The sequence below is a fragment of the Theobroma cacao genome, chromosome 1, assembly GCF_053813885.1.
Source record: "Theobroma cacao isolate CCN51 chromosome 1, ASM5381388v1, whole genome shotgun sequence".
Lineage (NCBI taxonomy): Eukaryota > Viridiplantae > Streptophyta > Magnoliopsida > Malvales > Malvaceae > Theobroma > Theobroma cacao.
Window position 1 is genome coordinate 30,433,080 of NC_142639.1, and position 71,448 is coordinate 30,504,527.

The window sequence follows — 71,448 nt, forward strand, 5'->3', positions numbered from 1 at the left end:
CCACTTCTTTTGCCCCTTTTTATTCTCTCTTTGCTAAATTAAAAAGAATCACCCAAATACATGGCAGCAACAACCATAAATGGAACGTCGGACAAGGAAGATTGTATGAAGGTGAACTACTGTAAGATTACTCAAATACATAAAGGAACTCCATCCACCTAAGAACTTTGATCCATTTATAATTCCATTAAAAAATTTAGCTCCCATACTTGTTGGTTGAAGAGCAAAAGATAACAGCATTGTTTAGGCTTCAAGCCAGTGGACATCTTAATAAAAGCAAGGAGAGCAAGAGGTAATGCAAAGAAAGCATCATTCAAAGGCATTTGACTTCATTACCACAAGCATATACTTCTTCTGTGCAATCCTCCAAGCATGATTTATCAAGCAACAAGGGATATGCCTTATCTTTGTCCCGAGATATTTGAAAAATAAAAGATCGCCTGTCATGGATGCCTAGCATATCTTGACTCGAGTGAATAAGGCTTCTATAACTTGAACCATCCAAAGAACTCCCAAATTCATCTTCACTAAGAAAGGTTGAATATATGATTTCCTTTTCAGGAAATTGATGATCATTATAAGTAGATGAGTATTGATCTCTTACTAACCCACTAGAATGTAAGCATTTCCATTCTACATCAAGAGCAAAGGAAAGCTGGGTTCCACTACCAGGACTACTGTCCTCCTCACCAAAAGCCTTTTTGAGGAACCCAAGGTGATTTCCAAGAGATGGGAGAATATCACTAGTCTCGCTACCTTTACATGCAATTTCATAATAATTGCAATCCCCAATTAGATTCAAGTAGTTCGCTGAATGTGATAAGGTCAAAGGAAGAGGGTTCATATCTGCAACTGTATCTTCCTTTTCTTCTAAAACAGATCCTCCAAGCTCTTGTTTGTCACAGCTGGTACTAGTGGGAGGCACTCTTGTATAAAAATCTTGGGGATAATTCCTCAGGACAGGTGATGAACAAAACCTAAATGTACCATATGATTCAGACAACATATTTAAACTTTGGTGATGATCCCATGAACTTTGTACTGCAGGAACTATGGTCCAGTTTGTTTTCTGACAAGTAGCAGATAAGCTCCTTTCATTCATGTTTATAGAATCCCATTCAAGCAGTAGCAATGGCTCTCTTCCAGGCAAGGATCCATTCAGGTCATGGAAATCATCTAGCTCTTTGAAAGGACTAAATGGTGGAAAAGATCCATGTCTCACAAACGGAAAGCTAAAAGTGGAGTCACCTTCAACGCAGGAGATCAGATTTTTCCCTCTTAGTTCACAGCTAGGTAACTCTAAATTCTTTTGAAGGGTGTTGTGATCGATAAAGGTAGGAGAGCAGATATTAGAGCACCTCGTCTCCTTTGATCTGTCTGACCAATAACATGATGTACCATTTTCCAAGTATGGCATACATTCGACTTCCATGATGTTCCTTGTTGGCATCCTATAAAGTTTCTTGGAAGGAATATCAGCCTTAGGGCAGGCAAGTAACTGAGTTTTGGTATCGCTCTCTGCTGGTGCAGATTCTGCACTTCTGAAACTCTGCAGGAGCCAATATTTTTTTCTGATAATCAAGTTAACAAAGAAGTCATATCTTACAGAGAGTTGAAAGAGCATACATTTTTCTCATTGTTCTGAGGTAAAAGCCGACTAAGGATCATTGAAATAAGATCATACCTGAGAGAACATCTACTCAGTGCATAATATGAATTGTGAAAAACAATGAAATTAACTTTTAATCATGAGAAGTCTGACCCCTCGGAACAGAGTTCCTCCATCTCAGGAGATGAATTATGAGCCCATTGATGCAGTTTCTGTCTCTTTTTAGAAAATAATTCCACTTGATCAGACCGAGACCCTGAAATTTGAAATTTTCAGATTTTATTTCATGACTAATGGCTTATAATTCTCAGTTTTAGCCAATGACTAATCTTGTTTCAAACAGCAGATAACACTTTGATGTATTTTTTTCCATAAAGAGTTTGAAATTCCAAGGTTAAAACAAGACCTCAGCCCGATTGCCAAGAATCCAGATGCAAAGACAAATGGACAATTTTGATTGCTAGAATAGAAGCACAACTGCAGAAACATATGCAGCATTCCCCTATCTCTATTTTCTGCTATTAACCTTTGCTTTTGAATAGAGAAAACAAAGATTGTAGATTGGTAAGAGACCCTGGTCTCTAATTGCCAGTATCATGCTCCTACCAATTTTCTATGCTGCATATAAACTCAAAGGCTGAAAAGGCTTTCTTTAAATTGACCACTGTTAAAGAAGCAGGAACACTGGTTACTTGAAAGAATAACTTCATACTCTTGAGTTCTGTGGGGACTGGACATGAGATATTTAACAAAAGAGTTTCAGTGGGCTCTGACTATGGACACAAAGCTTGGCAACTTTGCAGTGATACTAGGACAATACTTAAGGAAAATATGAAGATTCATACAAACATTATGAACAGAAACGAGCTTGTAGTAGACTCATAGGTACATCCATAAAATAAAACTGATAACCCCAGCTGAAATGACATTTATTGAAGCAAACCTACTTAGAGTAGTTAAAAGACAAAGTTAGTCATCAGTCAACCAAGGAATTGCTATGAACAAGAAATTAAGAATTTGTTTTACCTTCCATACCCCAGTTATTTGCTGCTCCGTAAACAGGTGAGAGGAATGAATCAAAGTTGATACATGTCACATTGTTAACAGGCAACGACGATCCTGAGTCCTTAGAACTAGCATGTTGACTGGACAAAAGTGATCGCAACTCCTTTGAGCTAACATTTCTGACAGATAATGGGGATCTAAAGTCCTTAGAGCAACTTGTAATAATGTTGGTCCCCTCCGATGACTTGGAGATGTTCCTAACTATTTTGGTCCCCTCTAAACAGTAAAGAAGAAAATATCAAAATTTTCTTTTAAGCAAGAAACCTGTAAATGAATGCACCTAACAAAATGAAGGCGATAGCAGTCAAGTGAGGACAATATCTAAGTTTATCGTACCTACTACTTCACGACATTCAATAGAATTCAACTTGTTTGATTGGTTTTTCTCCCTTCGCATTGAATGAGAATCAAATTTTTGGCCGGCATCTTTCTTCAGCTTCTTGAAAAACGCATACTCGGAAGTTTTAGGGCCATCAGCTACAAATCCATGGTTATGATAATCCATAAAAAAGTTGAACCATACCATAAACAAACTTCTTTAAACGCTTATCTAAAAAGATAGAAGCAAAAAGGAAAGCATTAGGCAATCTAACTGAAATCCCTTCCAAGTTTAAAAGGAAATTATTTCTAGGAAAATGTATAATGTCCAAACAAACAAAAGCTATAAGAGAATTAATAAAGGTAAACTCATATTTGAGTGAAAGCATCGTGTAGAGCCAGAGAAATTCAAAATTAAACTCAATCTTCGTTCAATAATGGAATAATTGGGAAAAAAAGGGGGGGAAAAACCTCGATTTGATCGGGAATCGGGTCGGGTTACGGCGCTATGAACTCTGTGGAGAGCTGCAGGGAATGAAGTTCGAATTGGAGATTCGGTGTTAATATCGTGGTTTCTTCTTTTCATTATGATCTCAGCTCTTTCATTTGGAATTGGATTTTGGGGATGGGATTGAATTAAAAACCCTAGCTTCGGTTGGTAGGGATTGGGGAACCGAAACTTGTCGGGTATTATGGCCGTTGTTATTGGTTAACCTGCTGGAGAAGGGAAACTAGAAGCTGGAGAAGCAACTTAGTTTAGGCGCCAAAACGGCACGTCAGAGGGAGGGTGCAGTATGAAATAATTTTTAATAAAAATATAAAAATTAAGTAATACAAAATAAATAAAGTTTTATTTGTTGTATCAACAAATAATGTATGATGAATTTTATAGTAAGACTAATCTTATTGTAAGGTCAATTAATATAATTTAAAAAAATAATAAAAATTTGTTTAACAGGTAAATAAAAAAAGTAACTTATAAATTTATCTATTTTATATTAATAATATACGTAATTTTTAAATTTATTTATTTATTTTAAATATTATTTAATTTTTATTTTTATTTTATTTTTTACTTTAAAATATAAGAATATTATTATTTTTAACTAATTTAATTTGATTAAAATTATTATTATTATTTGTTACGTTCAATTTCTCACGTTTACGTCAATACTTTAATAATATTTATTCAAATTTTATAATTTTTTACGTTAATTCTTATAGGTTTATATCAAAGTTTTTGAATTACTAAATTTCACTATAATTATTTTTACCCTTACTATTATTCTTTTTAAAATTAAAATTTGTAAACTGTTAAATACTTTATACTCGAAAAAATAAATTTAAACGTTTAATTTTTAAAAAAATTATATTTATTTAACATAGTTGATTTGTTATATTAAATCTCATATGTTTAAGTCAATATTTTAACAATACTTGTTTTACTTTTATAATTTTTACATTAATCCTTACTATTTAACATCAAAACTTTTCAAATATTAATTTTCATTATAATTATTTTTATCTTTATTATTATTATTATTCATTTATTAATTAAAATTTGTAAATTGTTAAATACTTTAAACTCAAGAATATAAATTTAAATATTTAATTTTATAAAAAATCATGTTTATTTAAGATAATTAACTTGTTACGTTAAATCTCACAAGTTTACGTCAATATTTTAACAATGCTTGTTCTATATTTATAATTTTTTTACTTTAATTCTTACTAATTTACGTTTAGGTTTTTTAATTGGTATTGTTCACTGTAATTATTTTATCCTTATTATTATTTATCTATAAATTAAAACTTGTAAACCTTTAAATACTTTAAACTCGAGAATATAAATTTAAATTTTTAATTTTTAAAAAAATTTATGTTTATTTTAAATAATAAGATCATGCACCAACCAATGAGCTAAATGCTCGAGAACTATTTTTATCTTTACTATTAGTCTTTTATAAATTAAAAATTGTAAACTGTTAAATACATTGGCGGATAGAGTTGAAGCAAAATTGAAATGATGGAAGTCCAAATTATTATCTAAAGGTGGTAGGGTCATTGTGTTAAAATTAATGATTAATAGCCTACTGATTTTCTTTATGTCTCTCTTTAAAATGCCATGTGAGATTAAAAGAAGAGTTGGAGAGGTTCAACGCAAGTTCTTGTGGGAGGATGTCAATCATAACAGGGGGATCCATTTTATTAGATAGGAGAATGTTTGTCGATATAAGGAGGATAGGGGATTGGGGTTGGTTGATCTAGAGCTCAGCAATAAAAGCCTACTTACTGAATGGTTGTGGAAATAAGGAATCGAAAAAGATAACTGGTGGAGAAGAATAGTGGCAAAGAAGAATAACTACAATCCATGTACCCTGTTACCTAAAGTTGTTATTATTCGTAATTGTTCTAAATTATAAAAAAAAATATCATATCCCCTCTTATGCCTACTAATAAAATCGTCTTACAACTAACCTAAGTGTGTATGATAGGAGATGATTCATCAATTTTATTCTAGCATGACATGTGGATGGAGGATACGGTGTTAAACACAAGTTTTCCAAGACTGTGTGCTTTGGCTATAAATAAAAGAGGCAGGTTATGTGAGTATGGTCATTGGACAGAGAGCGGGTGGCAATGGAGAATAAAGCTTAGAAGGCAATTGTTTAGATGGGAATTGGAACAGTGACCTAGATTATGGAATCACTTAAAGGGAGTATTCCTTAAGGGATGGCTTCAAAGATGAGCTTATTTGGGAGGTTACTCCAAATAGAAGGTATTCCTCTAAGTTGGTTTGTTGTTTAGCTTAAAATTTCGAATCATCTATGTTTTGGAGAAAGATTGGGCTTGGATATGCACCGTATAGAGTAGAGGTGTTCGTAGAGGATTGCGATAAAATTTGAACTTGTTAAAAGGCAGTTAATAAGAGAGTATCAAGCTTTATGTGTAATCTACAATAAAAGTCTTGAGACCATTAATTACTCACTTTTTTCATGCGAAAAGGTTTGGAAACTTTGGGGAATGTGGTTTTCTAAGCGGAAGATTAATTGGGTCACTTCAGTTAACCCAAGAAAGTTCTTCCTTGTCTGGAGATCAAATTGTGTGTCTACAAAAAGATGAAAAATATGGATGATGGCCTTTTTATGCTTTTATATGGTCAATGTGGTTGTTCCACATATAATGGGAGGAATTGGGATACGAGGCAGTGTTATGATTTAGTTAAAATGCTTACAGCGGTTGATGCAAGTCTTAATGGCCTGACATAGTGGATTTAGTTGAGGATATTTTTAGGAATTCGAATACTACCTTAATTATTACCACCTATACGGCAGAGAAACCGACTATATAATGGGAGGCTCCAAAATTTGGTTGGATAAAGTTCAATATGGATGGGACTTCAGCTAGAAACCTGCTTTGGTGGGATTGCTCGTGATTATTTGGGCAAAGTAAGAATAAAATTTTCTAGATCCGTGGATGTTTGGGATGCAAATCAAGCTAACATAATGGCAATCAGGGAGGATTTTTATCTATTAAATAAACATCTGAGGAAGGATAATATGTAATATTGGATAGAATTAAACTTTCAAATTCAGTGTTATGGTGTAACAATATCTCTAAGGCTCCTTGGAGGTTTATAGGGTAAGATCCAAAAAGTCCCTCAAGACACTTTAAAAGGACATTTTGGTCCTTTTTGTTTCAAAATGATGTTTTTGGTCCTTTAACTATTAACACCCGTTAAAAAAAATTATAACCAATACTATATACATATTTTGGGACACAAATACTTTTTTTAAAAACAAATTGCTTGTGTTTCCTTTCAAAATTTAATAAAATTTATTTTGATATTAATAAAATTCAAGATTTGATAAAAAAAAAAGAAAAACAACTTAAAACTTCATATAATTCTATAATGAGATTTGTGAATGCAATAATTTGTCTCATTTTGATATTTAATAAAATTTAATATATGATAGAAAATAAATAAATTTAAAATCTTTTATATGTAATAACTAAGTCAAAATCTTTTTATGTCACCTTAAACCCTCGTTTCAAAGAACAAATTTTGGGTAAAATTATTTCAATAAAATTAGTAATTACAAGTAAAAAATTAATTTCTTGACTTGACACCATCAAATTTGAAATTTTAATCATTGAACAAAAGATTTACTTTTTAATATATTCTTTTCAATAAAATTTTTTTAAATTGTTGAAAAAATAAAAAGTTTGATGACAATATACTTTACCTCAAGAAAGAAGTTTATGGTTTTAAGGCAAATATGGCTTCAACTTTTCAAGCCTTCAAATAAAAATATTTTAGGTTTTTTTTTTCTAATTAAGGTTTTTAATGGATCGATGAATAGTTTTTTCATTAAAAAATATATTTAAATTAAAAAAATAATATAATGGATATTTATGTTTTAAAACATTTATGTAATATTAGGTCTAATTTTTTTAACTATTGATTAACAGTGTTAACCGTCAAAGGACCAAAAACATCATTTTGAAATAAGAGGAATCAAAGCATCCTTTTGAAGTACTTTGATGGAGCCTTTTGGATTTTACCCGAGCTTTCTTAGTTTTATTTTACTTTATGTTATCTTGTATTCCATAAAGGTCCATAGTTATTTCAATTATAGCAAAATGCAATAAAAATTATGTTTTTTTTAAAAAAAGTTTAAATTCAAGAATATAAATTTAATATTTAATTTTCCATAATATTATTTTAACCTTCATAATTGACTTATTACGTTAAATCTCACACGTTTACGTTAATATTTTAATAATGTTTGTTTCACTTTTCTAATTTTTTAGTTAATTCTTATTATTTTGCATTAAAGTTTTTCAACTATTAATATTCACCATAATTATTTTTATCTTTACTATTATTCCATTACATCAAGGTTTTTAAATGTCTAATTTTCTTAAATTTATTATTTCGTTATAAATTAAAATTTGTAAACCGTTACATACTTTAAACTCAATAATATAATTTTAAATGCAAGGATAAAAATAATTATATTGAAAATTAGCAATTGAAAAATCTTAACTTAAAACACTAAGAATTAACATAAAAAATTATAAATGTGGAACAAATATTGTCAAAATATTAACATAAATATGTGAAATTTAACATAACATGTCAATTATGTCAAATAAATATAATTTTTTGAAAAATTGAACATTTAAATTTATATTCTCGAGTTTAGAGTATTTAACGGTTTACAAATTTTTATTTATAAAGGAATAATAATAAAGATAAAAATAATTATAATGAAAATCAATAGTTGAAAAACCTTGATATAAACCTATAAAAATTAATGTAAAAAATTATAAAAGTGCAACAAACATTGTCAAAATGTTGACGTAAATGGGTGAAATTTAACCTAACAAGTCAATTATGTCAAATTAAAATAATTTTTGAAAAATTAAACATTTAAATTTATATTCTTGAGTTTAAAGTATTTAACGGTTAAAAATTTTAATCTATAAATGAATAACAATAAGTATAAAAATAATTATAGTGAAAAATAGCAATTGAAAAACCTTGACATAAATTTGTAAAAATTAACGTAAAAATTATAAAAATGGAACAAACATTGTCAAATATTGATATAAACGTGTGAGATTTAATGTAACAAGTTCATTATATCAAATAAACATATTTTTTAAAATAAATTAAACATTTAAATTTAAATTCTTGAGTTTAAAGTATTTAACAATTTACAAATTTTAATTAATAAATGAATAATAATAATGATAAAAATAATTATAGTAAAAATTAATATTTGAAAAACATTGACTAAAGTAGTACTGATCAACGTAACAAATTATAAAAATAGAATAAGCATTATCAAAATATTAACGTAAATGTGTGAGATTTAATGTAACAAGTCAATTATATCAAATAAATATAATTTTTTGAAAAATAAACATTTAAATTTCTATTCTTGAGTTTAAAGTATTTAAGGGTTTATAAATTTTAATTTATAAATGAATACTAGTAAGGATAAAAAAATTATAGTGAAAAATAGCAATTGAAAAATCTTGACGTAAATTTGTAAGAATTAATGTAAAATTTTATCAAAGTAAAACAAGCATTGTAAAAATATTTATGTAAATATATGAGATTTAACGTAACAAGTCAATTATGTCAAATAAACATACTTTTTTGAAAAATTAAATATTTAAATTTATATTCTCGAGTTTAAAGTATTTAATGATTTACAAATTTTAATTTATAAATAAATAATAGTAACGATACAAATAATTATAGCAAAAATTAGTTGTTAAAAAACCTTGACATAAAACAGTAAGAATTAACGTTAAAAATTATAAAAATGGAATAGGCATTGTTAAAATATTAATGTAAATGTATGAGATTTAATGTAACAAGTCAATTATGTCAAATAAATATAATTTTTTGAAAAATTAAATATTTAAATTTATATTATCAAGTTTAAAGTATTTAACGGTTTATAAATTTTAATTTATAAATGAACAATTAGTTAGGATAAAAATAAGTATAGTGAAAATTAGTAGTTAAAAAACCTTGATGTAAACTTGTAAGAATTAACATAAAAAATTATAGAGGTGGAACAAGCATTATCAAAAGATTGATATAAATATGTGAGGTTTAACGTAATAAGTCAATTATGTTAAATAAATATAATTTTTTTAAAAATTAAATATTTAAATTTCTATTCTCGAGTTTATAGTATTGGAGTGTTTATAAATTTTAATCTATGAATGAATAATAGTAAGGATAAAAATAATTATAGTGAAAATAGCAATTAAAAAACCTTGACGTAAACCTACAAGAATTAACATAAAAAATTATAAAGGTGGAACAAACATTGTCAAAATATTGACGTAAACGTATGAAATTTTAAGTAACAAGTCAATTATGTCAAATAAACATATTTTAAAAAAAAATTAAATATTTAAATTTATATTCTCGAGTTTAAATTATTTAACAATTTATAAATTTTAATTTATAAAAGAATATTAGTAAGGATAAAAATAATTATAGTGAAAATTAACTGTCACGACCCGGAACTCCCCATCGGGCCCGTAACAACCGTCGCGAGACCTCGACAGATATTTTTCACCCCGAATGCCGATCGAAACCCCACAAGGATTAGCATCAACTTTCGCATCTCCCCGGTGAGCAACAGTTATTAAATCTTGCATTTCAAAAAAAACATAAGTCATTTTCAAATGAAAACAAAAAATATTATTTTTTTGGCTCACAGGGGTATTTTCGTAATTTTTCGTCAAAAATCTCAAAACTTGCAAAAAAATGTATTAGGTAAGCAAAAAAATATATATTTAATGATTTAAAAACAAATTAAGGATCTAAAATGTTCATTTGAAAGCAAATTGTTGACAACTAGTACTATTCAAAAATAATAAATAAAATATTTTATTTTCTCATAAAATAAATTTTTATAAAAATATTCGTAAATAATTTTTCGTACATGAAAGTAAAGTAAAAATTGTATGAATAGAAATACAGATAACCAAAATATAAGTTTTGATCTGCAATGACACGTGAGCCCCAATTGACCAAGAGGATGTAAGATTGTGAACTCTTACTTTCTATAATGTAGTTTCGAGCTTAGTTCTCGTCCTACTCGACCATATACAAACTGTCTTGAGCCTGAAAAATGTATAAGAAGAAGGGGTGAGATTTTATAATCCCAGTGAGTAAACAGATACCATCTAAAGTATCTAAAGCCGAGTAAATGGAGACAATTAAAATAAGTCATCATACTGTAACTTCATTACCTTTCAGTTCATTTCAACCAAATAAAATCAATCCATATAAATCGAGTAATCAACTTGGCTTATGAATTTCTTAAAACTTTGGCTCGTGCCAAAACTCATACTCGGTGATACCTTGCGCAGGGCATCCAACCGAGTCTGCCAAGGCTGTTAAAATTTCGTATACACTTAAAATATATTTTTAGTTTGAGAAAAATACAGTCGTTCCTTGGCGTTGGCTGAGTTCCCCTTCACGTGGTGGTTTGGCGTGAAGTGAACCCTAAGCTTTACCCCAGGAGATACCCTACGCGCCTCTCCGTTCGAGGTAATAATATAATGGAGTTTACCATGCCCCTCTAATAAGTTGGTCCACGGAACCCCCTTTGCAGTAAATAATTAATATATACTCCACCAATTTAATAAAATTCATTCTAGCATGACATGACAATTTATCGCAATCTAGCATCTCAAGGCTGAATACACAATACAAATAATTCTGACACCAAAATCAATTTAGCCATTCATGCTCATATATTGTCATAAGCCATTCAATTTAAAACCATAAATTTGCAACACAAGCAGGCAGTCTCCAATTACTCTATTTTCAAAACCAGTATTCGATTTTTCAGAAAATTTATAAAATCATTTTATAAAATCACAATTTCTCTTAAAACATAGCAATTTACCATTTAAACCCATTTTTCGTAAAATCACACAGTTGTATAAAACTACTCTAGATAATTAAGACGATAATAAGTTTACTCACAGTATTAGGAGTAGAAATACTCCTATCTTCCGCCTTCGGGTGCAGTCTCTTACCCGAAACAATTGACTCACCACCTATCCATAATCCATGACACAAAATTCAATAAATTGTGTCAATTTATCATAAATTATTTCAGGCTCTTATCCATGCGTATGTACTAGATAGGATTTGAAATGTCTAGACAATCGCTTAATTACGGTGTCCTACCTAACTCACCTATACACGATGTAAATTCCTAAAATCTCCAATTCGACTCCAATTCCATCCATTTCAATTTCAATTATCCAATTATATCCACAATACCTCAATGACTGTGAATTTGGTCCAATTTATCAGTCTGGACTATAAATTACGCTTTTACCCCTAGTGGGTAAAAATTTCAATTTATTGCACCGAAAATTCCCATTTAATTTCCAACCTCATAATTCATCATTTTTTTTCACCCAATTCTCTTAAAATAAAGTCAACCTCATCCTCACATACCATTGGCTAGATTCGGCCTAGAGAAATTCATGGAGAAGATAAATATTTTTCTTGTTGTTTTGCTCATAAACATGCTAAACTAACACTAAACACTAACATAGCTCAAAATCAAATTAATCTAACAATTTTCTCTCTCCTAACTCATTTTTCAGAATTGAATTCATCCTCAAATCACATGATTCATGGAAAGTGATGGGAAATGCATGGGAAAGGTAAAGCACAAGACAAATTTAAGAAATGTTACCTTTTTTTCACTTGATTTTTGAATTTCCACCTATTTTCCCTTTAAATTTCTTGGCTAGGGTTTTATTTTCTCCTTTCTCTCTCTTGTTTCTTGCTTGGCCGAATGTTGAAGAAGAAGAATGGGTTATGGGCTGATTTTTTTATGCCTTTTTTATTAGTTTAATGAAATAATATTATTTTATTCATATTTTGAATATTTTATTAATTCATTTTTTTTTCTAGCCATCCACTTGTCCTACTTTTTCCACCATGCATTCCCTTTGACTTATCCAAGTCTTAAGTGAAATTTTCAGATTTTTCCAAAGTTTTGGTGGAGCAAATTTTTTCAAAATTACCCTTTTACCTCCGAACTTTTCAAAAATTACATTTTTGCCCCAAAAATTGAAAATTTGCCATAATGCATAATTTTCACTCCTCATACTCATTTCACACTCCAAATAATTAAATTTGATCAAAATCCTTTCAAAAATTAAATTTTCGATTCCGGATGGCAAAATTATCATTTTACCCTTTTACTCCAAATTATACCGAAATTAAAAATTTTCACTTCTAAACTTCAAATCTTACTCCAATAAGTCAAATGGGGCCAACAATCTTTTCTAAAAATTCTCATTTTGTCTCCAGGTGGCAAATGACCATTTTGCCCATAGATAGCGAAAATTCCAGTTTGACTCCAAATTGATCCTCGAACTTCGAATTACCATATTAAACCATTCTGGGACATTAAAATTCTTAATTTCATCGTAAATTCTCTATTTGATCTAGTTCGAGGTTTAACTCAACTTTGTTGTACCTCTAGGTACAATACCGTCTTTTGTAAATTTTTTTCGGGACTCTCTTAGCATACAAACATGCTATCCATCACATGTATGTCATGAAAAATATTTTTATAGAGTCGAGCTTGTCATCTTCTCCCCCACTTGGATCAACCATATGATCCTTCTTCTTGACTGATTTCGACATCCGGCTAAATATTAATATTTTAAAAATTTTATCTTGTCTCATTGGTACTTGAAATACCTTATTATGCCTCACTTGACTTCTGAATTGCCTTTTATCTCACAAATTCTCCTCTGATAAAATTATTATTATTTTCTCACTTGCGAAATATTTTATCCTAAACTACTCCTTTCGTCTTTTATCACTTTTAAACATTTTAATTGACCTCAATTTGCATTCGATCAACTTTATTTATCACCATATCAAAGTATGGGGTATTTCATTAACAGTTGAAAAACCTTGACGTAAAACTCCAATAGCCTCGACCTTGATGTGGAATACGTGTTGTGTTAACTAAATTATTTGATGAGTTAATTTAAAATGTTTGGTGTATATGCTTGAAGGAACTAAGAGAATATCTACGTGCATAAAGAAAGACTTTGAAATTTTTGGCGTACTTGAGGACTTTTGATGATATGTTGTATAAGCTAAGTATATTAAAGTATAAGCTATCACACTTAGGCAAATTATTAGAGAAATGATTGATGAACAGTATAATTTAGAGTTTGATTGAGGATTTGGGCTATGTATATTGAATATATGCAGTAAAATTGAGGTGATTATTGAAATGGAAGTGAGATGGGGACTTAGAGAAATGAATTTAGAGGCTTGGAGTTGTAAAAAATTTGAAATTTGGATATGATCTATCAATAGATGTTCTAAGCTTATCTATAGACGAAAGTTAGGAAGCGTTTTGCAACAAATTGAAGAACATCTATCGATAGATTCATGCAACTATCGATAAATGTACATATGTGAATGAAAGGGGAAGCAAATTGAACAACATCTATCGATAGATTCATGCAACTATCTATAGATGTCCACCCATGAATAATTCTAAGCATTTGGAACGCAATCTATTGATAGATTCACGGAATCTATCGATAGATAGCAACATGAGAATGATGAGAAGGTGTGTAGTGCACCATCTATCAATAGATGGAGGGCAAATGTTGACAATCATGTGAGATCTATTGATAGATTCATTCCATTTATCAATAGATGCATGGGAAATTGTAAAAATAAAAAAATCTTTAGGTATTCACTTATTTGAGAAACAAAACAAAATACTCTAATGCTTTGCCCCCTTTAAAAGTCCAAGTTTCCCACTGAATTCTTGAGTTAGTTTCAAGTAGATTGGAGCTTGGAAAACCATTATGGAGGTAAGAGTAAGTCATTTTACTGATTGATTTACGATTTAAACGGTTTATAATCTTCAAATTTATTTGCTCCAGTTTTAGTTACTATCTTCCCCTAGTGATTACTGGGATTTGAAGTTTAGGTGGGTTAAATCTAGCACTAAAGGTAAGAATTTAAGCATGTTGAACCTAGACCTTGAAACTAGGATGATTATGTGATGTAATTAGAAGTTTGGCTGATGTGAAGTGTTGGAAATTATTTGAAATACTAAGTATGAAATTTTTATGTGCTATATAAAGGGGAAATGAAGCTATTAGAGCATCATTGAGTTGAGAATCATTGTTGAGTCATTTGAACTTATTGGTAACAAGGAAAGTTTAGGTTTAGCAATGGAGGAGCCTTCGCTTGTCACTGTGAGTGGGGTTTATTGTTTGAATATTAGTGCATGTAATGCATAATGTATTGTTAATGAGCTGCCATGATACTTGATTAGTGGATTTATACCTAGATAGTTATGCCTAAGCTAGTGAATCATTGAGTTATGTTTGATATGTATGTGTCATATTGTGAGCAATATGGTGGCATAAATGTTCTATTCATTCTTTGTACCCCTAGTCAAGGGGTTTGGTTCCTATGATTACGTGACCAATAAAATAACCGTTGCATATCATTAATGTTATTGAACTTGCTATGTATATGTGAAATTATGTGATATTATGGGAGGAGCTTACTATGATGAATAGTTGATTTGAGAAGCATTGTGCTAATGTGTTTGATGAGCAGAATTATATTAAATTTGATATTGAATTAGTAAAACATGTAAGGCTCAACTAGATGATGATCCTTTTGATGTGAATTGTGATATATAAGGTGATGAAGGCATGATGGCTTGAAAATTGATTATGTGTTCCTTTCAATTGAAAATTTCGAATGTTGATTTGATTGAGGTTGAGTAGTGTCCTACCCCTGTGACGGTGATTTGATTCTCCATCAATTGCTGCAATGTTGAGCGTGGTTTGTGTCACGACCCAAATTCCGAGCCATGACCGACGCATGGCCCCAATAGACGTAGTCCACTAAGCCCAAGCAAGCCTATTAATCTGATGTGTTCATCATTCCATCATAAACTGTTAAGTCACATTTCATAACTTAGGGTCAAAATAATATTAAACATTTGCCAACTCATACTGGCATACCAAACAAGTGTATATACATTGTTTATAACGTATCTTAATAATTTACATTAGGTTTGTCTATACACAACAAAAGAATACTCGACTTCTAGCGGAGGGACTTAAACGAATGTACAGCTACTGAATGCCGAGACACCTACCAAAAGATGGATACAAGTCTACGAGGACGCCTCGTCCTAGTTACCGGCTGCCTCGTGATCTGAAAATATGAAGTTGAAAATGGTGAGTATAAACCCAGTGAGTGAACAAGAAAGGGAACAAGCATACCATAAGGAATGTTTAACGAAATCATGATGCATTCTTTTTCAAAACAATGCAATTTGTTTTTGTTCTTATTAAAACCCCTTATGTAAACCCCACATGAGCAAATCACTTTATGAAAGGGTTTATATTCAACAAAGGATTTGGAGAGTGAAAACTTTAATAGCATTCATGCGAATCAGGTCAAATAAACGACAGGTCCTCGCTGTAGCGACACTTGACTTTAATTATCATCTAGCTGAGGGTTTCTCACCAAACCTCCTCATATTAAACTTAATTCATTTATTCCTTAATGTTGGAAGTCCATGCTCAACTATGGTACCAAAGAGATGGAAAATAAGGTAGCAACCGAGCCAAATGAGGAGGAAAACAGAAAGTTTTTCGCTGCAGTAAGATTGAATCTCGCCGCAGTGAAATTCTGGGTATCAAAATAGAAAGTTTCTCACTACAGCGAGAAGCTATAGTAACATTCTCGCCACAACGATTCCCGGCCAACACCACCCTTTCAAACCCGAGAGTTTCTTCCTGCAGCGAGAATTAGAACATCAAGAAAAAAAGTTTCATTTTCTCCTTAAATCAAAGCCATCCTGCTAAAATAACAAAAGCAACATGTAATACATACAAACTCCCAAATTTTAACAATTCAAATGCTCACATTTTTGCATTACAACCATATACCATATATATATATATATATATATCAATCATCATGTACACCCTCCCATCATCATCATCTCATATGCAACGACTTATGCACACTCCCACTAGCACATAGCCAGGTCAGCAACGGCTTATGTGCACTCCCACTCGCACATAGCCGGGTCAGTAATGACTTATGTGCACTCCTACTCGCACATAGCCAGGTCCACATCAACATACAAAGAAGCACCCAATGCATATCATGCATACTATCATATTTTGATAACACATAGCCCATTGTATAGCACATTTTCACAATATAAAATCACTTCACCAAAGGCTTGTTCCCAAGGTACATTTTCAAAGACAAGTTGGATAAAATCATTCACATTCTCCAAAACAAGTTTGAAATGCAAGTCCACTCACCGGTATATTGTTGAGCCTTTCGCTGACTCTAATTCCCCTAATTGTCCAAATGGGATGATGGGGCTTCCTTGAAACCTACCATCACATTAACATCACCATTATATTAATTCACATACTATAAACCCTAAAAGTTATCTCTTAACTAGCTTTCAATTACCATTTTAAATGGCTATCTATGTTCACTACCTAATCACATTAGAGTCAATACACAATCTCAACAATAAACTCACAAATCAATCACTAAACATTATCAACTCTTAAAACTCAATTCTAATTACTACTCACCTTGATAGCTTTGTAACTTTAAAATTCTTTCCAACAATTCCCAAGCTTATATAGGGCTTTCTTTCTCTTTCTCTCTCTAAACACTTAGCTAATGAGAGAAAGTATGGAAGTAGGATTTTTTCAAGAGTTTTAAAGTGAGAGAGTGAAAGAATACAAGGGTTCTAGTCAAAAGGGCTCAAAGGTATGAAAACTAGAGCTAGAGAGAGAAAATTATGCAAGCTCCATATCAAGCTTCCATGGAGGTTAGAAGTAACGTGAATTGAGAGGAGAAGAAGAAAAAGAAGCTGCTGGAATTTCAAGAAGCTGTTGGAAGGAGAAGATATTTATAGCCCAAGCTTATCCACTCTAATTAAATTACCAAAATGCCCCTCCACAAACTAGATTATTCTCCTCCAATCTTTTATGCAATCTTTTTACTCTTTTGACACTAGGACAAGGTCCATAATGGTCTAGAAATGCTCGGGTTCATGAAAACTTAAAAATTCTATCTCGAGGTGAAAAATGACCATTTTACCCCTGTTGTGAAAATCATCAAAATTTTTGTTTCCTTGTCATTTTACCCATATTTTCATCATTCATTTATGCCTTAGGCCTACTTAGGCCATAATATTGTTTAAAATCTTACTTTTTATTGGTTTGGTAAGGAAATGATAAAATTACCCCTAATCAGGGATATCGTGTATACTTCCCTTTATGAGTCTATAAAGGTCAAGGTCTCACAGTTTGAACCTCCGCCGACTACTTCAATGTCGTGCGTGATTAGAACCTTTGTCAGTTGTTTAGGCACCGTGCGTGATTTGAACCTCTATCGATTGTTTTGGCATTATGCGTGATTTAACTCTCCGTCAACTACTTTAGTGTCGAGTGTGATTTGACTCTCCGCTAGCTACTTCAGTGCTGAGTGTGATTTGACTTTCCATCGACTGGCTACTGTACATTGATTTGACTATGTCCACGAGGGAACACTCATTGATTATATGTGATTATGATCAACTGATTTGTGAATAGCATGTTAGATAATTGGATATACAATCATTGATATGTTTACAGGATATGAAAATTCTAAATCTTCGAAAGCTTTGAGGTAAGCAATTAAGTTTGTTTTTGATATTGTTCTCGGCAAACAACGGGATGCCTATAGAACTTAGCTTTGGTAATGGCTTTAGAGGTAAGCCTTAATTTGATATCTATCATTTATGGAGACGTAAATTAGGCTGGTTATGATAATGGGTACACCGTTCAAAAGGTAATCATGATAAAACTTAGTTTAATGAGATGTGTGTATGGATATTAGAGTGATTCATGCACACTTTATATTGGAAATGTTTGATTAATGGTTACGTTTACTTAATGAATCAGCTCTATTATTTATCTCTATACAAGTACTATGCTATCGTTTAGCTTCCTACTCACTGAGTATTAAATGACTTACCCCGATTATTCATACCATGTCCAAATAAGTAAGCCATGGGATTCGCGTGGGTAGTGTCGTCTCTAGATAGACAATTTTGGTATCCGATAAGCATCTTTCATTTGACATGTCCACTCCGCTAAGTCTGAACTTATGTTATCCTCTTGCTTCCGGTTTTAGTTTCCAAATTATATATAATTCGCATAATGAAGGCACTGTGTTGCTGTTATTGTGATAAGGGTTGTATGGTATCAACCCGCTTTAATGACTAACATATGGCTTGTAAATATTATGTTTAAGTGTTTTGTTTGAACGAAGTGCTAAGGCGCAATGATTATGAATTCTGAAGTTACGTGTTAAATGAACATGTGATGTTTATATAAACCTTCAGAATTGTGTTTTGTGAAATGATTTGTTAATAATTATGAGGCTTGCTTGAGCCTCACTGGTTTTGCCTATCAGATTCGTGCATTAATCATGATCCTCGGGTTTGAGTCGTAACAAAAGCAGTAAGAATTAATGTAAAAAATTATACATGTGGAACAAGTATTGCCAAAATATTGATGTAAATATGTGAGATTTAACGTAATAAGTCAATTATGTTAAATAAATATATTTTTTAAAAAATTAAACATTTAAATTTATAGTCTCGAGTTTAAAGTATTTAACAGTTTATAAATTTTAATTTATAAATGAATAATAGTAAGGATAACAATACTTATAGTGAAAATTAATAGTTGAAAAATCTTAACATAAATCTGTAAGAATTAATGTAAAAAATTAGAAAGGTGAAATAAGTATTATCAAAATATTGACGTAAATGTGTGAAATTTAATATAATAAGTCAAATAAGTCAAAATAAATATAATCTTTGTAAAAATTAAACATTTAAATTTTTATTATTGAGCTAAAAGTATTTAACGGTTTATAAATTTTAATTTATAAAAGAATAATAATAAAGATAAAAATAATAAAGATAAAAATAATTATAGTTAAAAATAATTATTTATCAGACTAACTTTTTATTATTGTATTTATTTAAAATTTTCTGGTTAATATTTTTTACTTGAGAATATAAATGTAAATGATTAATTTTCAAAAAAATTATAATATTCTCCTTTTCAGTTCTTTCCCTTTAATTATTATTATTTTTTGTTTATAAAGGTTATTTAAGTTTTTTTTCTTAACTTGTTTGATAAGTAAATAGGTTGTAATTTTTTTATTGATAAATGGCTAAAGTAAAAGCCTCTAAATCTAATGGTTCTTATTCATAGCCTTACAATAAAGTTAACTCTACTGTAGAATTTGCTAATTAAGTATACTTATTTAAAGAGAAAAGAATCATATATAAATATATATTTTTTTTCTGCTTTGAGTGAAGAGAGAATGTAATATCTCGTTTATGTACATCAACATGATGCGAGCATTACATTTTATAAATAATTGGTTATGTTCAAAATTATATATTCTACCAAATTTTTTTATATTTAGATCTCACTTGACCAAAATTGAATTGATCAAAAAATTTAAAACTTAAATTCGAAAAAAAAATGATTTTTTTTGTTATAAAAAATAATTAAAATAAATATAAAAATAAATTAAAAAAATTTAAATTAGTTTAAAAAATTTAAATAAATTTTTATATTTTTATTACGTTCAATCAAGTCATTTTATTTTTATTTTAAATTAAGTAAGTTTTTATAATTAATGATTGACTATTAATCAAAATACTATTTATTATTTTATATCACGTGGTATTGATATAACATGCTGACATGTCATAATAGTTAGTGAGGTGGTATGTTTTTGTGTCATGATCATAAGGCATTTTCACCCTCCACATCAACACTATGTAGGCATAAAAATGATAAGTGACGTTTTGATTAATGATCAATTAGTTAACTGTTAATCATAAGAATTTATTTAATTTAAAACAAAAATATAGACACATGATTGAATGTAATAAAAGAATAAAAACTTATTTAATTTTTTAAAATACATTAATTATTTTTAAAAATATTATATCAAAAATTTTAATTATACATATAAATTCATAAAAAATATAAAAAAAAATTCTATTTATTTCATTATCTCCTTACATGTGTCTCACATAATAATTAGCCATCTATTGAGGGAAGTTCACCGTTATATAGAATTTATATATTCTTGAATTTCACTAACGAAAGTTATCCGAAACTAGGTGAGAAACATGCGATTTAACTTCTTTCAATGTTCAATAATTTTGATGAGGAAAAGAATTCAAGTAATTGGGTAGCCTACAAAGAAAAAGACTAGAGAGATTTCATATTTCATATATTATATATATATATACATATTGTTTTGTTTTGTTTGTTGGGGTTTATTTTTCTTCCAAACAAAAGAGGGAAAAAAAAAAAAAAAAAGAAAGCGAGAGGATGAGCTGTAATCTTATTATCCAAACAAATGTGATATGGTGCATAGGTGGCAGCTCCCTAGTGGAGGAAACGATTGACTGTACTTTCTGAAGATCAGATAATTCTGCGAGAAAAAAACCATAGAAAATCCAATTCATTGGAGGCCTCTCAAATTTTCTTCCTTCTTTTCCATCACCTACTCTGCCACACTTCCACCTTGCATCTTTTTGCGGAGAAAGAAAGAGAGAGAGAGCGAGAAATATGGCTAGCTGCAGCATGGCGTCAGCTGCTTCAGGGTTCTTGCTGACACCCAATGTGACAGGGAATGCAAGCTCAGCTTCTAAGACCAGCATGGCGTTTTTCCCTTCAAAGAACAGCAACAACAACAGTAACAGTTCAAGGCTTGTTGTGAGGGCAGCTGAAGAGGCTGCAGCACCAGCTCCAGCTACCACCACTGCACCACCAGAAGCCCCCAAGCCTAAGCCAGCGCCAATTGGACCAAAAAGAGGCACCAAGGTCAGCAACGTACCGCCATAGAATTATCTTTTGTCAGTAATCATAACCATTTCATCTGACTTTTCTGTTAGATGGAGAAAACTTGCACTAAGATCACATGTGAAAGATGTTATACACACACACACACACACACACACATACAGAAATGATTAGAAAATTAGGAATTCATAGTCTTGATTGTAAAGGATCGTAAGCAACCATGTTAAGCTTGATCGTAAAAGAGGGAAACTGCTTGTTGTCGAGTGTTTTTTTTTTGGCTAAGCAATGAAAGGAGCCTTAGAAGTGTACTGGAACTTTTATGTTTGGACTAACTTTAATTTGGCTTTCACCTAATAGGTCAAGATTCTCAGAAGGGAGTCCTACTGGTACAACAGCTATGGATCAGTTGTTACAGTTGACCAGGTTCGTCACTCTCTCTCTCCCTCTCCCTCTAGACTTAGCCATGTGTGCATGTCTCCATCTTTTGAAGAAACGATCTAATTAATTTTGGCTCACTTTGATTTCTGCAGGACCCCAAGACTCGCTACCCAGTTGTGGTTCGATTCAACAAAGTGAATTACGCCAATGTATCTACCAACAACTACGCATTGGATGAGATTGAAGAAGTTAAATGAGTCAATTGTAGCACTTGTAATTTTGGTTTTCCTATTGTCTTTCCATCTCTAGCTTAAGCTTGCTTGTGCCAAAACCACGTGTATCATATTTATCATATTCTCTCTCTCTGTGATTATCTTCCGTCTTCTTTTCTCACCTAGCTATAACAATGGACATCTGGAACATGTTGGTTAACTGTCACATCCTCTGAGGGAATTCCATGCCCCAGAATACACTCACTATGCAATGGTTATAAATGCTACTTGAGGATCAGAAGCCAGCGCAATTAGAGCTAGTTTAGCATTACCATTTGCAGAAGTGGGATCGGCTTGCAATTCTAGTCGTGCTCGATCGGTTAATTTTTGATCAGAAAACTTACATAAAAAGCCTAGACCAGTGTGTTTGCTTCGCAAAGAAAATAGCACAAATGCAACTATATATATGCAACAATAGACCTCAATAGTAATGCAAACGCAATTCAATAGATGCATGTTAGTGTGCACGCTTACTTGCATGTGATGCTCCATAGGATTTCTAAAGTTATTCCTTCACTCTGATTCCCATACCCAATAGTGTATATCAATCCTTTGATGCTCAACCATGTTTCATTTCTTGTTCCAGCCAAGGTTATATGTAGGGATACATCGAATATGTAACTGGAGCACCTGTCAACCTCATACATAATCTTAAGATCTAGCTGAGCCCTCGCCCACCAAATTGCATAACTGTTTTTCAAGATTGATAGACAAAAAACCTTCTATTTTCATGTATGAATGAAATTATCTTTGTTCAAATAGAGAAACAATCCTGGCATAACACGATGTTACCACAGCCACTTAGCAATCCACAGAGATGTGTTATAATTCAGTTCTTCCAGGTTTCTCGTTATGATATCGTACAAACCCTGAAAATGTGATTACTTAATAGTGGTATCATAGATAAAAGGATTAAACAAAACAGCATTGTCAGATACATGATATTGCTTTGGCATAGAAACTGAAAAAGTCTTATATCTAACTATCATACAACAGGAGGGGCAGAACCTTGCAAGATCTCCAGGTAAATAACTAGAGAGAAGGAAAATGAATCTGCTAGCATAATGGTGGAGCTAAAATTGTTAATCAAACTGATGTTGGTTGACAGCTTGTGTTTAGCTTAGATTGCAAGCAGTCCTACATTCCAAAGACTACAGTTACTACATGAACAAGAACATAAGTCCATAAGAACTCACATAAGTTTTCTTGATTCTCTTACAAAGACCGTGTTGAGGAATACTTTTGAGCATGTAATACATAACAAAATTTGATTTTCACCTTGAAGAAAATCATTTTTCTTAAAATTCTTTTCTCATATCTGTGATCATAGAAAAATATATAAGATTAGAAAGCTTCTCATTAGCTTCATATTGCATTCTCACATAACAATGAAAATTCCACAATCAAATATATAAATCTTTCCTGTTTCGTACTGTTCAGTATAGTTTTTAGGAGAAAAAAAAACCATTCCTGGCAGAAGACCAGTGTCATTACAACTAAACTTTTTTTTTTTTTTTTCTGAAAGGCTAAACGTATCCTACATTATTCATTTTTTTCAAAAAGAAAACTTCACAATATCCTTTTTTTTTTATATCCCTTTATCTTTGTTTCATCATCTCACATTTTTCAAACCAAAACTTTGTTTCTCAGAAAGAAACTACGCTGAAATACTGTTAACAGCTGGTTATATGTCCCATTGTGATACAAATACTAGCTAAGTAATTAATATAAAACACCAAAAAGGAAGAAGGGGTAAGAAATAGAAACAACAACTATATATGTTAATTAAAGAATAAAGTAATATAGTTGATCGCAACTGTCATTGTAAACAAAGTAATTTGAACTTAAAATGAGAAAACCTATAAACTTTAAACATATAGAAGGTAAACCAACCTTCATTCAAAGAACTCTTCCATCCATTCCATCAAGAAGACCAGACCATAGTCCCTTTACAGGTGGCAACTGAGCGACAAAAGCATTCCAAGGAGGATAACCAACGCCACTTCCACGCACACGACCATCCAAGCGCAGGGATAAATAACTACATAATGAACACACATAAGTAAATTTCACAAACACAAGGATTTCTCTTGAACCAATGAGCCAAATGCTAGGGTGCTTTTCTTGAGTAAATAGTTGCTTATGTTGAAGATTGTCTAGAGATGTGTGTCTAATAATTCTTAGATGCTGTTAAAAATAAGGTCTGAATGAAAATGATTCCATGTGCAAGGTCTACAGAGGCATATGTCTATTTGCATTCTAGAATCTTTGAATGAGAACAAGATGGTAATTAGTAAGATGAAAGAACTCTTACACAGGAGATTCAGGGGATACACCAGCCAATTTCTTTTGTTCATCCAACCACCTGTATTTAAAGTTTGAACAAATAGATATGAGAGAGAGAAAGAGAAAGAGAGGGAGAGAGAGAAGGAGAGAGATATCATTTCTTTGCTCTGAACATAATCTTACTCGGACCACTCAGAAACATAAACAGGGGTCAACTGCCAAAGCCTCTTTCTTTTCGTGGTTATCTCTTTCATGTCTTCACTGTCATCAAAGTCAAGACTAAGTGAATTCCCATCTGTAGCAAAAGGAATCACCAGCACTCCTCTTTGCAGAAGGCCCTCAGTGAATGGCTCACTAGATTTAAAAGACTCTAAGATGAATGATGCAGGGCCGGCACATATTACAAGACGAGCAATTCCTCTCAAACTGCTGACAGAAATGATCTTATTTTGATCCACTCGAAGCTTAAGATTTGAAAGGCTTTCTTCTCTTGAGAGTCTGGCTATTTGTGCGTTCTTAGCAGTGTTCTCCCTGAAATACAGAAATGCAAAGATAGATACTGCAGCAACGTCTATGCCAAGACTTGTTAAAAGGTCAGGGACTTCAGACGATCTTGCAGGATTAGTTAGGGCAGCAATTAACTGTGTAAAGGCTATTAATCCTCCCAAGGCACCACTTGCGATGAACGCAAGGTAAAAGAACATCCGAACAGACCGAAAGGGAGAGAGAACTTCACTCCTTATCTTGGCTGCAGAACTGAGAACAAATAAAATTATGAACAAGCCTAACTTGTAAAACAGAACCGGATAGTCAGAAGCATTGAATGAGAGGAAATTAAGTCAAGAGGAAATTAAGTCAGAAAAGCAATTGAAAAAGCATCGTGTTGTTTGACGTCTTTATGTACTAAGATTATAAAGGCACTTTCTCGAAGTGAAGAAAGGGAAATATGTCACAAACATACTTTTTTTTTTTGGTGCTGAGGAGCATATTGACTTACCATTTGAAGACTGAGACATGAGGTTAATAACCGAAGAGAAGACAGGTTGCCTGCCACATATGTGAAGGATTAACCAAAACAACATCATTTTTCTTTTTCTTTTCTTTTTTTTTTTGGTTCAGGCTCTTTTCTTTGATTTCCTTTCATGTTTTTTGTAGTTTGTTGCAGTCTGTAATGGTTTGTTTCTTTCCAATACGTAGGAACTTGCACATACAGATACTCTTCAGATGCCAATGACAATTAGTAGTCAAATTGAATCATTTTCATAACAAAACCTTTTTTCTTAAATGAAGATGCAGCATCCAATGATGAAAAATAATACTACCATCGTTAAGGCAGGCATCTAAATCCATTGGACTGACCAACTCATTTTTTGTAGAAACGTGTAAAACCAAGCTATCATCAGACATCAATTCAAAAAAGCTATAATCAACTACACCCTAAAGATCCTCAGCACTCCCTCGTTCCTATCCTTTTTCTTAGTTCTTCCTTCCTTTTCCCTCCTATTTACGGTGACTACCTTAAGAACCACAAATTCTTAGCTCCAATTAAGTATAAAAGTGTGCATCAATGACAATACACCGCCGCCTAACAATGATGACAAAGTAATATTAGGAACCAGTGTCTTCAGTGCATTGCAATGATCAAATCTAAATGTTCCTCAACGGGTTTTGAAAAAACGCCCCAAAACTCATAAATATGAGCACAATATCAGGAGTAAGAAATTAATATAACAATTGATGAGAGAGAACAGTACCTAATTTCCGAGGAGGAAGAGGGCTTATTAGCAGCAGAACAAACGACGGAAGAAGAGACCGATGATGGCTTTGCATGAAATTTTAAATCGATAGAAGAGAGAGCATTCTTTCTATAAATGGGATTTTCGAAGCCAAATCTGGAACTGCTGTACTTTTGCTTAAGGTTTGAGGGTCCAAGAATGTAACAAAATTGTGCCATGGAAGCCATGGCAACACAGCTACTGGAACTTGTTATTTGGTTCGTTACTTGGTTTGTTACAGTTAGCATTGGCGCTTCCTGGAGAAATGTGATCACGAAATTGCCACGCTTGCCATTTGTGAGTTGCCCATTGAGTCTTTTTACTCTTTCTGGGCTAGTTTCTAGAACCCCCACCTAAGACACTTGGCCCCTTCATTTCGACCCGGACCAAAACCAGCCTGGGCCATTTTACAAAACCAACGCAACGATGTCTCACACCTTTCGGCTCTAGCCCATCTTCTTGGATCAATTCATCCATCTGTATTGATGCCACTTGATTCTGATACCAAACTCAGTAATTGCCAGGATTCCAACCCGTTCTTGCAAGGAAACCTCCACCCACGTTGCAGCAGATAAAGGAGAAGTCGTGCTTAAAGCTTTCATAACTGGTTGGCTCATAAGATAAGAAAAGTTCCCTTTCAATTCATAAGGGAAAATTGAAAGGGAAATTTGAAAGGGGAAACAGGAAACTATAAACCAAAATGATGATAACATAGGGAAATATCATGGAAACATGCATCTTGCCAGTTGGCAAAGAGGCGGAGAATATCACGCAGCCAAGAAAAGTCTGGTCAACTAAAAATATAGGAAAATTCCATGCTAGAACTTGGACCGCGATGGAGAAAGTCTATAAATAGGTGAACTTGACATGTCATGGGCAGCAACAAAAAATTCAACTGAAAATGGAAGAAGTGAAGGTTCTAGGGTCGTGGCCTAGTCCATATGGTTACAGGGTTCAATGGGCTCTGGAACTCAAGGGTGTCGAGTATGAATACATAGACGAAGATTTATTTAACAAAAGTGATATGCTCTTGAAGTATAATCCAGTTCATAAAAAGATCCCAGTTCTTGTTCATAACGGGAAACCAATTGCAGAATCCGCTGTCATTCTTGAGTACATTGAGGAGACATGGCCTCACAAAGCCTTTGCTTCCAAAGGATCCTTATGAAAGGGCCATGGCACGGTTCTGGATCAACTTTGTGGACGATAAGGATAAGGTGAATTTCTATTTCAAAGCTTTAATTATATTGATTAGGTTGACTAGCTAGGTAGCATCCATCCATCTTTGTATTGGTTTTATAGAGCTTGATTTAACGGAACAAAAGTGTGCAGCCTGGCCAAGAAAGTTAGACTGAGCTCAAGCTCATTCTTTCCTTCAACAAATCAATAAGGTAATGTGTATGAATTCAATGCGCAGGCTGCTCCATTCGTGTCATTCTTCATTACCGCTGGAGAGGAGCACAAGAAGGCAGCCAAGGAAGCAAAGGAGTTGCTAAAGATGTTAGAAGAACAAGCTCTTGGGGAGAAGAAATATTTCGGTGGTGAGGAAATTGGAATTGTGGACTTGGCCATGGGGTGGATGGCTGCCTCTTTTGGAGTCATTGAAGAAATAGTTGATGCAAAGATACTAGATGCTGAGAGCTTCCCTCGCTTACATGCTTGGATTCACAATTTCAGGGCACATCCTGTGATAAAAAACAACCTTCCTGATCATGATCGGTTGTTCGTCTCTTACTCCAAGAAAAGAGAGATGTTTCTTGCGTCCACCACAACATGAAGACTAGCTTTCATTTCCTTTATATGTATGCTTGCTTAATTCCTAGCTAGTACTGGACTAATATTTGTGAGGCAAATAACCACTACTATTTCCTCTCTATATTTTGCTTGCTCAAGCTATGATTGAAGTCCAGGTTTTATTTGTTTTTCTTTTTTTCTTCGCTTGAGAAATTGATTTAGGTAATTTTGGTTGTCGATATGTGACTAAGTCAAGCCTTGGAAGATTGGCGTATTCATCTTGCAAATATCAAATTCAACAAAGAACATTGGCAGCAGACAAAATTAATATTGTATTAAGCAACCAGCCAAATAAGCACAGTTGGTCTAAATGTCAACAATTCAAAAACAAAACAAAATTTTGACTAGCGTGTTGACTGTTGAGGTTAGAACGTAGAGGCCAAGCAACCATTCAGGCATTTAAGGGCCTGCCTGGGAAAGAAAAGAGAATAACATGACTGCATAAGCTCCAAGTTCTTTAAAAATGGAGGAAGTGAAGTTGCTAGGAACATGGGGCAGTCCATTTAGTTACAGAGTTTTATGGGCACTCAAACACAAGGGAGTGAAGTATGAATACGTGGAAGAGAATGTTTTCAACAAGAGCGAGTTGCTTCTTAGGTCTAATCCAGTTCACAAGAAGATTCCAGTACTGTTTCATGGTGGAAAACCGATTGCAGAATCCATTGTCATTCTTGAATATATAGAGGAGATATGGCCTGAAAACCCCTTGCTTCCACAAGATCCTTATGAAAGGACCCTGTCTCGCTTCTGGATCAAGTTTGGAGAGGATACGGTAATGAAGCATGAAAAATTTTGTGTCAATTCATGGTTTATAGTTTCTTTTGATCATTATTTCCTCATCGACATTTGCTTTCTGTGAAGGCCCCTGCATTCTACAAATTCTTTCATACTGTTGGAGAAGAGCAAGTGAAGGCGACAAAAGAAGCTAGACAACTGCTAAAAATTATAGAAGAGCATGGGCTTGGAGAGAAGAAGTTTTTTGGGGGTGACAAGATTGGATTGACTGATATAGCCTATGGATGGGTAGCTTGTTGGCTTGATGTCTTAGCAGAAGCAGCTGGTGTTCAACTGCTGGAATCTGACAGCTTCCCTCGATTACAGGCATGGGCTGAAAACTTTAAGGAAGTGCCACTGATCAAAGAGAACCTCCCTAACCGTGATAAAATGTTGACTTTTTTCACACTGCGCAGGGAGAAAATTATTGCATCAGCAAACTCTTAGAAGCTAGGACTGTGTTTCTGCAATTCAAAGCCACATATGAACAGTTTCCATCAAGTTTGCTAATGGGGAAAATTCAATACAATCGTCTGAAAAATAAAGCCATGTGGAAGGGAAATCAGCTCCTGTTACCCTCTTCAACATTTCATGGATCTCGTTTTGGCTGTCTTAAAACTCTTATCCAACATCAGTTAGCACATCCCTGGTCAATCTTGGCTGAGAATGAATGACACTGAGGTTCCTCTTGGTTTGGATAGTCAGCAATTGTTTCTTCTCGTGTTGCTCTGTAATTCATCGCCAAAATCTTGCTTTGCGTTTTTATTCTCTTGCTTTGCTGTTAGTTACAATGGTAGATTTTGAGGCTAGTAAAAGACAACACCAATGGAAAATATATATTCACAGAGAAAAGGCATAAGTAAACATACATACAGCTAAGTGTATGGACTTTTCAACGAGGGACTGGCAATATAACTAAGCTTTTCATTATGATATCACAGTTAATAGCACTTTCAAACCCTGATCTGCTTGCAACATAGGCAAGTAAAATCACTTCCTAGGCAGTAAATATTTCCTTCTCTCTAAAATTCAGCATAGTTTCATAAGGCATTGATTAAGAACTATTTTATATGGGGGACTTTCTTTATATTCTCATCACAGGTTCATAATCAACTTATCACATTGGGAAGAGGGAAGGAAAGAAAGGAAGTGGAAGATCACAATGTGTACTTAAAGTAACCAGTTACAACAAAAATAGTGCCTTGGAAAGACTACCAAGTATTTGTAGCATTATATTCGATTCATATTGTTCCCAAACTCATCAATCCACAAGTCCTAAGAGTTTTGAAGTGAACAAATTACCAAACAAGGTTCACATAAGATACATGCGACAACTTCGTGATTTTCATATACAATTTAAACAAAGAGTTATGAAGATATGACCTCTTGAGATTTCAACTAAAAAAATGAAATAGAACTAAATGTTTCTGTTAACAGAGGCAAGAATATGGCAAATCTTGTTATAGCATCCAATTTTTGCTGGGGAATCAGATATGCAAAATGACAGCATGCCTGATGAGCTAGGTCTCCGTATTTTTAACATTAGCTTCTGATAGCAAAGTTTCAAGTTCTCCTTTACGATATAGCTTCACAGTATCTGCATCAGAATAGGAAGCAACAAGAATAATTGAAATCTATTCACCTGAATCTTGAAAAAAATGTGTTTCTGAGTTCTAATAACACAAGTTACTCAAAAAGAAAAAAAAAACAATAAGAAAAAATATAAGTTCATTCCAAGAATCAAATATATATCTGAATTTAAGAGCCAAGGATTAAGGAATTACTAGCTGTCAAAAATTAAGGAAACAATAATGGAATCGAGAGAAAACTGTAAAAGGGCATATCCTACTATTCAGGAAATATTCCAAAGTATAATGTCTTATGTGAGGGTAGAATCAAATTTTGCAGACTCACATAATAGAAGTCAAACATGTTTCAGGTTAGTAATGATGATGTAAGTCTCATCCTAATGAATGCATGATTTATAATAGAAATATGCATGAATACCTGTACAACCACCAATGTGTTTGCCCCCTGAGTGAAGCAGATAGAAATTAGAGCATTAGTTATCATTATACAACCAAGAACATTTCAGAGAGAGAGAGAGAGAGAGAGAGAAGAGAAAAACAAAAAGGGCAAAAGATAGCAAAACAAAAACTGCAGTTTACTGTCAAACTAGAATTACTTAGTATATTACACTCTAAACAAAGTTAGCTACATTTGCACTAGGAAAGCATCAAAGAGTATGCCACAAAGATTTATAAATCTTTCAGTCACTACAACTTCATTCAGTATCACCACCACAAAAAGCCTTTTGCTTTGATATGCGATTGTTTTAGCCAGAACTGCAGCTAAAAAAAAAAAAAAACACAAAAAACGAAAGCCAAATCTATACCCCAAATTTGTTTTCTAATGTGTTTCACTGTATTAGTGTCCCAAAAATTGCAAAAAGATGGAATGAACAGTTAATACACAAGCCAAGTATGCCAAGGTTTTAAATTTTTCCAATTTTTTTTTTTTCAAAATAAAGAAACCACTACCACAAACTAACAACTGCCACAAGAGCATAACACCTCTACCTCTCAGCACGACATTACCAAGTCAACATTGGAAACCTAAAGGCAGCAAGTCCTCAAAGTCACAAGAAGAATTATAGATGGAGAGTAGGTCAACTAAATAGATAAAGAGAGAAACAAAAGAAAAGAAGCTGGACATCGATTATGCAATTTTTATAGACGATCCGATGATTTGTACTAGCAAGCAGCAAAAGTTACATGTCCAAGTTGGTACTTGTTGCTCATGTTGATTTTATAATTATATTAGGATCAATTTTTGTTCTGTTTGTCAACACCAATCTGACAGCAGAGAGTGACACTTCATCCATTTACAAGAAAAGTAAATTCAAAGATAATAAGCCATGGACTGGTAACAATTTAATAAATTTAAATGCAACAAGTCATATAGACTGTTCTACAATTAAAATATGTCTAAATCAGTCAGGTAAATGCTAATATTACAAAAGCACTACTTACCAATAAAAACATTTGGGACAGTATGTTGTCCAGTAAGCCGCTCCAGCACCTTCTGCACTTGGGGCCCTTGGGGACCTGAAAGAAATAAAACTCCTGATTAAATAAGCAATAAATCAAAGGTAACTGACTGCAAAGCCAATTTGGGATATGAAATTTCATACTCAGCTTCTGTTGAATTGGAGAAAGGTAACATATATGGTCAAATTCTTAGGTAGAGAATCTAATCTCTTCATCTTCTGATACAGAGATTTTTTTAGAGACATAATTTCCAACTTTTCAATAACAAAAAGGATAAAATGTTTCCAAGAGAAAGTACGATAGTGATTTGAGATCTTGTGGTGGGTTATGTTGGCATTGACATGATCCCTTTGTTAGGATTTAAAAATTCTAAGACTTAAAAAGCATTAGTAATTAGTAATCTTATTGATTAAATTTTAAAGGTTTCTTACAATAAAAACCCAAAAGTGGTTAAGAATCATGGGATTTCAAAAGTACTTGAATTCTGAATCTTTGAATTGCCAATTTACATGATTTAGACTCATGAGATTTCAAAAATACTTGAATTTCAGAACCTTTAAATTGTCAATTCACATGATTTAAACATTATAATATGAATAAAAAAATGTAGTCTCATTTTCTTACATGAAAACAGAGACGCTGCACAGAGAAAGAACAATAAGCTAGCATAAAGATGTTTCAAAATCAGGTTTCCAGCATTGCCATTATTGATATTGCCTCTAGGCTTAAACGAAAGCTCCATTACTTATCTTATAGTAGTATCAAAACATAAGGCATTGCCTATTGATTGTAAAGAATAACCAGAAGAATAGACGCAAGCTAGATTTTGAGAAAGTTCAGCTAAAGAAAAGTTAAAAGATCAAAGTCTTGGGTTAATAGCCATCACACTTAATAAATCTCCTATCTGTTTCTTTGTATCTGTATAGAGAATAAGGGTTTTCAGAAGTGTATTGAAGATCTACAAGTCGCATATAAATTCATTATATTAACTTTCTTTCAATAGTGAACTTGGCCACCCATCAACTCTCCTTTATTCATTCTTTGTTTAATTTAAGCAGAAAAGATGCCAAAATTTGCACCACATTCCTCATTGCATTCAAGTATCATATATAAGATTATGAAACAATCAACTTGAACATGGCAGAAGAAAAAGGACATACTCACAAGGTCCATCACATTTCAAACACTCAACATCAATTGTATTTGTAGCAGCCGTTTCCATGTATCATAATATTAACACAAATGATATTTCTCAAAACTTTATGGAAATTCAAATTCAACAAGGTATCAAAAATCACTCGTAAACATCATCAAACCAATCCAAGGGATTACCAAAAATAGTATTAATTTCAACAAATTCAAGATATGTAATAGTGAGTAACCAAAATTAAGCAGAAAAACATCCACAACCAAAAGAAAATCCAACTTTATATAAACGCATGATAAAAGGAGCAACAAAGTGAAAGAAAACGAACCCAATTCATCCAATTCAATAACCAAAGGATTCACTCCAAGCCTCTTGAACAATGATTTCACCTCAGCAGAATACCTACACCAAGAACCAAACATAAAAGATATCTATTACAAACCCACTCCATAAAAACAAATCAGTTTAAGAGGAAAAAAATGACAATTTTTGAGAATGATGAGATTTGAACCCACGAGCACCAAGTCTTGGAGTAAACAACAACTGGGTTATCAGCAACTGTCTTCTTCACGTTCTCCTCCAGCCTGGACCCAAATGAGGAAGCCATGCCTCGTACCGACAAGGGTTTGCTTTGCTTCCTAGAGCCATTGATGCCCAAGCTCCAGCTGGCTGATGTTGAAGCCACGTTCCTTTGAAAACGAAGAAATTTGTCGCATGGAAGCTGAGTGAAAGAAGAAGAAGAGAAAGACCCAGGACAGCTCAGCTTTGCCAGATGGGATGTAACTGCCATAGTTCTTATGTTTTTCTTCCTGGTTTTTTTGTTTGTTGAGTTCGGTCTCTTGTTCAAGCAGCAATTTTGTAGTTCTTTCGTAGAACTTTTTCTTCTTGCTCAGACATGTGGGCTGGGTTATGGTTTTGGATGTTTGCTTGTGAATGCAAAAGTTGATTGACCCAATAAGAGAGCTTGGACAAAAGGATTGGGTTCGGATTGGTTTAATACAATTGGGTTTGCTATTCATGTAAGTGACTCGGACCTTAAGCACACTTAGGCTGTTTTTCCTTCTGCAGGCAAAAAATTGCTAGTATAAACTTAGTTTCTTTAAACTAATAAAGTAATAAGGTATTTGTTAGAGTCATGACTAGTGAGTGATATGTTGATTTCCAGTATCTTCTGGTTGTGTTAATTGGTCCAAGATTCAAACAATGGAGACAAAACTAATGACAATATGTAGATAATCTTTTATCAAGAATATCATGACATCCAAATGAGTTTATGCCAATATAAATTTCAAATTAGTATTAGAACTTTATATGTTTACTTTTCATCTCTCTTTCAACTAATGTAGACTAATATAAAGCTAGGAATCAATAGGACTTTATAAAGCTTGTAATGTATGGCTAGGGTCAAGGTATGATAAAGGATATTAATGTGGCTCAAATCACCCTAAACACATAATTATTCTAGAACCTATATATAGAGCTCTATTTTCCTTCTCCTAATACACTTTTTCTACCACATTTGAACTTTTCTTTCATTCAACACATTTTTTTTCTTTCAATTTCACACCCCCAAACTTATTTTCTTTGCATTGTAGGTAGTGGGGTTACTTTGCATATTTTGAACTTTTTTTTTTTTCATCAACATCACCTTTCCACCTTTTTCAACATTTAACTCAATTTATATTTCCTAAAACAATATACATGCTAAGGAGTGAGGGTTGCAAAATTGGAAAATTAATTTTAAAGCTAGGCTCAATTATTATGTAGTTAAACAAAGAAAAGGGAAATTAAGCTCAAAAGGGGTATACTAGGGATAAAGATTTAACAAGGTTGGCTTTTTAGGTTCAAACGGTCCAAAGATGGCCTAAATCATGTCCCTAACTAAGTATTGCCCAGGATTTGGCCTCGAGAGAAAATTAAGCAAATTCTAGAATTCATGACATAATCTAAAATTTAAATCAGTATAAACCTTCTCTAGATATTCAGAATAATTCAAAGTAAAAGATATAGTACTCAAAATTGTGAAAATCACATCCAAACAATGAAACTTAACAAAAGACTTTAGCATGAATCCAAACAAAAACCTTATTCACCAAAAGTTAAAAATTCAAGACAACTAGTTATCATCATTGGATAAAAAAATCATTAAAAAAATTAACACAACTTTACTCTAGATTCCTAAAATTCAAACAAGAAATAAATTCATTTACCAATTAATCCTAAATTATTTATAAATCTAGATAAACATGCAAACAAAATTAAATCTAAAACTTCCACAGGATATTCATCATTACAAAACTAAATTCACCCCCCTCAAACTTAAACTAAACATTGTCCTCAATGTTAGAAAAAATAAAAGAAAGGTAAAGAATACTCCCCTGATGATTGGATGAATTTTTTAGAAGCTCTAATCCTCCTCTTTATTGTTATCATCTTCATTGCCACTTGGATGAATTTTTTTTACTAAAAAAGATAAATAAATAATTAATGTAGAAAAATAAAATAAATAATAACTAAAAATAATTGAAAAGAAAATAAATAAGGAAAAAGGTTTTTTTTTGTTGGGTAATGGTTAAATGGGTAATGGGCAGTCCAAATAAGAAAAAGAAATTGAGTTTAGTTAGTGGGCTGCCCAATGTTTGTAGCTTAATGGAGGGTGGTGGGTAGTGAGCTAGTACAAATGTGGGGGGAATTGGGTTTTGTTAGTGGGCTACCCAATGTTGGCAGCCCAATTGAGGGTGGTGGGTACTTCAGGGCGCCGTGGCCTACCCCATGTGGGAGCTGCGACCCACATCCAAATGGCTTTTTTTTTTTTTTTTATGGAGCAGTGGCTTTGAAATTGGTGAGCTGAGGCTCACGTTGTTGAAAGCTCGCTAAGCCATGGCTTCCCACAGTGGGAGTTGCAGTTTACCACTTTTTTTTTAAATTTATTTTTTTTGAATTTTTTTTTGAATTTTAAATATTAAATTTTTTTTTATGAACCTGCACAAAATAAAAAGTGTTAATAATTTAATAATTAAATAAATAAAATAAAAATAAAATAAAGTAAGTTAGAGTGCTTGGGTTGCCTCCCAAGAAGCACTTCTTTATAGTCACTAGCTTGACTATGATGCCCCCTTCTACACTACTCTATATTGCTCGAGATTTTCTTTATTGACTTTGACTGCTCTGGATTAGGGGTGTGCAAATGGTTAGTTCGATTAGTTCAGTTTTGAATATCTAATAACTGAACTAACCGAACTCCTTTTTACAAATAACCAAAATTGAACTGAACTAACCGAAACCGAACTAATCCAGTTAGTTTGGTTCGATTTCCAAAAATCGAACTTAACAAATTTTTTATTTTTTTGTTTGTATATATTGATTTATACTGTATTTTTTAAATAAATCAATATTACAAAATATTAAAAATGACGTTAAAAAATTATAATAAATAAAATGAATACTTAAATAATTTATATGATATAAACAACAAAAAATAATTTAAGTTTAGGATTTTTTTTCATGTAAAATCTCCATAATACCCTTATTTAGGTTCGATTAGTTTGGTTAGAAATTTTCCTAACCGAAACCGAACCAAAATAATTTTACTAACCGAACTATCCTAACTAAACTAATCAAAAAACCAAACTAATTGAACCGAAAAAACCCAACTCATTTCAATTCGGTTCGATTTATATTTGTTCACCCCTAGCTCCTGTAAGTCCACTATAAATCTCGATAATATCATAAGGATGAATCTTTACCACCTTAAACTTGTTCCCCCAATATGGTTTAAGATTCCATGGCAAAAGATGGAGTCGTGAATCATAAAGTACTACTCACTGTCCAACCACAAAATCAATATAGCTAGAAAGTGGTGGTGGTTTTGTCTCAAGAGTTGGCGCCTGCGTTGTTGAAGGTGGTGGAATAGGCTTACCTTTACCCTCATTAACTGAATCCATTTTATAGGAACAATTTGTATAGGGATATTGAGTTGCATTGAACAAATTAAATACCACTTCCTCCTCTCTAACTCTGAAAGTTATTTTACCATTCTTCATATTAATAATTGCTCCAATTGTAGCTAAGAATGATCTTCCCAAAATAAGAGGAATTTCAACATCATCTTCAATCTTGAGCACAATGAAATCCACCAGAATGTATAAATGCCCAACTTCAAGCAAAACATCCTCTATAATCCCAACTGGGTGCCTGATTGTTTTGTCTGCTAATTGTAAGGTAACTGTAGTAGGTTGTATCTCTTGAAATCCAAGTTTCCTAGCAACAGACAAAGGCATTATTGAAACACTAGCACCTAAATCACATAAAGCTTTAGAAATTTTAAAACTACCAATAGTGCAAGGAATAGAAAAACTCCTTGGATCTTTAAGCTTTGGTGGAAGCTTATTCTGGATTATAGCACTACTGTCACAACCCAAATCCCGGGCCATAACTGGCGCATGGGCTCAATGGGCATAGCCCACTAGGCCCAAGCAAGTATCTTTATGAGATCTTGTTCCTCATTCCATCCATCATCTTTAAAACCATGTGTTGTAATTCTCAACGGTAAATGTTTCAGTAATATTTTGTAGCAACAGAATATTCATATTTATATTATCTCAAAGTATTGTAATTCATTGCCGTCTCATAAGGGCATCATCATCAATCCAACATATACATACTTCATTTATAACATGACTCCTAGTAGTTTACATTACATATACGTGTACAGAGACAAAGACTCTCAACCGTCAGCAGAGTGATTTTAAGTGAATGTACCGTTACTGAGATACCATAGTACCTACCAAGAAGACAAGCATACGTGGACACTCAATCTAGGTCCCAACTGCCTCCGAATATGAAAACATGAAGTTTTAAAAACGTGAGTATAAACTTAGTGAGTGAATATAAGAAGGGAACAAGCAACGATATGGAATGTTTTAGAAAACATGATGCATTTACGATAAAACCATGCAATTTAGTCTAAGTTTTGGGTAAAACCCCTCATTTCAAACTTTGAATGTTTAATCCCTTAATGTTACAAGAATCATGAGGCACCATAAAGTTGAATAGAATGAAAATTTCAGCAATGACCAAGCAAGACAACAAATAGAGGATTTTCGCGCTGTAACGAAAAGGCATTCTTAGTTTGCCTATGCTTTGGTTCTTCAAGCATATCTCCCACTAAAGAAATCCAATTAACATGATTTTTAGACCATTAGAAAGCTAAAAGACTGGGCTACAACTTTGATGTTTACTACTTTGCCTAGTTCTGAGAGGAATGTGGTCAAAATCATTGTCAAATTGAAAGCACTGCAAAAGGATTTTGGAACTACCCAAGAGTTTCTCGCTACAGCGAGAAGCTTCAGCAAATTTCTCGCTGCAGTGAGAATTAGGCCAGTGCAACCCCCTTCAACCAGAGAGTTTCTCAGTGCCTCGAGAAACAGAGCAATTGAGTTAAAATGGGTCTTGTTATATCGAAAGGCATTTTCTTTTTGAAAAGAAAAGCAATTTGGGAGCAATTAACAATTTCAACACATAACACAATCACAATTAGTTTCATAAACTTTCTATAACATATATATATGTATATACATACATCATCATGCATACCATCCCGCCACACTCAGCTCATGTACACTCCCTACACGCATAAGGCAATATCATCATCATCATGTGCATTCCCTACTCGCACATTTCCATATAATCATCATGTGCACTCCCTACTCTCACATTTCAATATCATCACATGCACTCCCACCCACATCATTACCGGCTTATGCTCTCCCACACCACACACGCACGGTCATATTTATTACACGATATTAACTATCTATCAAGGCACGACACATATATATGTATACCAACGAAATAAAGGAGTACGTGGACTCATCACAGTCACATTTCACAATGCAAAACGTTTCATTAAAAGCTTGTTCCCATATACATTTTAAATAAAAAGACAATTAAAACCTTTCAAGTAATTCATTCAAACATTTACACATTTACCCCAAAACATTTTAATGCAAGTTCACTCACCGATATTTGTTGAATCTTAGATCGACTCTAACTTTCACTAATGTTCCAAATGGAGATGTGGGGTCTTGTTGAAACCTATCACACACAATAACATCACAAATCAACTCAATTCACATAACCATAATTCTAAAACGTATCTCCTAATTCATGTTCTGCTAGTTATTCCTAACTAGCTTCCAATTGCCATTAAGTGGCTATTTACTTTCTCTATTCTAATCACACTAAAGATGAATAAATAACCTCAACTACAAAACATTCATAAATCTAATCATTAGCCATTCTCAACACTTAAAAATCAACTCTACTTCACTACTCACCTTGGTAGCTTTATAATTGAATCCCTTTCCAAAAATTTTCAAGCTATTATAGAAGCTCCCTCTTTTTTTCTCTAAAACACCTAGCTAGTGAGAGAAAATATGAAAGTAAGACTTTTTAAGGGTTTTAAAGTGAGAGAGTGAAAGATCATAAAAGGTTCTATGAAAAAGTGCACAAAAGCATGAAAATTAGAGTTAGCTTGAGAGAAGTTATGGAGGTTTCAAAACAAGCTTCCATGGAGGATGAAAGAAACATGAGATGGGAAGAAGAAGAAGAAGAAGCTACTGAAAAAATGAGAAAAAGCTGCTGAAAAATGATATTTATAGCTAAAGCTTATCCAAACTCCACTAAAATTATGAAAATGCCCTTAAGAAGTTGGCTTTGTCTTCTTTCAATCCTTTGTGAAATCTTTATACTCTTTTGACACCGAGACAAAGTCCATAATAGTCTAGAAATACTCGAGTTCATGAAAACTTAAAAATTTTGACCTAAGATGAAAAATGACCATTTTACCCTTACCTCGAAAATCATCATTATTTCTATTCTTTTCGTCATTTTATCCTTATTTTCATAATTCATTTATGCCTTAGGCCTACTTAGGCCTTAATAAAGTTTGAAAGCAAACTTCTAGGGGCTCACTAAAGAAATAACGAAATTACCCCTAGTCCGTGATATCGTGTCTATTTCTAGCTACGAGTCTATAAAGATCAAGGTCTCACATTCTCCCCCACTAAAAGAAATTTGGTCCCTAAATTTAAATCGAACTATAAGGTAGCATACCTTTATGTATTAAAGAGGTGCGGATACTTGTTTGCAACTCCTCTTCAGCCTCCCCCATTACCTTTTCACTAGTGTGGTTTTGCCATAATGCTTTCATTGAGGCTACATCCTTTGAGCGGAACTTTTGACTTGTCTATCAAGAATAGCAACTGGTTACTCCTCATATGTTGAATCATTATTAACAAAGTTAAGTTTCATCTTCTGAATCAATTCCTCCAATTACTCGCATTAGGGTACTATCATCGTTTATTCTCCATTCGTGGCACTAGTGCTTCGTGGAAGTCTAATTTAACTATGATATAACACTTCCTTAATCCTTACATCTTAATCATAGTAATCCATTGGTATGGCTCAACCACGACAGAGATTCCAATTCCTTAATATCCTTTCTTTCTCTTTTGCTCCTGAATTCTCCTTTATTCACATAGCTCAATTTCTAATGGTAACTCTCATCATCGTGTCATCTATACAACTTATTAAACATGTCGAATTCGAAACTCGAATTGCTATAAATAATTCTTCACTTTAATTAATCACATAATCATCTCCATATATATATATATATATGTATGTACATACACATTTAAGAATCATCATCCATTACTACATGTAGAAACCCTCGTCAATTACTTTGAAGTAAATTTCCTCTATTCATTTCAATCCATAACCTAGGTTCATCATCATATTCTCGTAGCTCATGCTTACTTTTTTACTTTTCCATTTCATTCCCATAGGTCAAGTTTAATCCATGAATATTAGGGTATAATCAACTCCAGATTACCCCTTCGAATGTTTAAATCACCATTTACTTTACATCCTACCATAAATTGGTTCTTATGTAATCTACATAGATTCTCATTGTGCCTATGCATAACTTCACATAATTTACATGCTTATACTCTTTTCTTATCATTTCTAATAAGATGTGTAAGCTTCATCCTACCGCTCATCCTTGCGCCACATTGTCATAAACATGTCACAATCACTAATTATCATTTTCATCAAGTTACCCTCCAGTATCCATGTATGCCTTACTATTTTGTTGATCTTTCAAATTTATCTTTACTTGATCATTACATTTATGCTATACCATAATCCTTAAAAGTCTTTTTTACTTCTTAATTGTCTTTCGTACTTCCAACATATATGTTATATTCTTAGGTCATCTCGACATTACTTAGTCCCAATTCATATTCTTGTATCCTGACTTTAAATCATGGCTTATTACCAAAATCTTTACTCGTACATGCTTACTTGAAATATCAAATCATCATTTCTTTCCTAAGTAGATCTCTACGAATCCCATTGTGTACTGCTATTTCCTCACCAAGGGTAATATCGATTAACTAGAGCATATCGACAATATTCACTAAGCATTTAAAGCATAGTTCAATCCTTGCTTGCCCTTATCAGGTACTCTACTTTGATAATTACTCAAAATGAAATAACACATGTGAGGGAAACACCTTTTTTTTTACCATTGTATACTCTGCCTCCATAAGCGTATCGAGACCGTAACATTATCGGGCCTACATAATGGCAAGATAATCATTGCCTCAAACCAACATTTCCAATCATTCTTAGACTTGCAACGTACCTTTGTACTACATGACATATCAATCGCGAACATCAACATTACTATATAACTATTAGCTCCTTGAGCTTTAATGTTTTCACATTGTGAGAACCCCTTCAAATTATCTCACCAAAGTGTTCACAAAGTGGATACAAGCCCATAACTTATGGTTCATTGCCCAAAGCAGTGAACACTATCCCATCATTAAAGTTTTACTCTTATCTACCAATGATAGCTCCCTTGCACATTTACCCATACATTGCTTGGTTGCTCACGAGCCTCTCATGGCCATGCCATTTCGATCTTTTATGGTAAGTTAACTAATATATTCTCTTATGCTTTTCAATACACTTCCGAAACACTTAAACACATCCTTTGGTGGAATTCAGTTGAGGACTTAAACAATCAAAAGCTTACCTTCAAAACCACTCATAACTTTAACAATCTAATGTATCTTCAATGACATTCCACCTCATCAGTTCCAACAGACATTATTTTCAAATCTCCCAAGGCTTCCTTGTCCTTAATTCGGACCACACAACTATCTTAGTATATTTGCATTGATTATTCTTAAGCTTCTTATGTTCATCATAGCAACATCCATATTTCTCCCATTATTTACCTTACTTTTCATTCACTCTTTCCTTAGCCTTTAACAAGGCTTAATCTCTTGTCTCATTTACCTACATGTTAATATATAAGGCAATAAAGAAACTTTCCAATTCATTCATATAAATGCTTTTCCAAAACCTTAAAACTCCAATTAACAAAGCTTAACATCAAGTCCAAATGACCATAATTTAGCTCGTAAGTTCAGCTTCATGCCCCTCGCATTTTATTCATACGTCCTAGACATGAGGTGCTCCTAGCACTGTGGCGTGGTGGTTGCTGGGGTTTACTTAATCAATGCTATTTGTCTACATTTAAGGTTATTACATTGATCATCCTTGACTGTTTGGTTTTCTTCCAAGCTTATGTCAAAATTTCCATAGCCATTTATATTCCCGCAGGTTTATCACATATAATAGGCCAAGCCAATATTTTCAAATTCATCTCATCCCTTAACACTTGTCACCAATCAATAAATCCCACCTTAGGACATCTTTCCATATTGTATAATGAATTCACTGTGTACGTATAACACCACACACATAATTATTCACTACTTCTAGTGTTCCACAATTCCTTAGTATTCGTAACTAGTTGTCTTTCTTATCTTATAACTGAAATAGTTTAGCCACTTTAACTTAGTATCATCATGAATTTTGTCTATCTTGATCATTCTACTTATGCTCACATCATTACTTCAAAATTCTAGAATTTAGTCTTCCCCCATTTTCATAATTATTTTCAATAGCATATATTATGTCAATTTAGTATCTTATAATACCACCTATGCAACCCATCAAGCATATTGTGTTCAAATCTCAAATCGCTAAGAACAATTCTATGTTGCCACCAGTGACATGAGTAACTCCACATATACATATACATATCCATTTAAATGTCAACATCCATTATCATGTGTAAGAACCCCTTTCTTACTTTCCTCAATTTCGACATGTTTACTCCACATTTCACCTTTTTGTGGTATGCCAAGATCATCCTTTAGGCATATTCCACTACTAACAATCGTATACCTTTACCATAACATTTTAATGCAACTTGATTAGACAATTGTTTCCAAATAACTCTTAAATACCTAAACATCAAGTTGTACACCACTTAGTGTTAAGAACTTAACTCTACTCACCAATCCTTAACCAATGACAGTTATAAAGTGAATGATTTACTTAACTATTGCATTTAGCCATTGTGGCTATAAAATTAAAATTTCTTAAACTTAGGATGTAGAAACTCCCTCTTAGAACTTATCCAAAAATTGATAATTCCTAAATCCTTTACCTTTATGGAGATCACATTTGGAATTGATCATTTTTATCATAGATTGCATACTCAACCCAATAGACTTTTAAATTGATCATTAAAGCAATTCGTATATCAAACTCAAATATAGAACTCCATATGTCATTTAGACTAGATTCGACATCTCTCAATCATTTAACTTCAAGCTATCAAATCCATAACTAGTCCTTTAATCCTTTGACCTCATGCACAACATAACAAAGTTCATGCTCCTCCTCAGAGAAAATTTGTTTACCAACCTTTCACTTGATGACCACACATCAATTATAATAGTCACTGAATTTCACCCTTAAGGTAATTCATGTACTTATAACTATAAACCATAATAGTTCAAATTGAACCTTGGGATCTTGCAATTACTTAATTGAAATCAAAACCAGCTCCATCTAAGCTGCTATGCACATAGTCGACACTTATACGCTTACAAAATATTTCAAAAGCCTAAACCATTTCTATAACGACATAACAAGCTCATTTAACATAGTGCACTTACCTTCGTGCACATAAACATCAATTTACACCTTCCTCAATACTTAGATCTATAACTTCCAAGTAAATTACAACCATCACTATTCCTTCCAGTCAAAGTGCTTCCCTTATTACCATTATCGTACGTGTTCCTTTATATTGACCTCAATAATGATCCAATGTCATCCAATTTCTTCCCATTGACAATTATGGGCTTAAATTATAACTCCACTGAATGAATAAGTCATTAAGGACCTATTAGTCCAGCTCCAATTTCCTCCATCTTTAATGGGAGGGATTTGTTATTACATTAACCTTTCATTAGGAGTATTTGCTTAAAATCTTTCCAACAACAGCTCGTGTCTCGGGTGGCATCTCAAACCCAGACAACAGCACCACTTGTGATCTTTATATAATGTTAGAAAGAGGGTAGGTTACTAGGAATAAGAGTTCATATAGCCTCTTGTCTATAACTTATGTTGCAGTCACAACCCATAAACAAGACTCTACATTAACTTCGATAACTCCGCTGACTGACACGAGGATCCCTAGGACTCGACTAAACCTAGAGCTCTGATACCACCTTTGTCACAGCCTAAATCTCAGGCCATGACCGGCGCATGGGCTCAATGGGCATAGCCCACTAGGCCCAAGCAAGCCTTTTTATGAGATCTTGTTCCTCATTCCATCCATCATCTTTAAAACCATGTGTTGTAACTCTTAACGGTAAATGTTTCAGTAATATTTTGTAGCAACCGAATATTCATATTTGTATTATCTCAAAGTACTATAATTCATTGCCGTCTCATAAAGGCATCATCATCAATCCAACATATACATACTTCATTTATAATATGACTTCTATAGTTTACATTACATATACGTGTATAGAGACAAAGACTCTTAACCATCAACGGAGTGACTTTAAGTGAAGGTACCGCTATTGAGATGCCATAGTACCTACCAAAAAGATGAGCATACGTGGACACTCAATCATGATGCACCATAAAGTTGAATAGAATGAAAATTTCAGCAATGACCAAGCAAGACAACAAATAGAGGATTTTTGCGCTGCAACGAAAAGGCATTCTTAGTTTGCCTATGCTTTGGTTCTTCAAGCATATCTCCCACTAAAGAAATCCAATTGACATGAGTTTTGACCATTAGAAAGCTAAGAGACTGGGCTACAACTTTGATGTTGACTACTTTACCCAGTTTTGAGAGGAATGTGGTCAAAATCATTGTCAAATTGAAAGCATTGCACTAGAATTTTGGAACTACTCGAGAGTTTCTCGCTGCAGCGAGAATCAAGCCAGTGCAACCCCCCTCCAACCCAAGAGTTTCTTGCTGCAGCGAAAATGAATCTCGCTGTAGTGAGAAATAGAGAAATTGAGTTAAAAAGGGTCTTGTTATATCAAAAGCCATATTCTTGTTGAAATGAAAAGCAATTTGGGAGCAATTAACATTGCCAACACACAACACAATCACAATTAGTTTCATAAACTTTCTATAACATATATATATATATATATATATGTATATACATACATCATCATGCATACCATCCTGCCACACTCAGCTCATGTGCACTCCCTACACATACAAGGCAATATCATCATCATCATGTGCACTCCTTACTCGCACATTTCAATATCATCATCATGTGCACTCCCTACTCGTACATTTCAATATCATCACATGCACTCCCGCCCACATCATTATCAGCATGTGCTCTCCCACACCACACACTCATGGACATATTTATTACACGATATTATCTATTTATCAAGGTACAACACATATATATGTATACCAATGAAATAAAGGAGTACGTGGACTCACAGTCACATTTCATAATGCAAAACGTTTCATTAACAGCTTGTTCCAGTATACATTTTAAATAAAAAGACAATTAAAACCTTTCAAGTAATTCACTCAAACATTTACACATTTACCCCAAAACATTTTAATGCAAGTTCACTCACCGGTATTTATTGAATCTTAGATCGACTCTAACTTTCACTAATGCTCCAAATGGAGATGTGGGGTCTCGTTGGAACCTATCACACACAATAGCATCACAAATAAACTCAATTCACAAAACCATAATTCTAAAAACTATCTTCTAATTCATGTTCTACTAGTTTTTCCTAACTAGCTTTCAATTGCCATTAAATGGCTATTTACTTTCTCTATTCTAATCACACTAAATATGAATAAATAACCTCAACTACAAAACATTCATAAATATAATCACTAGCCATTCTCAACACTTAAAAATCAACTCTACATCACTACTCACCTTGGTAGCTTTATAATTGAATCCCTTTCCAAAAATTTTCAAGCTATTATAGAAGCTCCCTCTTTGTCTCTCTAAAACACCTAACTAGTGAGAGGAAGTATGAAAGTAAGACTTTTTAAGGGTTTTAAAGTGAGAGAGTGAAAGAGCACAAAAGGTTCTATGAAAAAGTGCACAAAAGCATGAAAATTGGAGTTAGCTTGAGAGAAGTTATGGAGGTTTCAAAACAACCTTCCATGGAGGATGAAAGAAACGTGAGATGGGAGGAAGAAGAAAAAGAAGCTGCTGGAAAAATGAGAAGAAGCTGCTGGAAAATGATATTTATAGCTAAAGCTTATCCAAACTCCACTGAAATTACGAAAATGCCCTTAAGAAGTTGGCTTTATCTTCCTCCAATCCTTTGTGAAATCTTTATACTCTTTTGACACTAAGACAAAGTCCATAATAGTCTAGAAATACTCAAGTTCCTGAAAACTTAAAAATTTCCACCCGAGATGAAAAATGACCATTTTACCTTTACCTAAAAAATCATCATTATTTCTATTTCCTTCGTCATTTATCCTTATTTTCATCATTCATTTATGCCTTAGGCCTTAATAATGTTTGGAAGCATTCTTCTAGGGGCTCACTAAAGAAATGACAAAATTACCCCTAACCCGTTATATCGCATCTACTTTTAGCTACGAGTCTATAAAGATCAAGGTCTCACAACTATACTCTTTAGTAAGTGCAACTGTCTCAAACTCTTCTAATTTTTTGTTTTTGGTTAGGATGTCTTTCAAGAATTTAAAATAACTTGGCATTTGTTCTAAAGCTTCAGCAAAAGGAATATTAATGTGTAGTTTTTTAAATACCTCAAGAAATCTCTGGAATTATTTGTCAAGTTTTTGCTTTTGAAAATGTTGAGGAAAAGGTGTCGGAGGTGTGGGAGCAATTTTTAATTGTGATTTTTCTTTTGAATCTTCAGCAGATTTTTCAACTACGATATCTTTTTTAGCATATTTTTTAATTTCTTTTTCATCAAATTGAATTGAAATTTCAAGATTTAATGCTTGATTACTTACCTCTTTTCCATTACGGAAAGTGATTGCCATACAATGTTCCTTACCTTCTCTTCTTGGGTTGGGTTCAGTATCACTTGGTAAAGTACAATGAGGTCTAGTATTTAAAGCACTGGCAAGTTGACCTACTTGTATTTCAAGATTTCTAGTTGAAGCTACTTGATTTTGAATGGAGGCATCAGTCCTTATCATAAATGCATCAGTCTTTGTTATGAATGCATCAGCCTTTGTCATGAATTGCATGAACATATCCTCTCTTGAAGGCTTTTTCTCTGGCATAAGGGCTCTAGATGGAAATCTAGGGGGAAAGTTTGACTTGGCTGTTGATGAAGACCCTTGTTATTCCATGAGAAATTAGGATGATTCCTCCAATCGAGATTATAAGTATTGGAATAGGGATTGTTCTATTGCCTATTTCCAACAAATTGACAAGACTCAAAATAGATGGGACAATTGTCATTGCAATGTTCTTCCCCACAAAATTCATATGTCATAAAGGAGTTCTGAACAACATTAACAATCAGTTTATTTATTTTCTTTGCAAGAAAGGCCAATTGTGTAGAGACAGTGTTTATCACATCTAATTCATGAATTTTAGTAATTTTTCTTGTACCCAATCTTTCAGATGGCCATTAATAATTATTAGGAGCTATCTGTTTGAGCAAATCATAAGCCTCATCAATGGATTTACTCATAAGTGCACCCCTAGCGGCAGCATCAATGGTAGTTCTAAAAGGTCCCAGCAAACCATTATAAAAAGTCTGAACTTGCAGCCACTTAGGTAATCCATGGTGAGAACATTTCTCATTCAATCCTTATACCTTTCCCAAGCCTCATATAGTGATTCAGAATCAAATTGCATGAAAGAAGTGATATCATTCTGCATTTTGCTGACTTTGCAGGTGGGAAGAATTTGCCTAAGAATTTTTGAGCCAAATCATCCCAAGTATTAATGTAACCAGCAAGAAGTGAATTTAACAAACTCTATGCTTTATCTCTCAATGAAAAAGGGAAAAGCCTTAATCTTATGGCATTATCAGTAACACCATTAGCTTTGAATGTATCGCAGATTTCCAGAAATTTTGTAATATGAGCATTCGAATCATCATTAGACAAACCCCCAAACTAAACAGCAGTTTGAATCATCTGAATGATTGATGGCTTAATTTCAAAAATGTTGGCTTGAATAAGAGGTCTTTGGATACTAGAGTGGAGATTTTGTAGTTGTGGGACTGCATAATCCCTCAAAGGCTTGGTCTCTTCCTCTTGTTGCTAGGCCATTGTTTTACTTGAAGCAGAAACTTTTTGATTTTTCCTCCAAAGTTTTCAAAAAGTTTTTTCGATTTCTAGATCAAAAGGAACAATTTTCAAATTTTGGGCTCTTCTCATATAATGACCAAAAGTACCTAAAAAAAAAATTAAAGAAAAGAAAAGTCTAGATTAAAATTAAGAATGCTTGGTATTAATATTAACAAAAAAGAATTAAAAATCAATTCTCCGGCAACGGCGCCAAAAACTTGTTGTTGATTTTTCACGAAAGTGCACGTATCGTTGACAAGTAATATAGTAATGAAGTAGAGTATCGTTCCCATAGATAATTGTTTAATTCTTACTGTTAACTACTAAAATTATAACACCTTAATTTTATCCAAACAATTAAAATAAAAAAATTAAAACTAATACACTAAAATTAAAATTAAATAGTAAATAAAACTCACTTAGCTACCAGACCTAAGATTATAATATCCCTCAATACTTCATCTGATTATTGGCTCTCTCTTTTAACTCAGTTTAATGGATCAAGTTGCTAACCTAAAGTCCTAAATTACTTACAAGTCTTTGTCGAGTTTTTTTATAAAAATACATTTCCCAATTAATTTGCCACATGTCTATGCAAATTATATTGAAGAAAGATTCATTAAGTTTGTGCTCTAATTTTGGCTATGTATGGCTTATAAGTGTATGTCTACTTTCACGATCCGGTACTCTCTTCGAGCCCGTGACAACCGCCGTGTTATTCCGATAGACATTCATTACCCAGAATGCCAACCGAAACCCCGCAAGGCTTTAATATCAGTTTTTGCACCTTCCCTGTGAGCAACAGTTATTAAGTATCATGTTTTGAGAGATTATAAACTATTTTCAAATCAAAACAATAGAAAAATAATTTTTCGCTCACAGGGGCATTTTGATCATTTTTTCTCGAAAGTCTCGAAACCAGCTAAAAATGTAGTATGCAGTGGAAAACACATATTTCATAATAAAAAAAAAGTTTAGATGTCTAAAACATTCATTTAAAGTTAAACTATAACTATTTGAATATAATAAAAATATTTAATAAAATATTCTATTTTCTTATAAAATAATATTTATAGAGTTCCCGGTAAATAATTTTTGTAACGTAAAAGCTAAATAAATTCATACATACTGTAATACAGATAACCAAAGTATAAAATTTAATTTACAGTGACACGTGAGCCCACGAACGACCAAAAATATCAAAAGCGGTAAACCTATAGTTTTTGAGGATGCAAGTCCAATTGTAGCCCTCAACAAAGTGAGCTATCTACCGACTATCCTAAGCCTGAAATGGGTGGAAAGGAGGGTGGTGAGATTATATAATCCCAGTGAGTAAACAAATACCATCTAAAATATCTAAAGTTGAGTAAATAGAGACAGATAAAATAGTTTAACATACTGTAATTCATCACTTTTCAACTCATTTCAACCAAATAAAATAAATTCATATAAATTGAGTAATCAACATGGCTTATGAATTTCTTAAAAGCTTTGGCTCGTGCCAAAATCATTCTTATACTCAGTTATCAGGAATACCTTGGCCGAGGGCTATCTCAACCGAGTCCGCCAATGCTGATAAAAAGTTATGTACGCATAAATCATGTTTTTATTTTGAAAACATAGCCGTTCCTTGGAGTTGGCTGAGTTCACCCTCACGTGGTGGCTTTGCGTGAAGTGAAACTCTAAAGTTATACCTCAGGAGTTACCCTACTTGCCTCTCCAACCGAGGTAAAATATAATGAGATTCCGTGGCCCTTTAATAGGCTAGTCCACAGAAAACCCGGCCACTGCAGCAAGTTAAACCCATCATACAATAAAATTTAACAGCATGACATGGGAATTATTTTATTTTGTTTTATATTACAGCCTTTCAAGGCAAATCAACAATTTATACATTTCCAACACATTTATCAAATCAACCATTCATGCCAATATTGCCATAAGCCAATCAATTAGAATCATGAATTTACAATACATCAAATGGTCTCCAATTACTCTATTTTCAAAGCCATCATTCAATTTCAAGACAATTTATAAAATCATTTCATTTAAACACATTTTGTTTATAAAACATAAAGATTTACCATTTAAACTCATTTTTCATAAAATACAAAATTGGATAAAAACCACTTTAGATAATTAAGATGATAGTAAGGTTACTCACTATTTCGGGAGTCGAATTCCAAGTACTCCGATTCTTGATCCACGAGTACTATCTCTTTACTTTTGCCAGAATGCTCACCACCTAGACATAATGCACAATAAGCCATTTACTACATTTGTGCTAAATTGTTATAAAACCAATTCAAGCTCTATACTAATGCATGAAATGGGATGCAAATTGTTCAGATTATCGTCTAAACACGATGCTCTACACAAATTCAATTGTGTACCTAAATAAAACGGTATTGGCCTAATTCGATCTATCACTCGATTAATTGGCCAATATGTCCAATTTAACTCCAAATAATTCCATTTTCTTCCAATTCTCCAAATCATCAAACACAAATTAAATAACTTGAAATATGGCAAAATCATCCTCACATTTTCTCTTGGAAAATTTGGCCATGGTGGGTCCATCAATACTATGATTTTTCCTACTTGATTTTCACACCATAAATCACTAATTCCTAACCAAATCACTTGAAATAAAATCAAAATCATCATCAATACTCCACATGGAGAATTCGGCCAATGATGGGTGATGGGAGAACATGAATTTTTCTTGCTTGATTTTCATTCTACACATCACCAATAAACTAAAAACACTAAAATACATTGAAATCTAACCAAATCAAGCATCAAAACCTCTCTCTAAGTGTTCAGCCAGCAAGATACCCATCATGAAATCATGTGATTCAAACATGGAAAATGCAAAAGAATGCATGGGAAAGGTAGATCACAAGTCAAAATCAAGAAATTTTACCTTTGATTGCTTGATTACTTGAAATCCACCAATTTTCTCTTGAATTTTCACCCTAGGGTTCTTGTTCTTTCTTTTCTTCCTTTGTTCTTGCTTTGGCCGGCCATATGAAGAGAAATGGGCTGATTTTGTGCTAATTTATAAGGAAAATAATAAATGGATGAAAATTTGACACATGTCACCATTCCATTGGTCCATGTGTCATACTTACCCATTAAGCAATCTCTCTCCACCACTTAAATTTTCTCAATTAGCCATGATAATATTGGGTAAAATCCATGTGCTGGACAAGTGTTGGGTGATGTAAAATTACAATTTTACCCTTGGGTGGCAAAATGACTATTTTATCCCTATGCTCGAAAAAATGCCGAAATTAAAATTCTTCACTTCTCAAACTCAAATTATGTTCTAAATAGTTAATCTTGATCAAAAACTTCTTCCAACATTCCAATTTTAACCTTGGGTGGCAAAATGACCATTTTACCCCTAGGTTATGAAAATTTCAATTTGACTCCAAATTGGTCCTCGAACTCCGAATCACCATTTTAAATCATTCTGGGAATTTAAAATTCTCAATTTCATCTTAAAATCTCTATTCGGACTAGTTCAAGGCTTAATTCAACTTAATTGTACCATTTGGTACAATATCGTCTTTTAACGATTTTCAAGGTACCCAAGTAAGCAAACATGCATTCTTATGTAGGAATGGCATAATAAATATATTGTAGAGCCGGGCTTGACATCTACCCTATATGCAAATCAAACCACTTAATCAACTAAGCGTATTCGATCATACGCTATTTTATTCAAGGTCTACCTAAATCTCCTTCGTCAAGGTTTAACCTAGGTTTCCAATTCAATCTAATTGGTGATCAGGCAATTAGAAGCATTAAGAACAGAATAAAATAAACAACTTAAATCTATCAAATATAAGTAAAAGAGAGATAAATAATTCAGACTATATATTGAGTTCAATCATAATATTAGATTAAAAACTTAGTTCCCCATCAAGTCACACATCATCATTGAATAAAATCTAAACATTAAAAGCACAACCAAGAAAATAAGAGAATAAAAGAAAATATAGAAAAACTCAAGAATTGTGTTCTTGATCTCCAAATCTCCTTTAATCCTGCAAATTCTTTTTAGTTTCAATGACTATGTGGCTTGACTCTTCGATGTCAATCTGGTGTTTTCTTCATTCCCCCTCAAGTCCTTCGAAGGGTTATTTTTATAGGTTTTGAAGTTAGACCAAGTTAGGTGAAGAAAGAAGTCAATTTCAGCTAGGATTTCCTTATCAGACTATATAAGTAGCAGCGTTGCCCAATTAATTAACAGAAATCGTAATTGCACTAGGACTACTGCAGTATGTCAATTTCAAGAAGATTTTTGACCATATTCCAGACCAAACATGGTAAAGTAGTAAACATCAAAGTTGTATATTTTTCTCTTATCTTTTCAATGGTCTAAGAATTGCTTCATTTAGAGCTCTATAGAGAAAGTTATGGCCAAAATACCAAAACATATGTAGTGCAAGTCTGCACTTCAAAATTGCCTTCTTTCTTTTACTAAAATTCTTCTTTCAAACATCTACAAAAGCACAATAAATCAATAACAACCTATCTTAACCACATTAACACAAAATTAAGCATAAAATTAACTAAGATTAGATTGACTCTGTCAAGCCCAGCTCTATAATATACTTGCCATGTCATTCATGTACTTGATAGCATGTCTGCATACTTGGATGCCTAGGAAAATTGTTAAAAGTCGGTATCATACCTAGTGGTACAATTAAGTTTATTAAAGCCTCAAACTAGTCCAAATAGAGATTTTAGGATGTATTTGCGAGTTATTGAACCTTAAAATGTCTTAATATGGTGATTTGAGTCTAATCGGGAATTTTTATAATGTAGGGGTAAAATGGTCATTTTACCACTCGAGGGTAAAATTGGAATGTTGGACAAGATTTTTGACCAAGTTTGACTAATTAGAGCATAATTTGAATTTGAGAAGTGAAAAATTTCAATTTTGACATTTTTTCGAGCATAAGGGCAAATCGATCATTCCACGTGCCCATGAGGACGTAATTGAAATTTTTTAAATTTTACACCACCATGACACTTGTCAAGCCCATGAATTTCACCTATTATCAATTTATACTTTGGATAATTATGGGATTATATGTGGTGGTAAGAGAATGCTTAATTATTAAGTTTTAACCATGAACCAATCGAGTGGCGACACGTGTCAAGTTTTAATTTTTTTATAATTTCCTTTATAAACCAGCATAAACCTTTCCTAATTCACTCTTCATTGTCGTGAAAGCCAAACAACAAAGGGGGAAAGAGTAGAAAAACCCTAAGGAGGAAAAATTCAAAAGAAATTCATTAGATTTTAGAAAAAAGAAGCGATTGAAGGTAAGATTTCGTGATCTAACTTAAGATCTATCTTACCCATGCTTTCTTTTTCATTTTCTATGGTTGAAACTCAAGTTTTCATGATGGAAGCATGCTGGCCGAATCAAGGGGGGAAGGTTTTGAGGATGGGTTTTGCTAGATCTCATGTTAGCTAGGCGTTTTTAGAGTTTTGTGATATTTGGTATGAAAAACAAGCAAGAAAATAACATGTTCTTTATCAAACCCTAACTGGCCGAATTCTATAGGGAATATTTTGAAGATGAATTTTGTCATATTTCATGTTATCTAGCTCGTATTTGATGATTCGTGATGTTGGATATCGAAAACGGTTATCGAAAAGTATAGTTCCTTTAGTAAACGAATTGAACGATAATGAGAAAATTATAGTAAATGGACTTAGAATTGATTTCTAATGAGGTATACACACTTATTGGAGTACCAAAAGTGCAATGAATCTATTTAGAGTTGAAATGGATGTTTTGGCTAATTAAACAGTGTATAGTGCGAGTTAGGTTGAATACCATTTCAGTCCAACAACAGTTGAACCTACGTAGAACACCATCTTTAAGTGATTATTCGAACACTTCGCATTCAATTTCATACATTCATAAAGAGCCTAAAATAGTTTTATAACATTTTGGCACAAATATATTGAATTACTTGTTACGTATTATGTATAGGTAGTGAGCCCTTTAGTAAGGGTAAGGATATCGTACCCGAGGACTAAGAGTAGGAGTACTCCCATTATAGTGAGTAATTAGACGATCATCTTAACTATCTAAAGTAGTTTATACTCGTTTTTTATGATTTTAAAGAATAATAACTTAAATTGTAAACTATTATGTTTTATAACTAAAATGTTGGTTAAATGAAATGAGATTCATAATTTGGTTTGAAATTGAATCCTGGTTTTGGAAATTGAGTAAGTGGAGACTATATACTTGTGTTATATATATATGTTTTGACTATTGTTAGTTATGCCGACCTTGCTTTGTAATAAATGTATCGGCATAACGGGATTTGTAATTGACATATGGTTTGAATTGATGGCTTATGACAATGTGATGACATGAATGGCTGGTTTTGTGTTTGTGTGGAATATATGAACTGTTTTGTTTTACACTGATAGGCTGGGTAATATCACATCAACCATGTCATGTTGCCGAAATTTTTATTGATTTGGTGGGGTAATTGATTAGCTTACTGCAGTGGGTGAGTTTTCGTGGATCGGCTTATTAGAGGGGCACGGTAAATCCCGTCATATTTTACCTTAGTATGAGAGGCGCGAAGGGTATCTCCTAAGGTAGTTTAGAGTTCACTTCATGCCGAACCACCACGTGAGAGTGAAACTCAGCCAACGCCAAGGAACGGCTATGTTTTTAAAGTAAAAAAAAAAACATGTTTTATGTGTGTATGTTATTTTAACAGCCTTGGCGGACTCGGTTGGAAGCCCGGTGCAATGTGTCATCGAATACGAGTTTTGGCACGAGTCAAGTTTTAAGGGAGTCATAAGCCTTGTTGATTATTTTTGATGAAATGCAATTGTTTTATATGGTTGAAATGAGTTTTAATGTTATGAATTATATTATGAAGAGATGTTTTAATTGTCTCTATTTACTCGGCTTTAGATGTTATAGATGAACTTTGCTTACTCACTGGGTTTATAAAAACTCACCCCCTTCTTTTCACCCATTTCAGGTTCAGAGCAGTTTGTAGACAGTCGATTTTGTTGAGGGTTTGCTTTTGGATTTGCACCCTTAGAAATCGTAGGTCTACAGTCCTATTTATTTTTGTTATTTTGGGGCTCACATGTCATTGTAAAATATTTTTGTATACCTTGGCGCTGTGTGCTATTATGTATATGAATTTATTTTGTTATTACGATACAATAATTGTTTACATAGAATTTTATAAATATTGTTTTATATAAAAATGGAATATTTTATCCAATATTTTTATTTTGTTCTATTAGTTATAAATTCACTTTGAAAAGATGATTTAGACACCTAGATTTATTTTTTATATGAAATGTATATTTTTCATTCATATACTGTATTTTTAGCAAGTTTCGAAATTTTTGGGTAAAATGATCAAAATACCTCTGTGCTGTAAAAATTACTTTTTGATTGTCTTTGATTTGAAAAATTGTCTATATTCCTTTAAAACATGATATTTTGTAACTGTTGCTCATAAGGAGGTGGAAAATTGATGTTGAGCCTTGCGAGGTTTCGATTGAAATTTTGGGTAATGTTTGTCTATCGGGACATCGCGGTAGTTGTCATAGGCTCGAAGAGAGTACCGGGTCCTGACAATTCGATTGGTATCAGAGCCATTGATTTTAAAGTTATTTTAAAAACTACAGTGTCAGTGTGACCCTAAGTTAAGTTAGATTGAGTTGAATGTAGGCATCTGCATATAGGACCTGAAGTTGTCTAAACCCGTTCTGTTTCTTCTTATAGATCTTATGTGAGCACGACATTTGCATCCTTTTCTAATAGAAACTGGTCACCTTTAGAGGAGGAAATAGTAGTTCATACCCCTCTAGGAGAGCAGTTGGTTAGAAACACCTGTTATAGAGACTGTGGAATAAGGGTTGGTGAGGAAGAATTCAGGGCTGATTTAATTCCCCTAGAAATCTGAGATTTTGATTTGATATTGGGTATGGATTGGTTGACTACACATCGGGCGAATGTGGATTGTTTTAGGAAGGAAGTTGTACTTTAGAATTCTGAGAGAGTAGAAGTTGTATTTGTAGGAAAACGTCGAGTATTACCATATTGTGTAATCTCGACTATCAAAGCTTTGAAACTAGTGCAGAATGGACATTCGGCTTATCTAGCACATGTGATTGATACCTCAAAGAGGAAAACTAAGTTAGAGGATGTTTCAATAGTAAATGAGTTTTCTGATGTGTTTTCGGATGAGTTAATGGGACTACCTCCTGATTGAAAGCTTGAGTTCTCTATTGATTCACTTTCGGGAACCTCACCTATTTCCATTCCTCCGTATCGGATGGCTTCGACGAAATTAAAGGAGTTGAAAGTCCAACTGCAAGACTTGGTAGATAAGGGTTTTATTCACCCTAGTACTTCTCCTTGGGGTGCACCAGTCCTGTTTGTAAAGAAAAAGGATGGCACTCTTCAGCTATGTATTGACTACCGTCAGCTGAACCGAGTGACCATCAAGAATAAATACCCTCTACCATGGATTGATGATCTTTTTGATCAGTTACGTGGTGCTACAATGTTTTCTAAGATTGATCTGAGGTCTAGGTATCACCAATTGAAAATCAAGGAGCAGGTCGTGCCTAAGACTGCTTTCAGGACTCGTTATGGGCATTACGAGTTTCTGGTTATGCTTTTTGGTCTGACTAATGCCCCGACAGCTTTTATTGACCTTATGAATAAGATGTTCCACCCATACTTGGATAAGTTCGTGATAGTATTCATATATGACATTCTAGTGTATTCGAAGGATGATGATGAACATGCTGCCCATTTGCGCATTGTGCTACAAACCTTGCGCGAGAGACAACTCTATGCGAAGTTTTTCAAATGTGAGTTCTGGTTGAAGGAAGTGATTTTCTTAGGACATGCTGTGTCTGGAGTTGGAATTTATGTCTATCCCAAGAAGAGTGAGGCAATCTTATAGTGGGAGCAACCAAAAATCGTGACAGAGATTCGGAGTTTCCTCGGTTTAGTCGGTTATTATAGGAAGTTCATTCAAGGGTTCTCATTGATAGCTGCTTCTCTGACTCGTCTGACTCGTAAAGGAATCAAGTTTGAGTGGGATGATGTCTGTGAGAGTCGGTTTCAGGAGCTAAAGAACTGGTTGACCTCCGCTCTAGTTTTGACACTTTCTGTTAGTGGGAAAGAATTTGTGGTATACAATGATGCCTCTAAATTGGGATTAGGGTGCGTGTTGATGCAAGATGAGAAAGTAGTAGCTTATGCTTCTTGGCAGTTGAAGAAACATGAGATGAATTACCCTACCCACGATTTAGAGTTGACAGTAGTAGTCTTTACATTGAAGATCTGGAGGCATTACTTATACGGTGAGCATTGTCGGATCTTTATCGACCACAAAAGCTTGAAATACTTGCTCACCCAGAAAAAAATCAACCTGAGACAAAGACGATGGTTAGAGTTGATTAAGGATTATGACTTATTGATTGATTATCATCCGGGGAAGGCAAATGTTGTAGCGATGCCTTGAGTCGTAAATCCTCATCTTTATTAGCGTCACTTCGAAATTCTTATCTTCTGATGCTACTTGAGATAAAATCTCTAGGGATCCAGTTGAGTAATGGCGAGGATGGAACCTTACTAGCTAGTTTTGTTATGAGGCCCTCATTGTTGAATCAAATCAGGGAATTGCAGAAGTTTGATGATGAGTTGAAACAAGAAGTACAAAAGTTACGCAATGGAGAAACTAGTGAGTTCAGACTAGGTGATGATGGTATCTTGATGCTTGGAGACCGAGTTTATGTCCCTAAGGATGATCAGCTAAGACGGGCTATTTTGGAGGAAGCTCATTCTTCTGCCTATGTTTTACATCTTGGAAGCACCAAAATGTATAGGACTATCAAGGAAAGTTATTGGTGGCCAGGTATGAAACGAGACATCGCAGAGTTTGTGATGAAATGTCTCACATGCCAGCAAATCAAGGCAGAACATTAGAAACCATTGAGTACTCTTCAGCCTCTACCTATCCCTGAATGGACGTGGGAGCACGTGGCTATGGACTTTGTATTGGGTTTACCACGGACTCAGAATGGGAATGATGCTATTTGGGTGATTGTGGATAAATTGACTAAGTCTGCCCATTTCTTGGTTATCCATAGCACGTATTCCATTGAGAAACTAGCTAAGCTTTATATAGATGAGATAGTGAGATTACATGGAGTCCCAGTTTCTATCATGTCAGATCGAGACCCCCGGTTCACTTCCCGATTTTGGTCAAAATTTTAGGAAGCTCTTGAAAATAATTTGAGATTTAGCATTGCCTTTCATCTACAAACAGATGGTCAGTCTGAAAGGACCATTCAGACTTTGGAGGATATGCTACAGGCTTGTGTCATTGACTTTATTGGGAGTTGGGACAGACACTTGTCGTTGGTGGAGTTCGTGTATAACAACAGTTTTCAGTCAAGTATTGGGATGGCACCATATGAGGCTCTGTATGGAAAAAAGTGCCGAACTCTACTCTGCTGGGATGAAGTGGGTGAGAGGAAATTGTTTAATGTATAGCTGATTGATCTGACTAATGACAAGATCAAGGTTATCTGAGAACGATTAAAGACAGCTCAAGACAGGCAGAAAAGTTACTCTGATAGACAGAGAAAAGACTTGGAATTTGAAGTTGATGATAGAGTTTTTCTTAAGGTTTCTCCTTGAAAAGGTAATGATTTGAATACTTTGAGGTATTAAGTCTTATTTGATTATACTGTTGCAATAAATTGTGGTATCTTGTTGGATAATGAAAGGTGTGATTCGGTTTGCAAAATGGGGAAAACTCAATCCGAGATACATTGGACCCTTTCGTGTCATTGAAAGGATTGGGCCAGTGGCATATAGACTAGAATTACCCCTAGAGTTGGATCAGATTCACAATGTCTTCCACGTCTCAATGTTGAAGAAGTATGTACCTGATCCCTCCCATATCCTTGTGACACCTCCGATTGAGTTGTAGGAAGATTTGAAGTTTGAGGTACAGCTTGTACATATTCTAGATCAAAAGGATCAAGTGTTGAGGAATAAGAGCATCGCAATGGTTAAGGTGTTGTGGAAGAATGCTTGGATGGAGGAGATGACGTGGGAAGTTGAGCATCAGATGAGAAGCCAATACCCACATCTTTTCTCCGAGTCCGGTAAGTAAAATTTTGAGGTCAAAATTTTATTTTAAGGGGGGCAGTGCTACCAAGCCCAGCTCTATAACATACTTGCTATGTGATTCATATACTTGATAGGATGTCTACATACTTAGATGCCTTTAAAAATTGTTGAAAGTCGGTATCGTACCTAGTTGTACAATTAAGTTGATTAAAGCTTCAAACTAGTCCAAATAGAGATTTTAGGATGTATTTGAGAGTTATTGAACCTTAGAATGTCTTAATATGGTGATTTGGAGTTCAAAGATTGATTTGGAGTCCAATCGGGAATTTTTATAACGTAGGGGCAAAATGGTCATTTTGCCATCCGAGGGCAAAATTGGAATGTTGGACAAGATTTTTGACCAAGTTTGACTAATTGGAGCATAATTTGAATTTGAGAAGTGAAAAATTTCAATTTTAACATTTTTCCGAGCATAAGGGCAAATTGATCATTCCACATGCCCATGAGAACGTAATTGAAATTTTTTAAATTTTACACCACCATGATACTTGTCAAGCCTATGAATTTCACCTATTATCATTTTATACTTTGGATAATTATGGGATTATATGTGGTGGTAAGAGAATGCTTAATTGTTAAGTTTTAACCATGGACCAATCAAGTGGCGACACTTGTCAAGTTTGAATTTTTTTATAATTTCCTTTATAAACTAGCATAAACCTTTCCTAATTCAGTCTTCATTGCCATGAAAGCCAAAGAACAAAGGGGGAAATAATAGAAAAACCCTAAGGAGGAAAAATTCAAGAGAAATTCATTAGATTTCCGAAAAACGAAGTGATCGAAGGTAAGATTTCACGATTTAGCTTAAGATCTATTTTACCCATGCTTTCTTTTTCATTTTCTATGGTTGAAACTCAAGTTTTCATGATGGAAGCATGCTGGCCGAATCAAGGGGGGAAGGTTTTGAGGATGGGTTTTGCTAGATCTTATGTTATCTAAGCGTTTTTAGTGTTTTGTGATATTCGGTATCGAAAACGGTTATCGAAAAGTATAGTTCCTTTAGTAAATGAATTGAACGATAATGAGAAAATTATAGTAAATGGACTTAGAATTGATTTCTAATGAGGTATACCGACTTATTGGAGTACCGAAAGTGCAATGAATCTATTTGGAGTTGAATTGAATGTTTTGGCTAATTAAACAGTGTATAGTGTGAGTTAGGTCAAATACCATTTCAGTCCAACAACAATTGAACCTACATAGAACACAATCTTTAAGTGATTATTCGAACAATTCTCATTCAATTTCATACATTCATAAAGAGCTTGAAATACTTTTATAACAGTTTGGCATAAATATATTGAATTACTTGTTATGTATTATGTATAGGTGGTGAGCCCTCTGGTAAGGGTAAGGATATCGTACCCGAGGACAAGGAGTAGGAGTACTCCTGTTATAGTGAGTAATCAGACGATCATCTTAACTATCTAAAGTAGTTTATACTCGTTTTTTATGATTTTAAAGACTAATGAACTTAAATTGTAAACTATTATGTTTTATAACTAAAGTGTTGGTTAAATGAAATGAGATTCATAATTTGGTTTGAAATTGAATCTTGGTTTTGGAAATTGAGTAAGTGGAGACTATATACTTGTGTTATATATATGTTTTGACTATTGTTAGTTATGCCGACCCTGCTTTGTAATAAATATATTGGCATAACGGGATTTGTAATTGACATATGGTTTGAATTGATGGCTTATGACAATGTGATGGCATGAATGGCTGGTTTTGTGTTTGTGTGGAATATATGAACTGTTTTGTTTTATCCTTGGGTAATATCACATTAGCCATGTCATGCTGTCGAAATTTTTATTGATTTGGTGGGGTAATTGATTAGCTTACGGCAGTGGGTGGGTTTCTATGGACCGACCTATTAGAGGGGCACGATAAACCCTGTCATATTTTACCTTAGTATGAGAGGCGCGGAAGGTATCTTTTAAGGTAGTTCAGAGTTCACTTCACGCCGAACCACCACTTGAGGGTGAAACTCAGCCAACGCCAAGGAACGAATATGTTTTTAAACGTAAAAAAAAAAAAACATATTTTATGTGTGTATGTTATTTTAACGGCCTTGGCGGACTCGGTTGGATGCCCAACGCAATGTGTCATCGAGTACGAGTTTTGGCACGAGCCATGTTTTAAGAGAGTCATAAGCCTTGCTAATTATTTTTGATGAAATGTAATTGTTTTATATGGTTGAAATGAGTTTTAATGTTATGAATTATATTATGAAGAGATGTTTTAATTGTTTCCATTTACTCGGCTTTAGATGTTATAGATGAACTTTGCTTACTCACCGGGTTTATAAAAACTCACCCCCTTCTTTTCACCCATTTCAGGTTCAGAGTAGTCTGTAGACAGTTGATTTTGTCGAGGGTTTGCTTTTGGATTTGCACCCTTAGAAATCGTAGGTCTACAGTCCTATTTATTTTTGTTATTTTGGGGCTCACATGTCATTGTAAAATATTTTTGTATACCCTTGAGCTGTGTGCTATTATGTATATGAATTTAGTTTGTTATTACGCTACAGTAATTGTTTACGTAGAATTTTATAAATATTGTTTTATATAAAAATGAAATATTTTATCCAATATTTTTATTTAGTTCTATTAGTTATAAATTCACTTTAAAAAGATGATTTAGACACCTAGATTTATTTTTTTATATGAAATGTATATTTTTCATTCATATACTGTATTTTTAGCAAGTTTCGAAATTTTCAAGTAAAATGACCAAAATAGCCATGTGTTGTAGAAATTACTTTTTGATTATCTTTGATTTGAAAAATCATCTATATTCCTTTAAAACATGATATTTTGTAACTGTTGCTCACAGGGGAGGTGGAAAACTGATGCTAAAGCCTTGAGAGGTTTCGGTTGACATTCTGAGAAAGGTTTGTCTATTGGGGATATCGCGGTGGTTGTCACGGGCTCGAAGAGAGTACCAGGTCGTGACAGACTCACCTAAAATAACTAATTTAAAATAAATAAATAAAATATGCTAATTTCTATGCATTACTACAAGAACTAAGCTAAATTATTATCAAAATTAAGCTCAAATGATGCAAACTTGACAAAGATTTTATGTATCTGCTACACTCCTCAGTCAAGTTGTTTTGTCCAGCCGAAAGGTTCCTAGTCTTAAGCAAAACTTGCAACGAACTGCTTCAAATACCAATACCCTTACATCATTAATTACATATACAAAGCCCTTGTTTAGACCGAATTCAACACGGAAGTTTTTACGGATCAAACCACGCCCTTTCCTTAGAAAATAATCAACTTCTTTGCATTGTGCTGGCAACATTCCTTTCATCTTCAACTTCATCGATAAACTTTTTTTAGAACATTACACTGATGACAAAATTACTTTAACTGTATCATAAAATTAAAATGCTAGATTGCTAGTTGGTGTTATATGCAGGATGCATATGTGAGTAAACAATATAATGCTGCTCAGTCGAGTTAATACATGCGTACGTGAACAATCTACTGTTAATTACAAAAAAATCCTACTAATTCCTACCAAAAATTTTGTTGAAAGTCAAAGTTTCGTCAGAATTGGCCTTTTCAATGGATTTTTAATGGAAATTTCGTTGAAAACTCTGTCGCTAAAAAGGCCGATGGTATTGTTTGTTGTTGAAAATTTATCAAAAATTTTCGATGAAAAACTCTTGTTGGAAAAAGTTACAAAATTTTGTAAAAAAAAATTACAATATTTTCGATTATTTTAATACCAATTTGTCAAAAAAAAACTAAAATTGCCAACAGAATTTTCCGTTGGTTATTTTGTTCCAATAGAATTCTGTAGGTAATTACTAGTAGCACTTTTCGTTGAAAATTACTGATGGAATTTTTCATTGGTAATTTCATCAGTACCTACGAAATGTCATAAGTATTTATCTACCTAGTTCCATTGGTGCTATAGTCATTATCTACGAATTTCTGTTGAAAATTACCAATGAAATTTTGTGGGTGATTTATTCATTACCTATAGATTTCTATTGAAAATTATCAATAAAATCCTGTCGGTAATTTAATCATTAGTTACGGATTTTCGTTGAAATTACTAATGGAATTTGTCAATAATTTAATCATTATGAACATAATTCTTTTAGTATTACCAATAGAATTCCGTCGGTAATTTAATCATTACCAATGGAATTTTATTAGTAATTGCCAACGAAATTAATAAAAATCATAATAATCACCCTTCATAACTCACAACTGATATTTAAAATTCATAATTAAAATGCGCATTAAAATATGACATTCAAAGTAAAGTTGATGCAATTAAAAATTATCATAAACATGCAATATCTTAAAATGTTAAATAAATATGAACATAAACTTAAATGTTCTATTGTATGTATGTTAAAAAAGTATCTAAATCCGAATATAAATACGTTTATGGGTGCGATTGAACACTTTTAAAAAGCTAACTTCTCGATCCATCTTATTTGCTTACATTTATTTATAATTATACTCAATCATAATGCATATATATATATATATATATATATATATATATACACATAGCATATTACAAATATAATTTGTATTTTAATTATTAGTATTTAATTCTTTTCAAAATTAATATTCTTACCTTTGAAATTCAATAACTTTATAGAACTTTTTTAATTGTCAAATAAACTTTAGCATCTTGGAATGGACTATATGAACAAGGGAGAGAGAGGTGCACAATAATATATAAGACCAAATATTAATCAAATAAATTTAGAGATATAAATTGAACCACATGAAGATTAATGACTATCACGTTTTTTATGTGTAGGCCAACTTTTAATTTTAAGCAAGCTTAAAAGACATCAATATTGTTAGTGTAGAAGTCTCAATAAGCAATATACCAATAGGGGGTGAATTGGTATTTAAAAATTCTTTTGAAGACTAAGTATAAAAATAAAAACTTTTGCAATAAAAAATCTTTTTTTATGTCAAAAATAAAATGTGTGATCTTTCTAAATAAATTTTCAATAATAAATTGAAATGAACAAATAATAAATCAAAGTAAGGATATTCTCATACGTAAAGTAATGAACAAATGATAAATCAAAGCAAAAATATTTTTCCAAAGTCAAGTAATGAATAAATAATAAATCAAAGTAAAAATATTTTCCTAACTCAAATGCAAGCAATAATAATGAATCAAGATAAAATATTTTACTAAGCAAAAACAATGAATCAAGGTAAAATATTTTCCTAAGCTAAATGCAAGCAATAAATTACAATGTGGAAAATTAAAAATAAGACACAAGATTTTATAGTGGTTTGGCTTTTCTTGTGCCTACATCCATTCCCTTGAAATGCTAAAGAATTTCAAATCCACTAAGGGCAATGGGCTTTTTATCGGATCAATTGAAACCCTCATAATAGCTTTTTATGAGATCAAGTGAAACCTCATAATGCTTTTTACGAGATCAAGCGAAACCTTCATAGTAGTTTTTTTACAAGATCTAGCAAAACCCTCACAATACTTTTTATGAGATCAACAATAAACCCATAAAGGCTGAGTGTTAGGAGTTTAAGCTTAAGTGTAGTGAGAGAAGAAATATAAGCTCAAATGAAGCAAGTATAGAACTTTTCAAAGCTTGGTGAAAGACTAAGATGAAGCTAGAGAGTTAGGATGAGTTTTTGGTGGTCTCTCTATGGTTTGAAACTTTATCTTAGGTCTTCTTTTACTTTCAATGGCTCAAAGGTGACTCTTTATAACTAGTGTGAAGTTTGGAACTGTTAGACACAAGTTTGAATCAAATTTGACCATTGCTGAAGCTTGAGGGTTGACTATAATGGTCCTAGGGCCTACTATGTTCTTCAAATTTTTGCAATTAAGGCTCCATAGTCGAGTGTAATCTTCCTCCACTCGATCCAATTCTCGAGAGCGTGATTTTTGTAAGTTTGAGCTGATATGGTCAACTATGCCATTACTATGGTCGACTATGTCTCTTGATTTCTTCCTTTTTCATGCATCAGAGTAGCCAAGGTCGACTATGTCTGTGTTGTCTTCTAATTTTTGAGCTTTCTAGATCAAGATCAACTATAACCACTATAGGGTCGACTATGGCTTTGTATACTTCAAGTTTTCTCTCTTTCTACCTTTGGATCGACTTGAGCATCTCTAAAATTGATTCTTAACTCATGTCTTGTGGTTTCCTTAGTTTTTGCGCTCCTCCCTTCAGCTATTTCTTCCTTACCTTGTTCTTGTAATCAAATAGTAGTTCAAGACATGTTTGCCCTTGTTTTATTAGTTGAATATGCATTATTTGAAAGCTTTTGTGATATTTTCTAATAATGCATGGCTTTTCGAACAATTATGTGACCTTAGGGGATTAAAAAAATATTTGAGACAATTTTAAATGCTTGACATTAAGTTCAAGATAACATATAATTTTTGTCAAATCAAAACATGATGTAACTCAAGGTTAACAATCTTTCCCTTTTTGATATGACAAAAACATGAGGATATTGCATTTAAAATTTCTTGAAACCTCCTCTTAACTTAATTAGTCTCTATGCCCTTATTGGAAACATTTAAATGTAAGTGAGAAGAATAAAAGAGGTGAATATGACCTTTGAAAATTCTCCCCCTCAATTTATGTATGAAGTTCAAAAATGTTTATAAAAAAATTAGCTAATATAAGAGCATTTCAATGTGCTCATAAACCTTCTCCCCCTTTTGTTATATTAAAATGGAATAGAAGTATGAGCTTTAAACGTATAAACTCAAGAGACAACGATTAGTGATAATCAATAAGCATAAATAAACATTAAGTCCAATAATCTTCTCTAACCGTCAAATCAAAACAATGAAATATATTTTCATGCAAAATATTCAATTAAGAGATAAATAAATATATCCATTCATCATAATTTGAAAGTGTTAATGTCACGACCCGGAACCTCCCTCAGGCCCATGACAATCGCCGCGACGTCCCGATTGACACTCATTATCCGGAATGCCAACCGGAACCCCGCAAGGCTTACATATCAGTTTCTTTCCTTTCTTGTGAGCAATCATTGTTAGATATCGAGTCTTTAGAGAATATATACTATTTTAGATAAAAAAACAATCAAAATAAAATTTTCGCCACATAGGGGTATTTTGGTCATTTTTTTCTCAAAAATTTCAAAACTGGCTAAAACGTAATATACAAGTACAAAATACATAATTCATATTCAAAATGAGTTTAAAAGTCTAAAATCTTCATTTAAAACGAAATTACGATTATTTGAATAAAATAAGAAAATAAAAGAAATATTAAGGGAAATATTCTATTTTCTTATAAAACAATATTTATAAAGTTATACGTGAATAATTTTTATAGCGTAAAAGCTAAATAAATTTATACATACTGAAATACAGTAAGCCAAAATATTTAATTTAATTTACAATAACCAGAGGGCCCCCGAATAAACAAAAGTAAAGAGGACTGTGAACCTACGATTTGGAAAATGCAGATCCAATAGTAGTCCTCGATGAGATCAGCTATCTACAGTCTATACTGAACCTGAAATGGGTGGAAAGGAGTTGGGTGAGATTTTGCAATCCCAATGAGTAAACAGACATTATCATAAATATCTAAAGGCGAGTAAAATGGAGGCAAGTTTAAACAATAAATTTCAACCCATTTCATAATGTTTTCAATTTATTTCTTAAACCATAAAATATTTGTAATTTACCAAAACAATTGTTAAGGCTTATGTCTTTTATAAAAACAAGGCTCAAGCCAAAACTAATCCTCGGGGATACCTTGGCCGAGGCATCTAACCGAGTCCGCCAAGGGTGTTAAAATATTCACACGTGAAACACATTTTTATTTTTAAAACCAGCCGTTCCTTGGCGTTGGCCGAGTTACACATTCACGTGGGGGTTCGACGTGAAGTGAACTCTAATACTACCCCGGGAGTTACCCTCCTCGCCTCTACAACCGGAGTAACTATATAACTGGGTTTACCGTGCCCCTCTAATAGGCAGTCCACGGAAACCCGTCACTGCAGTGACTAACCCACCAATTTTAATAAAATTTCGACAATATAACGTGGCTTTTATTTATTTATCCAGCCTGCATAGTAAAACAACTTACATAAATTTCCCAATGCATTCACAAAATATAACCACATATACTCATTTCTCATAAGCCATTCCTAGGAAAATATATATTTTTCAAGTCAATTTGTAACCTCCAATTACTCAATTTCATAATCAATACAATATATTTTTATTTATCACATTTATTCCTAAAACATCAAAAATCTCGTTTTAATCTCGTTTTCATTTCATAAAATACATAAAGGGCATTTAAAAATAAACTCTAGATAATTTACAATAATAATAAGTTTACTCACCGTTTGTACAAAATAAAAGCTTTCAAGCGCCCCGATCACTACTCGTCGGGTACGACTTCTTTGCCTTTTCCGGAAGGCTCTCCTCCTAGACACATTACAAAAATTTACACAATTCATCACATTGATGCTAAATCACTATATAATTAACTTAAATCCTATACTAATGCATGGTATGAAATGCAATAGCCTAAAACGACTTAAATGCGGTATTAACCTATTTTTGGCACTTTGCCCGATAAATTGCTAACGCGCTCCATTTTAGCTCTAAATCATCCCATTCTCTCTCCAACATTTCTAACCATCAAATATCAGCCAATAACCTTCTAAAAACAACAAAATCAGCTCACTCCCTTCCTTGGAAAATTCGGCCAAAAATGGGACATTAACTCGGTAAATTTTCTACTTTGTTTTTCTATCACGTTTAATCGTTTTTCATCATTTCTCTTCATTTTCCTTAGAATGAAATCAATTCATCATCATTGTACAGCATTGAGCATCCAGCCAAGAGTGGGTATTGTGAAAATTTACTGATTTCTTGCCCAATTTAATTTCTAAACACATTTAACTAACTAAAACTATCAATTTAACTAAAAATCAAAACCTAAAAATTTCAATTTCTCTCTCCTAGAATTTCGTCCAGCCCTTGATATCACTTTTTGATCTCTCTCCTCAAGCATGCTAAATGGAAATAAAGGCATAGGAAAGGTAGAAATCAAGCTAAAATCGAAAAATCTTACCGTTAGACGCGTAAACGGTCGAAAACCGCGAATTTCTCTTTGAATTTTCTTGTTTCTCTTTGGTTTTTCTTTTCTTCTTCCTTTCCTCTCTATTTCCTCTGTTTTTCTTCCTTATGGCCGGCCAGCACTCAAAATTTGGGTTTAAATGGCTGACTTTTCATTAAAATAATATTATTTCATTAAAAAATGCCATGTGTCACTTTCCCATTGGCCCATTTTTAAAATTTCATCCATTTGTTTCCAAATTTTCACCATACACTTGTCTCATATATTCATAGCTTAGATAAAATTCTCAGACTCATCCAAAGTCTCGGTGGAGTAATTTTTGCAATTTACACTTTTGCCCCCGTAAAAGTCAAAAATTACATTTTTGCCCCAAAAATTGAAAAATTGCCCATAGACATATTTTTCATCCCTTATACTCATACCATTCTCCAATTTGTCAAATTTGATCAAAATTCTCTCAAAATCTCAAATTTTGTCCATGGGTGGTAAAATTACGATTTTTCCCCTACACTCCAAAAATCACCAGAATTAAACTTTTTTCACTTCCTATCATTAAATTATACTCCAAATAGTTAATCTTGGTCAAAAATTTCACTCCATGATCAAATTATTATCTTAGGTGGCAAAATGACGATTTTGCCCTTGAATATCAAAATTTCTAATTTTACCCCAAATGAACCCTCGAACTCCGAACAATCATTTTTAGTCATTCATGGACTATAAAATATTAAATTTCATCCTACAATTCCTATTTGAACTAGTTCGAGGTTAAATAAATTTAAGTGTACCGTTAGGTACAATATCAGGTTTCGTTTATTCTTAAGTGCTTTTCTAGCGTAATAACATGCTACTCAATGCATGTATGTCATGACATGTATTTATAGGGTCGGGTTTTACAATTCTACCTCCCTTAAAATAAAATTTTGACCTCAAAATTTCACTTACCAGATTCGACAAATAGATGCGGGTATTGGTTCTTCATCTGATGCTCTACTTCCCATGTCATTTCCTCCATTCGAGCATTTTTCCACAATACTTTGACCATTGAAATACTCTTGTTTCTCAATACTCGATCCTTTCGATCCAAGATACTCACAGGTTGTACCTCGAACTTCAAATCGTCATGCAACTCGATCGAAGGTGCTTCGAGGACGTGAGAGGGATCTGGTACATATTTCTTAAGCATGGAGACATGGAAAACGTTGTGGATCCGATCTAACTCCGGAGGTAATTCTAACCGATAAGCCACTGGTCCAATCCTTTCAATGATTCGGAATGGTCCAATATATCTCGGGTTGAGCTTTCCCCTCTTCGCAAATCGAATCACACCTTTCATTATCCAATAAAACACCATAATTTATCATGATAGTATAATCAATAAGATTTAATACTTCAAAGTATTCAAATTATTACCTTTCCAAGGAGAAACCTTAAGAAAAACTTTATCATCGATCTCAAACTCCAAGTCTTTTCTCCGTTTATCTGCATAGCTCTTCTGCCTATCCTGGGCTACCTTTAGCCTCTCTCGTATAACCTTGATCTTGTCATTAGTTAGCTCGATCAATTCCACACTCACTAACTTTCTTTCACCCACTTCATCCCAACAAAGTGGAGTACGACATTTCCTTCCATATAAAGCTTCGTATGGTGCCATCCCAATACTAGACTGAAAACTGTTATTATACGCGAACTCCACCAATGGCAAATGTCTGACCCAACTCCCAATAAAGTCAATGACACAAGCCCGTAACATATCCTCCAAGGTCTGGATAGTCCTTTCTGACTGACCATCCGTCTGTGGGTGAAAAGCAGTGCTAAATTTCAATTTGGTTCCAAGAGCTTCTTGAAATTTCGGCCAGAATCGAGAAGTGAATCGAGGATCTCGATCTGACACTATAGAAACGGGAACTCCATGTAGCCTCACAATCTCATCTATATAGAGTTGAGCCAGCTTCTCAATAGAGTATGTACTATGGACAGCTAAAAAGTGAGCGGACTTAGTCAACCGATCTACGATCACCCAAATCGCATCCTTTCCCCTCTGTGTCCGCGGCAATCCCAAAACAAAATCCATAGTTACATGCTCCCATTTCCACTCGGGAACAGGTAAAGACTGAAGTGTACCTGCTGGCCTCTGATGCTCCGCCTTAACTTGCTGACATACGAGACACTTTGCTACGAATTCTGCTACGTCTCGCTTCATACCCGGCCACCAATAATTCTCCCTGATAGTCCTATACATCTTGGTGCTTCCGGGATGCAATGCATAGGCAGATGAATGGGCTTCTTCCATGATCGCTTGTCTCAACTGGTTTCCCTCAGGAACACAAACTCGATATTTAAACATCAAGACGTTATCCTCTCCAAATCTGAACTCACTAACTCCCC

The 71,448-nt window shown here is 33.3% G+C and overlaps 6 protein-coding genes, 1 non-coding gene and 1 pseudogene across 18 annotated transcripts; 4 read left to right on the forward strand and 4 right to left on the reverse strand.

The window, feature by feature from the left end:
* Positions 1–153: 153 nt before the first annotated feature.
* On the reverse strand, positions 154–3,745 carry LOC18613006 (uncharacterized). 4 transcript variants are annotated; one of them, XM_088803027.1, is made up of 6 exons: positions 3,464–3,745; positions 3,011–3,151; positions 2,645–2,890; positions 1,763–1,865; positions 1,627–1,684; positions 154–1,549 (listed from the first exon to the last, which is right to left on the reverse strand). In XM_088803027.1, the coding sequence occupies exons 1-6, from the start codon at positions 3,576–3,578 to the stop codon at positions 314–316; spliced, it is 1,899 nt and encodes a 632-aa protein (XP_088659153.1). In that variant the 5' UTR covers positions 3,579–3,745; the 3' UTR covers positions 154–313. The 4 variants fall into 4 exon arrangements, with proteins under 4 accessions (XP_088659153.1, XP_007050073.3, XP_007050074.3 ...); XM_007050011.3 differs by having other exon boundaries at positions 2,636–2,890; positions 3,011–3,224; positions 3,464–3,744; XM_007050012.3 differs by having other exon boundaries at positions 2,636–2,890; positions 3,464–3,743.
* A 17,426-nt stretch (positions 3,746–21,171) lies between these two features.
* Positions 21,172–26,503, reverse strand: LOC18613010 (LOW PSII ACCUMULATION-like protein). Of its 6 annotated transcripts, XR_016025397.1 has the most exons (6): positions 26,184–26,503; positions 24,613–25,185; positions 24,458–24,508; positions 24,037–24,184; positions 22,618–23,012; positions 21,172–21,578 (listed from the first exon to the last, which is right to left on the reverse strand). XR_016025397.1 is itself a non-coding variant. In XM_018119403.2 (5 exons), the coding sequence occupies exons 1-4, from the start codon at positions 26,390–26,392 to the stop codon at positions 24,043–24,045; spliced, it is 975 nt and encodes a 324-aa protein (XP_017974892.1). In that variant the 5' UTR covers positions 26,393–26,424; the 3' UTR covers positions 21,172–21,578; positions 24,037–24,042. The 6 variants fall into 6 exon arrangements, 5 of the variants coding, with proteins under 5 accessions (XP_017974892.1, XP_007050080.2, XP_088660928.1 ...); XM_018119403.2 differs by lacking the exon at positions 22,618–23,012 and having other exon boundaries at positions 26,184–26,424; XM_007050018.3 differs by lacking the exons at positions 21,172–21,578; positions 22,618–23,012 and adding an exon at positions 23,025–23,280 and having other exon boundaries at positions 26,184–26,424.
* On the forward strand, positions 21,260–22,244 carry PSAE-2 (photosystem I subunit E-2). Its single transcript, XM_007050015.3, has 3 exons — positions 21,260–21,514; positions 21,851–21,916; positions 22,024–22,244. Exons 1-3 carry the CDS (start codon positions 21,260–21,262, stop codon positions 22,126–22,128), a joined length of 426 nt encoding a protein of 141 aa, XP_007050077.1. The 3' UTR covers positions 22,129–22,244.
* Positions 26,504–26,909: 406 nt separating the features above from the next.
* LOC18613011 (glutathione transferase GST 23-like) lies at positions 26,910–28,080 on the forward strand (annotated as a pseudogene). The gene is made up of 2 exons (XR_016025398.1): positions 26,910–27,421; positions 27,622–28,080. The product of XR_016025398.1 is annotated as a glutathione transferase GST 23-like (transcript).
* Positions 28,081–28,310: 230 nt separating this feature from the next.
* LOC18613012 (putative glutathione S-transferase) lies at positions 28,311–29,537 on the forward strand. Its single transcript, XM_007050022.3, has 2 exons — positions 28,311–28,770; positions 28,860–29,537. The coding sequence occupies exons 1-2, from the start codon at positions 28,462–28,464 to the stop codon at positions 29,217–29,219; spliced, it is 669 nt and encodes a 222-aa protein (XP_007050084.3). The 5' UTR covers positions 28,311–28,461; the 3' UTR covers positions 29,220–29,537.
* GRXC5 (Glutaredoxin family protein) lies at positions 29,216–33,836 on the reverse strand. 3 transcript variants are annotated; one of them, XM_088804810.1, is made up of 5 exons: positions 33,485–33,836; positions 33,298–33,371; positions 31,805–31,879; positions 30,780–30,806; positions 29,216–29,550 (listed from the first exon to the last, which is right to left on the reverse strand). In XM_088804810.1, the coding sequence occupies exons 1-5, from the start codon at positions 33,757–33,759 to the stop codon at positions 29,474–29,476; spliced, it is 528 nt and encodes a 175-aa protein (XP_088660936.1). In that variant the 5' UTR covers positions 33,760–33,836; the 3' UTR covers positions 29,216–29,473. The 3 variants fall into 3 exon arrangements, with proteins under 3 accessions (XP_088660936.1, XP_007050085.1, XP_007050087.1); XM_007050023.3 differs by lacking the exon at positions 29,216–29,550 and adding an exon at positions 29,971–30,369 and having other exon boundaries at positions 33,485–33,834; XM_007050025.3 differs by lacking the exons at positions 29,216–29,550; positions 30,780–30,806 and adding an exon at positions 29,971–30,369 and having other exon boundaries at positions 33,485–33,835.
* A 2,954-nt stretch (positions 33,837–36,790) lies between these two features.
* Positions 36,791–37,249, reverse strand: LOC148764721 (uncharacterized). Its single transcript, XM_088809193.1, has one exon. The coding sequence runs from the start codon at positions 37,247–37,249 to the stop codon at positions 36,791–36,793; it is 459 nt and encodes a 152-aa protein (XP_088665319.1).
* Positions 37,250–48,198: 10,949 nt separating this feature from the next.
* LOC148764722 (small nucleolar RNA R71) lies at positions 48,199–48,303 on the forward strand. The gene has a single exon (XR_016024317.1). It is a non-coding gene; the product is annotated as a small nucleolar RNA R71 (small nucleolar RNA).
* The last annotated feature ends 23,145 nt before the right edge of the window (positions 48,304–71,448 follow it).

Bases quoted from the DNA above. Each gene is read 5' to 3' on its own strand.
- LOC18613006 (XM_007050012.3), bottom strand. From the start codon at position 3,578: ATGAAAAGAAGAAACCACGATATTAACACCGAATCTCCAATTCGAACT. The intron at 2,891-3,010 runs GTACGATAAACT...TTTACTGTTTAG, and splicing joins TGAATGTCGTGAAGTAGTAG to AGGGGACCAAAATAGTTAGG. The intron at 1,550-1,626 runs GTATGCTCTTTC...TGGCTCCTGCAG, and splicing joins CTCAGAACAATGAGAAAAAT to AGTTTCAGAAGTGCAGAATC.
- PSAE-2 (XM_007050015.3), top strand. From the start codon at position 21,260: ATGGCTAGCTGCAGCATGGCGTCAGCTGCTTCAGGGTTCTTGCTGACA. The intron at 21,515-21,850 runs GTCAGCAACGTA...TTCACCTAATAG, and splicing joins GACCAAAAAGAGGCACCAAG to GTCAAGATTCTCAGAAGGGA. The intron at 21,917-22,023 runs GTTCGTCACTCT...TGATTTCTGCAG, and splicing joins CAGTTGTTACAGTTGACCAG to GACCCCAAGACTCGCTACCC.
- LOC18613010 (XM_018119403.2), bottom strand. From the start codon at position 26,392: ATGGCTTCCATGGCACAATTTTGTTACATTCTTGGACCCTCAAACCTT. The intron at 25,186-26,183 runs GTACTGTTCTCT...ATTTGTTCTCAG, and splicing joins TCTTCCTCCTCGGAAATTAG to TTCTGCAGCCAAGATAAGGA. The intron at 24,185-24,457 runs GTAAGAGTTCTT...TTCATTATGTAG, and splicing joins GTATCCCCTGAATCTCCTGT to TTATTTATCCCTGCGCTTGG.
- LOC18613012 (XM_007050022.3), top strand. From the start codon at position 28,462: ATGGAGGAAGTGAAGTTGCTAGGAACATGGGGCAGTCCATTTAGTTAC. The intron at 28,771-28,859 runs GTAATGAAGCAT...CTTTCTGTGAAG, and splicing joins TCAAGTTTGGAGAGGATACG to GCCCCTGCATTCTACAAATT.
- GRXC5 (XM_088804810.1), bottom strand. From the start codon at position 33,759: ATGGCAGTTACATCCCATCTGGCAAAGCTGAGCTGTCCTGGGTCTTTC. The intron at 33,372-33,484 runs GTGGGTTCAAAT...TTCTTGGTGTAG, and splicing joins TACTCCAAGACTTGGTGCTC to GTATTCTGCTGAGGTGAAAT. The intron at 31,880-33,297 runs GTTCGTTTTCTT...TATTTCTTTCAG, and splicing joins TATTGAATTGGATGAATTGG to GTCCCCAAGGGCCCCAAGTG.
- LOC148764721 (XM_088809193.1), bottom strand. From the start codon at position 37,249: ATGCCTTTGTCTGTTGCTAGGAAACTTGGATTTCAAGAGATACAACCT.